The sequence below is a fragment of the Ranitomeya variabilis genome, chromosome 1, assembly GCF_051348905.1.
Source record: "Ranitomeya variabilis isolate aRanVar5 chromosome 1, aRanVar5.hap1, whole genome shotgun sequence".
NCBI classification, from domain to species: Eukaryota; Metazoa; Chordata; class Amphibia; order Anura; family Dendrobatidae; genus Ranitomeya; species Ranitomeya variabilis.
Genome location: NC_135232.1, coordinates 310,853,599 through 310,925,687, shown reverse-complemented (window position 1 = coordinate 310,925,687; position 72,089 = coordinate 310,853,599). Strand labels below are relative to the sequence as shown.

The window sequence follows — 72,089 nt, the reverse complement described above, 5'->3', positions numbered from 1 at the left end:
GTACTGAATCTTCTTAAAAAGAGCATGTGTAAGATGCCTGAGCAAGGTAGTTGTCGGCGAGCTTCGGTCCCCACTAGCTCTGGCATTCTACAGAAAAGGGGTGTCTCAGTCCTGGTGTGCTGCAGTCATGGGCAGACATATCGCATGTGCAGCCTGTGCAGCTGCACTGGGGCCCGGAGGTGGAGAGGGGCCCCTGCAGGATGGCTAATAATAAGGGAAATCTGGCCCCTGGCCAGATTGCCCTCGTGTACGGCGGGCAGGGAGAGATCCCTGCAGCTCCGCTGCCTACAAGAGCAAATAGCAGCAGAGCTGCAGCGATCTATCCTGCTTCCTGCCTGCGCTTCCTCTCACAAAAACAGCAGCGCCGCAGCCGACTATGCCAGAGAGAGGAAGGTGTCGGTGATGCTGCGGCAGAGCGTGTGGAGAGGTGAGAGGTGCTATGCGTGTGTGTGTACGTGTGTTGTGTGCATGCATGCATAGCGCTGCATGGGAATGTGCAGATAGGTGAATGGTGCTGTGTGTGTCTGTGTGTGTGTAGGGGAGGAGAAGGCAATGATGGGGAGAGGGCAATGATGGGGATGGTGGGGGAGGAGGAAATGATGGAAGTGGTGGAATGGGCAAGGATGGGGATGGTGAGGAGGAGGAAATGATGGATGTGGTGTAAAGGGCAATGATGGGGGTGGTGTGGGAGGTGGAAATGATGGAGGTGGTGGAATGGGCAATTATGGTGGTGGAGGGAGAAGGCAATGATGGAGGTGGTGGAAAGGGGAATAATGGGGGCTGGAGGGGGAGGAAATGAAGGAGGTGGTGGAATGGGCAAGGATGGTCATGGTGGAAAGGACAGTGATGGTGGTGGTGGAAAGGGCAATGATGGAGGTGGGGCAGAAGGCAATGATGGTGGCAGTGGAAAAGACAATGATGGGAGAGGTGGGGAAGGAGGCTAAGATGGGGGTGGTGGAGAAGGCTGTGATGGAGGTGGTGGAAAGGGCAATGGTGGGGTGGTGGGGAAAAAGCAATGATGGAGGTGGTGAAACTAACAATTATGGGGGTGGTGTGGGAGAATGCAATGATAGTGGTGGTGGAAAGGGCAATAATGGTGGTGGAAAGGGCAATAATGGGGGTGGTGGGGGAGGAGGAAATGATGGAGGTGGTGGAATGGGCAATGATGGGAGTGGTGGGGGAAAAGACAATGATGGGGTGGTGGGGGAGGAGGAAATGATGGAGGTGTTGGAATTGGCAATGATGGGGATGGTGGGGAGGAGGAAATGATGAAAGTGGCGGAATGGGCAAGGATGGGGATGGTGGGGGGAAATGATGGATGTGGTGGAAAGAGCAATAATGGGGGTGGTGGGGGAGGAGGAAATGATGGAGGTGGTGGAATGGGCAATGATGGGGGTGTTGGGGAGGAGAAAATGATGGAGGTGGTGGAATGGACAATGATGGTGGTGGAGGAAGAAGGCAATGATGAAGGTGGTGGAAAGGGGAATAATGGGGGGTGGAGGGGGAGGAAATGATGGATGTGGTGGAATGGGCAAGGATGGTGGTGGTGGAAAAGACAGGGATGGTGGTGGTGGAAAAGGCAAAGATGGAGGTGGGGCAGAAGGCAATGATGGTGGTAGTGGAAAAGGCAATGATGGGAGAGGTAGGGAAGGAGGCAATGATGGGGGTGGTGGAGGAGAAGGCTGTGATGGAGGTGGTGGAAAGGGCAATGATGGGGGTGATGGAGAAGGCAATGATGGGGTGGTAGGGGAGAAAGCAATGATGGAGGTGGTGGAAAGGGCAATGATGGGGTGGTAGGGAAAAAGCAATGATGGAGGTGGTGGAAAGAACAATGATGGGGGTGGTGGGGGAGAATGCAATGATGGTGGTGGTGGAAAGGGCAATAATAGTGGTGGAAAGTGCAATAATGGGGGTGGTGGAGAGGAGGAAATTATGGAGGTGGTGGAAAGGGCAATGATGGGGTGGTGGGGAAAAAGCAATGATGAGCTGGAGGAAAAAACAATGATGGGGTGGTGGGGAGAATGCAGTGATGGGGTGGTAGGAAGAATGCAATGATGGTGGGGGGGGGAAAGAACAATGATGGTGGTGGTGGAAAGGGCAATAATGGGGGTGGTGGGGGAGGAGGAAATGATGGAGGTGGTGGAATGGGCAATGATGGGAGTGGTGGGGGAAAAGACAATGATGGGGTGGTGGGGAGGAGGAAATGATGGAGGTGGCGGGATGGGCAATGATATGGGGTGGTGGGGGAGAAAGCAATGATAGTGTTGGTGGAGAAGGCAGTCATGGAGATGGTGAAGAGGGCAATGACGGGGTGGGAGAGAGGGCAGTAATGGGATGTTGGGGAGTAGGACAATGAGGGGTGTAGGGTATTGGGATAGGAGAAAGATGGACTTATATTGGACTTAGGAACAGGGGGAGGTGGAGGAAGACATTATTATCGCTTAAAATGTCTAACACAGTCACTTAGTATATAGTGTACTCACTAATTCTGTATAACACCATCCTTAGTTACATAATTTCCTCTTTTATTATGTATAACATCATCCCTTATTACATACCATGCTCTCTAGTTATATATGGTGCCATCCCTTAATATATAGCTTCCTCTGCTGTTATGTACAATACTGTCGCTTACATAGTGTATTCTTGTTCAATTTGTTATTCACAGCGCCCTCTTTTATTACATAGCCCCCTCTCTTTTTAGATATAAAATGACTGCTGATGGAGGAGCCGGTGACCAGACGACCAGTCCATCAGCTCCTCCATTAGAAAAGAAGCTTTTCCATGCTCCATCAGCCATCATTACATTATACAGTTAACAAGACAGTATGTAATAAAAAACAGGGCTCTATATAATCCAATATGCAAGGGATGGTACTGTACATAACAAGAGAGGGCACTGTATAATAAGGGATGGCAATATACATAATAAAAGAGACTATTATTATTATTATTATTATTCATCTTTTATAGTGCATTTATTCCATGGCACTTTACACGTGGAAGGGGCAATTATAGACAAGTACAATAAACGTAAGCAAAACAAGGCACACACAAGTACAGAGGGAGAGAGGACCCTGCCTGCGAGGGCTCACAGTCTACAGGGGATGGGTGAGGATACACTAGGAGAGGGTAGAGCTAGTTGTGCGGCGGTTCAGCAGACTAAGGATTACTGCAGGTTGTAGGCTTGTCGGAAGAGGTGGGTCTTCAGGTTCTTTTTGAAGGTTTTCATGATAGGCAAGAGTCTGATGTGTTGGGGTAGAGAGTTCCAGAGTATTTGGGAAGCACAGGAGGAGTTTTGTATGCGGCTGTGGGAGGAAGGGATAAGAGGGGAATAGAGAAGGAGATCTTGAGAGGATCAAAGGTTGCAAGTGGGTAAGTACCGGGAGACCATGTCACAGATGTATGGAGGAGACAGGTTGTGGATGGCTTTGTGTGTCATAGTTAGGGGTTTTGAACAGGAGCCTCTGGACAATAGGAAGCCAGTGAAGGTCTTGGCAGAGAGGGGAGGCTGGGGAATAACGGGGAGACAGGTGGATTAATCAGGGTGTAGGATGGATTGGAGAGGTTCCAGAGTGCTAGAAGGGAGGCCAGAGAGTGGGAGGTTGCAGTAGTTGAGGCGGGAGATGATAAGGGCGTGTACTAGTGTTTTTGTGGTTTCATAGTCAAAAAACGCACGGTTCCGGGAAATATTTTTGTGTTTGAGTTGGCAGGAGGACGCAAGGGCTTGGATATGTGGCTTGAAAGAGAGGGCAGAGTCGAGGATCACCCCAATGCACCCAGGGCCGGTTTTAGGCAAAGTGGGGCCCTAGGCAAAGTTTAAAATGGGGCCCCAAATGCTAACATATTGCACATCACACGGAAGCATTTCGGTTGTATTTACCTGCGCTGATCTCAGGCCGCTAAACGAGTGTGATCGACAATACTGAAGTCGTTGGACGCTTGTTTCCCGGCCTCTTTCCACCATCTGAGAAAGAATGATGGGACAGAACCATCACTAATAGATCACTAACAGATCACCATACAGGATCATGTTATCAGCAGCACATCTACAGTTTACATCGGCGATGTGCTGCTGAGAACAATGATTTTTATTCCGGCATAAACAATCCAATCACCCAATGAATATGCAGCATTTTGCTTGTTTAGTATAATACACCCCATAGTCCTCCATATATTATAATGTGCACCACAGTCCTCCATATTGTAAAATGCACACGCCATAGTCCTCCATATAGTATACAGCAGAGCCCACAGTAGTATACAGCAGAGCCCCCAGTAGAATACAGCACAGCCCCCAGTGGTGTACAGCAGTGCCCCCAGGGGTATATAGCAGAGCCCCCAGTAGTATACAGCACAGCCCCCAGTGGTGTACAGCAGAGCCCCCAGGGATATACAGCAGAGCCCCCAGTGGTGTACAGCAGTGCCCCCAGGGGTATACAGCACAGCCCCCAGTGGTGTACAGCAGTGCCCCCAGGGATATACAGCAGAGCCCCCAGTAGTATACAGCACAGCCCCCAGTGGTGTACAGCAGTGCCCCCAGGGGTATACAGCAGAGCCCCCAGTAGTATACAGCACAGCCCCCAGTGGTGTACAGCAGTGCCCCCAGGGGTATACAGCAGAGCCCCCAGTAGAATACAGCACAGCCCCCAGTGGTGTACAGCAGTGCCCCCAGGGGTATACAGCAGAGCCCCCAGTAGAATACAGCACAGCCCCCAGTGGTGTACAGCAGTGCCCCCAGGGGTATACAGCACAGCCCCCAGTGGTGTACACCACAGCTCACATCCCCCCCTCTCCTCTCCTCCCCTCCCCTCTCCTCTCCCCGTCCAGTAAAAAGAAAAGAAAAAAAAAAAAACACAAACTCCTCACCTCTCCACACGTGCCCGCGCTGCTCCTGTGTCGGCGGCTGCAGCTGCTCTGCCTGGGACACAGTGAGTGCGCGCGCACCCGCTGTGTCAGAGGCAGAGCGGGGAATGATGGGAGAGGGGGCGTCAGGTGACGCTCTCTCCTCCATCATTGCTTTGAACTGTACCGGCAGACGCCGGTACAGTTCAATGCGGCGGGGGAGTCAGCGCTGGCGGCAGGCGGGCCCCCTGCCTCACAGGGGCCCCATAGCGGCTGCGTGATTTGCCGCTAGCTGGGGGCCCCTGAGGGAGTGGGGGGCCCCTGGGGGAGTGGGGGCCCCAGGCAGCTGCCTGGTCTGCCTGCCCCTAACGCCGGCCCTGAATGCACCGAGCGTGTGGGACTGGGGAAAGTGAGCAGCCATTTACATTGATGGATATGTAATATATATACATGTATGTGTGAGTGGCTATACATATACAGTTATATGAAAAAGTTTGGGCACCCCTATTAATCTTAAGCTTAATGTTTTATAAAAATTGTTTTTTTTGCAACAGCTATTTCAGTTTCATATATCTAATAACTGTTGGACACAGTAATGTTTCTGCCTTGAAATGAGGTTTATTGTACTAACAGAAAATGTGCAATCTGCACCATGAAATCTGAGTCCATCCTTTCATCTAGCTTCTTAAGCTGAGTGTGCCACTGGCCCCCGACATCCATCTCGAGGTTGCTCTTGGTCATTAGACAGAATCACACGGAAGGTATTTACAGCAGTTTGATGTCCCAAATATTGAGCTCAATATGGCTGCGGTGTGTGTGGTGTTTCCCACTTATTTCTGGCCTGTAGGCCTATTCTGAGTCCAGGAATCCCTCTTGTGAAACCAGGGCAGCAAACAATACAGGAGACACATGGTTAATAAAAAACAAACTTTTTCTTAGAGAATGGCAGTCTGTACAGTACTTACAAGCAGGTTTAAAGGATAAGGCCCAAATGGTTGTCATCTTTCCCACAGGTACCGGATACAACCTTAGCCCTTGTTCTCGGGAAAGGTGGCATATTCTCCTCTCTGGCTTTCCTAGCCGTTGGGGATCTTCCTCACCTCTAGCAACATTTCTGGATTGCGATACCTTCCGCCCCATGTAGTCTGAGTCTATTCTTTCTTCTAGCTTCGCAAGCTGAGAGTGCCCCTGGCCCCCGACATCCATCTCGAGGTTGCTCTTGGCCATTAGGCTAGGTTCACACTGCGTTAGCAGCATCCCGTTCAGCACATGCGCTAACGGGCTGCTGTTAACGCAAGTGCCGACGTTACATCGCGCTATTGCAGATAGAGCATCTGCTAGCTCTATCTGTGCTAGCAGTGACGGACCCGGAAACGCTGCAGCCCGTGTCTCAGGGTCCGTCACTCAATGACGGCACATGGCTAGTGCACGCCCATTGTGAGCGTGCACTAGCGATGCATCAGACATTGCATTCAATGGCGGCGTTAACGGACTACGTTACACTGCGTTATGCAGCGGTGTAACGTAGTCCGTCTAACGGACGCCAGGAACGCAATGTGAACCCAGCCTTAGACGGAATCACACGGAAGGTATTTACGGCAATCTGCTGTCCCGAATATTGAGCTTATGTTGTTCCTAGCAGCCCACTATTCCTGATGCATATGCACTCCTGCCCTCCATTAACTGAACTGTCTCTTGCTGCCTCTGTCTCTAACACTCAAACCCCCAGCCATCAGGGTTGGCCACTACAGTTAACCCTGTCCCAGCTATCTGCAGTCCCTTGGGGTAATCTACCTGTACCACATACAAGCACATAAACTGCATTTAACCCTTGGGGGAATGGAAGCATTCCATGAGCTTCCACCACCATTAAACATGAGGCAGAGTACCCCCACAGAAGCAGCTTACAAATTTCTCCCACACAGCATAGGGCAGAGTAACCCCACAAAATCTGTTAAAAAGTTTCACCCAAAGAGCATGTTTTCACATTTCCCCCACAGCTCCAAAATTTCAGCTCCAGTTGTGTACATTACAAATCAAGCTGGCGGCTTGCTGCGAGGCTTGCTACCTGCAGTCCAGTTAAAAATTTCACCCAAAGATCAAGGGGCAGAGTACCCCTACAGAAGCAGCTTACAAATTTCACCCACAGACCCAAACTTTTCTCTTCAGTATTGTACAGTAGAGCAACCACTGATAAAAAGCTCGTAGTTTGATTCTGGAAACGACTGGCGGTCCGCCATGAGGCTTGCTACCGCCAGTCCCAGCCCCTTAGCCTTGTGACACCTCCCCAATGCTGCTGACTTAGGGTCTTGGGGGCACAAAGTGTTCTCCTTTAAAAAAAATAGTGTTCAAAGCAGCCTGAATGCTTCAGCTAGGGTTAATGGAATTGCACTCCTTTTCTATTTTCTTATTTATTGGGGATGTGATTAAGAGGTGACCCGCTGGAACACAAAGTGAAGGAACTGGAAGCACTCTCAGACATCCAATCTCAAACTGCCCACAGGAGGGGTTGCAGAGTACGTATGGGTAATGGAGAATCAGGGTTCTGTTTCGGAGAGGCAACCTGATAAATGTGGATGTGGTATCCAAGCAAGGCTGCAGTTGAGCAAATTAACCACTTCTCAACTGAGTCAGCAGTTGATCTAGAGAGACACAATCATCATTCATGACAATGTAGAGGCTCTGTAATCGGAATGAGTAATTAAATCTTTTGATGAGAATTAGGCCCGACCACAAAGATAGAATAAAATAATTTTTTAGGCACATGACTCATACAGACACGACAGCAGAGTACATAGAACTGATAAAAAATTTCACCCATAAAGCATGTTTCCACATTTTCCCCACAGAAGCTGATAGCAAATTTACCCCACAGAAGCTGATAACAAATTTCACCCACAGAGCATGTTTCCATATTTCGCCCACAGACGGTGATAACAAATTTCACCCACACAGCATGTATCCACATTTCTTCAACGGAAGCTGATAACAAATTTCACCCACAGAGCATGTTTTCGCATTTTCCCCAGAGAAGCTGATTAACCCCTTAAGCCCCGAGGGTGGTTTGCACGTTTATGACCGGGCCAATTTTTACAATTCTGACCACTGTCCCTTTATGAGGTTATAACTCTGGAACGCTTCAACGGATCTTGGCGATTCTGACATTGTTTTCTCGTGAGATATTGTACTACATGTTAGGCCGGCGTCACACTGGCGAGTTTTACGGACGTATGAGCGCATAAACTACGTCCGTAAAATTCGCATTACACACGGCCCAATGAATCTCTATGGCCCAGCTCATATCAGCCGTATATTACGCATCCGTAATATACGGTCTTGTACGGCCGTAGAAAATCGCAGCATGCTGCGTTTATCACCGTATTGCGCAAAAAAATCGCCAATGAAAGTCTATGGGGGCGAGAAAAATACGGATTCCACACGGACCAGCAGTGTGACTTGCGAGAAATACGCAGCGGTGTTAGTGAAAAGCCGGTAATTCAATTGCCGGCTTTTCATTTCTCCTTCACAAACCCGACAGGATATGAGACATGGTTTACATGCAGTAAACCATCTCATATCCCCTTTTTTTTTTGCATATTCCACACTACTAATGTTAGTAGTGTGTATGTGCAAAATTTGGGCGCTGTAGCTGCTAAAATAAAGGGTTAAATGGCGGAAAAAATTGGTGTGGGCTCCTGCGCAATTTTCTCCGCCAGCGTGGTAAAGCCAGTGACTGAGGGCAGATATTAATAGCCAGGAGAGGGTCCATGGTTATTGGCCCCCCCCCGGCTACAAACATCTGCCCCCAGCCACCCCAGAAAAGGCACATCTGGAAGATGCGCCTATTCTGGCACTTGGCCACTCTCTTCCCACTCCCGTGTAGCGGTGGGATATGGGGTAATGAAGGGTTAATGTCACCTTGCTATTGTAAGGTGACATTAAGCCAGATTAATAATGGAGAGGCGTCAATTATGTCACCTATCCATTATTAATCCAATTGTATGAAAGGATTAAAAAACACACACACACATTATTAAAAAGTATTTTAATGAAATAAACACACAGGTTGTTTTAATATTTTATTGCTCTCTCAATCCACCTGAAGACCCTCACTTGGCAAAATAATAAACCAACAATATACATACCTTCTGATGAACTGTCACGTCCCACGAAGTAAATCCATCTGAAGGGGTTAAATCATTTTACAGGCAGGAGCTGTGCTAAAGCACTCGCTCGTGCCTGTAAACCCCGGGTGCTGAAAGGAAAGCAGAGTGATCTGTACTTACATTGAGTCGCCCTCTGCTGGATGTCCTCATGAACTGGAGCCTTGGAAAAGTTCCCACGCTCGAGTTCATATGAGTTCATCCAGCAGAGGGCGCATCACCGCGACTCAATGTAAGTACAGATCACCCAGCTTTCCTTTATGTGTACTTTTGTTGTTTTTATGGTTTTTTTAGATAAAGAAATGTATTTATGGGAATAGTATATATATATATATATATCTTTTTTTTCTTTATTTAGGATTTTTTTTTTATTTTTTTTTTTACACATGTGGAAATTTTTTTTTTTACTTTTTAACTTTCTCGGGACCCGTCCGGTCTAATCTTTGGTGCGTCCCATTGGAAGATCACCCCCTCGGAGCTCACGTCTAGTGGTTCTCCCATGGTTGTTGGTAACTGAGGCACTATCTTCTCCAGGGCATCAGGAGGTACCACGACGAGCTCAGCGGCGGGGGATCGGTTACTGTCGGGCCGGGGAGCAGTCACGGGAGCAGGATCGGTCGGTAGAGCAGGGGCACTTTCCATACCTGCATCTGATGTGATTCCACCGATGCCGATCTCTTCCATTGAGGAGGACACTGGAATCGGCTGCGGCTTGGACCGCGGTTCTCCCCCTGCGGTCTTCTGGCATAGTTCCGACTTCCATTTCCTCACTGCTGTCGGCTTTGTGTCTGGGATTGGCCGGCTCGGCTCCTCCAGCGGCGGATCCAAGGGGTCCGGACTCTCCAGCTGTGGCAGGTTCGGGTCCACCCGGTCGGCTGAGGCAGTCCTGGGTCACTTCGTCGTCATTCAGGTACCCGCTGGTCACCCTCACCACCTCGAGGTCGGCGACCGCACATACATGCTGCTCCTCCATTTTCTGAGGGCGGAGCTTCTTCTTGTCCTGGTTCCCGCCGTTGCAAATCAGGGGCGATTCTCCTCTGCTTCGGGGCACGTCGTCATCTTGCAGCAGTAGTCGGAGGAGGCGGTCATTACTTTTGGCGCCGCTTTGATAGTCTCCTCCCATGGCACGCCCTCCTTCTTCTCCTGCGCTCCTCGTGGCGCTGTAATGGCGGTGGTTTTGGCGGGATTTTTGGGCGGCAAATGGCAGTACACAGTCTTTCAACAAATCACAGTTCCAATACAGTTCTGACTCAGTTCTTAGGCACACATGACCCGATTCTCGGGCTTAAGTAGATCCTGTTCGTGACGCCAAAGTTGGATCGTCCCCAAGCGCAGGGCAGTGGGGTACTCGGTACCGGGTCCCTCTGTCACGGTTCTGGGGATGTCACGGTGGCCCGACCCGGTCTGTGGCCCTGCTAAGGGGCGCCCAATTAAAGGTGTAGTTTGTCAAGAGTTCGTGACGCCACCTGTGGTGTTCGGTCAGGGTGACCGACGCTGCTAGGGGTCCGCTGGGGTGATGGAATGGCAGCTAGATGTTATGCCTTCCCACAGGTGAAGTATGTCTCCAGGGCTTCCCTTGAAGAGTAGGTGGTAATGGTGGATGTTATAAGGCGCGATGAATAACGAGGACACAAAGGTTGCAGTCTCTTTACCTTTTACTGAAGACTTCAGCGTCCACAGTTCAGAGCACTGTTCACAGGGCTGGCTGAGTCCGGCCGGTCTGAAGGCACATCCAGAGTTCCCTTTGCAGGTGGAAATCAGTAGCCTTCCTACTAGCGCCTGTGTGTTGTAGTACCTCCCTGCTGAGCACCACGGGATAGTCCTCACAACTCTCGTGTATATTTCTGATGTTCTTTCTCTCCGTCCCCCAGATGGTATGGATAGGATGACCCGTATGACGGGGTAGGCCTGGAGCTATTTTATAGGGACCCTAGAGACGCCCCTCTACCACAATTTGCCTCCGTTGTCTTCATTAGGTTAAAGGTTGGGCAGCCAACTTGGAATTAACTGTCCTGCCATTGTTTGAAGTAATGCGTAGAGCCTATTACTCCCTCGGTGTTCCGGCCACCGGCTACGCGCCTCAGAAGGATGTTGCCAGTCTTAAGGCAAGACTCCTCCCGGTATTATCTCCTTGTGCTGTGATCTCGTTTCTCACTTCTCCACAATATACTTTGCTTCTTGTACTTTCTTAGGATGCTGCTGCAATGAGGTGCAGGCGCAGCTCCGTAATGTTCTATCTCTTGCTATGTCTCTGTCAGGATCCCACCCCTGACAGGGACCTCTGTCTGCAGCTCAGATGTTCCTCCTTTTCCCTCTGTCTGCCTGACAGGTCTTCTCTGGGTAGAATCCAGGTATCTTTCTCACTAACTTCCTATCCAACCCCCAGTTTTACCCAAGTGTGAGGAGTGGCCTAATAGATAGAACCTTTTGCTCGCCCTGGTGGCCGGAGTGTGAAGTGTAGTGTGTGACTGTGATACCTGGTCAGGTGAACTCTTTTAGTACCATCAGACGTACCATCACTCCCCCTGGTGGGAGAGCGACATTACTGCAATGACCAGGACTCTGGGGCGCTGTATATATATATATATATACACTCACTGGCCACTTTATTAGGTACACCTGTCCAACTTCTTGTTAACACTTAATTTCTAATCAGCCAATCACATGGCGGCAACTCAGTGCATTTAGGCATGTAGACATGGTCAAGACAATCTCCTGCAGTTCAAACCGAGCATCAGTATGGGGAAGAAAGGTGATTTGAGTGCCTTTGAACGTGGCATGGTTGTTGGTGCCAGAAGGGCTGGTCTGAGTATTTCAGAAACTGCTGATCTACTGGGATTTTCACGCACAACCATCTCTAGGGTTTACAGAGAATGGTCCGAAAAAGAAAAAAAATCCAGTGAGCGGCAGTTCTGTGGGCGGAAATGCCTTGTTGATGCCAGAGGTCAGAGGAGAATGGGCAGACTGGTTCGAGCTGATAGAAAGGCAACAGTGACTCAAATCGCCACCCGTTACAACCAAGGTAGGCCTAAGAGCATCTCTGAATGCACAGTGCGTCGAACTTTGAGGCAGATGGGCTACAGCAGCAGAAGACCACACCGGGTACCACTCCTTTCAGCTAAGAACAGGAAACTGAGGCTACAATTTGTACAAGCTCATCGAAATTGGACAGTAGAAGATTGGAAAAACGTTGCTTGGTCTGATGAGTCTCGATTTCTGCTGCGACATTCGGATGGTAGGGTCAGAATTTGGCGTAAACAACATGAAAGCATGGATCCATCCTGCCTTGTATGGAGCATCTTTGGGATGTGCAGCCGACAAATCTGCGGCAACTGTGTGATGCCATCATGTCAATATGGACCAAAATCTCTGAGGAATGCTTCCAGCACCTTGTTGAATCTATGCCACGAAGAATTGAGGCAGTTCTGAAGGCAAAAGGGGTCCAACCCGTTACTAGCATGGTGTACCTAATAAAGTGGCCGGTGAGTGTATATATATATATATATATATATATATATATATACACACACACACACACACACACACACACACACACACACACACACACACACACACACACACACCTTTACTATGTGCAGACAATTATCTTATCTATTCTATTCTAACCTGTCAGTGTGACTTTACTGTACACCGCACTGAATTGCTGGGTTTTCTATAGGACACTGGTGCATATTTCTCGACAGTCACACTGATGGTCCGTGTGGTGTGCGAGTTTTTCTCACACCCCTAGACTTTCATTGGCGATTCTCGGCCGATATACGGTGCAAATCGCAGCATGCTGCGATTTCTCTCGCACGTATAATACGGGCGAGAAAACAACGGATGATGGGAGCTGCCCCATAGATTAACATTGGCCTGAGTGATATGCGCTTTTTTATCGCACAGCACTCATCCGTATTATGGTCTAGTGTGACTCCAGCCTTAAGGGTATAAGCATTCAAAGTTCAAAAATTGCTACATTTTTGTCAAATTTCAGATTTTCTCATTTAAAAAATCAACACAACTTATCGACCTAAATTTAAAGCTAACACAAACTAAAATATTTCACAAAAAACAATGTAGAAACATTCCAAAGTTATTACCACATAAATTGACAAATCTCAGATTTGAAAAATTTGGCCTAGTCATTAGGGCAAAAATTGGCTTGGTCATTAATGGATTAAACAGTTCAGAATCGTGCATTATTTCCCAGTTTCTGACCAGGTACTTATTTTGAATGAAAGGGAGTGTTACGAGTGTGAGACATGTAATGAATGACAGTCTGCTCTTCTGATCCACTTGTCTCACCCTTTTATCTATAATAATCCCTGGAGGCAGATTCTCAGGCAGATCAGTGCTCTCCTCATAGCCTGAAACAGCTCATTTACATATAAAAAAACACGGATATTTCTGGAAATAGACATCGGATCACAGATATCAAGGTGTCATTTTATTCAGCTTCCTATGACCTACATGTCCATATAGACGACCTAGGAGGGTTGATTCTACTGACAGATTCTCTTTAAGTTGCAGACAGCACAGAGCTGATTACTCTTCTGCCCATTACGCTTTCAACCCTGCTCTGAAGCACTAACATGTAGGTAGTTGGCAGCTCGTATCCAGCCCAAAGCTATGAACTATTAGACTTGTCATCTGGGGCCCATCCCTTTATCGTCATAACAATAATTATGATCTTTGCCTCTGCTTGTTTTTTGCACACATTAAACAACTTAGATAAGATAAATTCTGTTTGTTTTTGTTTTTTTTTGGCTAGAAAATGTACACTCAGCAGAAAGACCACCTTTATCCGACACAAATTCTATAATTGTAGTACTGTAGCCCCTTTACAAGTATTGGTAAAAGAAAAATTGACTGTGTTAATTGTTCTGTATACAAATGAGTTGGAACCTATCAGAGAAAAGCTGAGCTATCTTTCCTCAGGATTTGATATGGTATTGGTTCGATATACCATAGAGCATTTATATGGATACTAGCTTGTTCTAGCTTTACATACTACGTAGTAGCTTTCATTTTTGCAGGGTAGGGTAAGGCCGGCATCACACTAGCGAGTTTTACGGACGTAAGAGCGCAGAAAATACGTCCGTAAAACTCGCCAAACAAACGGCACAATTATTCTCAATGGGTCTGGTCCTATCAGCCGTATATTACGGATCCGTATTATACGGCTTTCTACGGCCGTACAAAATCGCAGCATGCTGCGTTTGTCAGCGTATTGCGCAAAAAATACGCCAATGAAAGTCTATGGGGGCGAGAAAAATACGGATTCCACACGGACCAGCAGTGTGACTTGCGAGAAATACGCAGCGGTGTTAGTGAAAAGCCGGTAATTCAATTGCCGGCTTTTTATTTCTCCTTCCCAAACCCGGCATGATATGAGACATGGTTTACATACAGTAAACCATCTCATATCCCTTTTTTTTTTGCATATTCCACACTACTAATGTTAGTAGTGTGTATGTGCAAAATTTGGTTGCTGTAGCTGCTAAAATAAAGGGTTAAATGGCGGAAAAAATTGGCGTGGGCTCCCGCGCAATTTTCTCCGCCAGAATGGTAAAGCCAGTGACTGAGGGCAGATATTAATAGCCTAGAGAGGGTCCATGGTTATTGGCCCCCCCTGGCTACAAACATCTGCCCCCAGCCACCCCAGAAAAGGCACATCTGGAAGATGCGCCTATTCTGGCACTTGGCCACTCTCTTCCCACTCCCGTGTAGCGGTGGGATATGGGGTAATGAAGGGTTAATGCCACCTTGCTATTGTAAGGTGACATTAAGCCAGGTTAATAATGGAGAGGCGTCAATTATGACACCTATCCATTATTAATCCAATTGTCTGAAAGGGTTAAAAAACACACACACACATTATTAAAAATTATTTTAATGAAATAAACACACCGGTTGTTTTAATATTTTATTGCTCTCTCAATCCACCTGAAGACCCTCGCTTGGCAAAATAATAAACCCACAATATACATACCATCCGAGGATCTGTCAGGTCCCACGATGTAAATCCTTCTGAAGGGGTTAAATCAATTTACAGGCAGGAGCTGCGCTAAAGCACTCGCTCGTGCCTGTAATCCCCGGGTGCTGAAAGGAAAGCAGAGTGATCTGTACTTACATAGAGTCGCGGTGAGGCGCCCTCTGCTGGATGTCCTCATGAACTGGAGCCTTGGAAAAGTTCCCACGCTCGAGTTCATATGAGTTCATCCACCAGAGGGCGCCTCACCGCAACTCAAGGTAAATACAGATCACCCAGCTTTCCTTTCAGCACCCGGGGATTACAGGCACGAGCGAGTGCTTTAGCGCAGCTCCTGCCTGTAAATTGATTTAACCCCTTCAGAAGGATTTACATCGTGGGACCTGACAGATCCTCGGATGGTATGTATATTGTGGGTTTATTATTTTGCCAAGCGAGGGTCTTCAGGTGGATTGAGAGAGCAATAAAATATTAAAACAACCGGTGTGTTTATTTCATTAAAATAATTTTTAATAATGTGTGTGTGTGTTTTTTAACCCTTTCAGACAATTGGATTAATAATGGATAGGTGTCATAATTGACGCCTCTCCATTATTAACCTGGCTTAATGTCACCTTACAATAGCAAGGTGGCATTAACCCTTCATTACCCCATATCCCACCGCTACACGGGAGTGGGAAGAGAGTGGCCAAGTGCCAGAATAGGCGCATCTTCCAGATGTGCCTTTTCTGGGATGGCTGGGGGCAGATGTTTGTAGCCGGGGGGGGGGGGCAATAACCATGGACCCTCTCTAGGCTATTAATATCTGCCCTCAGTCACTGGCTTTACCATTCTGGCGGAGAAAATTGCGCGGGAGCCCACGCCAATTTTTTCCGCCATTTAACCCTTTATTTTAGCAGCTACAGCAACCAAATTTTGCACATACACACTACTAACATTAGTAGTGTGGAATATGCAAAAAAAAAAAGGGATATGAGATGGTTTACTGTATGTAAACCATGTCTCATATCATGTCGGGTTTGGGAAGGAGAAATGAGAAGCCGGCAATTGAATTACCGGCTTTTCACATATATCGCGCTGAATTAAATATAAATACAGAATATATATATATATGTGTCTCAATGACATATATATATATATATATATATATATATATATATATATATATACTGTATATATGTTTTAACGGACATTTGAGCACATAAATCCATTAGATGTCGGTTTTGCAAGCCTGCGAGAAAATATCGCAGTACGGACGCCATACGGATTACATACGGAGGATGCCATGCGCAAAATACGCTGACACACCCTGCCTACGGATGACATACGGACCACTATTTTGGGAACATTTCTCCGTATTACGGCCGTAAAAAACGGACCGTATTGTCTTACGCTGAGTGTGACGCCGGCCTAAAAAAAACAACCTCATTTGTTTTACCATTGATCACTTGGTCCACTCTTTGTCAGCAGAAGATAAGGCATATTTGAAGTGCCAAAGACTGTGCAAGTTATTGGTGTTGCGGCGTTTGTTATAAATTAGAACCACAACATTGTATTTTATTTTATCAAACCTTCTTTATTTGTGGCAGATATTGATCCCCATTACTTAACCTTTAGTCCACGTTCACATGAACAGTATTTGGTCAGTATTTTACATCAGTACTTGTAAGTCAAAACCAGAAGTGTGTGATAAATACAGAAGTGGTGCATATGTTTCTATTGTTCTTTTGCTCTGATTGTTCCACTCCTGGTTTTGGCTTAGAAATACTGATGTAAAATACTGACCAAATACAGAATGTGTGAACGTGCCCTTAAAGGGACTTTCCACTCTAGGACTAAACAGTGACTATACATTTGTGAATAGGCATGCTGATGCAACATGGCAAAAAAATGAAGAGACAGTGGTATTTAAACCAACAACTATTTATTTGATAAACACAATTAAAGGTGTGCCTTTAGCACAATATCAGGGGATAGCGCAAATAGTGAAAATTAAACAAGTTATGTTACAAGAAGAATACAGTAGTTCAGATTAACAGGATATTGACACAATGCTATTTACACACTATCGTTCTATTATTACCATTCAATAACTTTTATCGTCAGTGATGTCTTAGTCCTAATACCCCAACCCTCAGGGCGTCACTTTCACTATTGGCCTGTCATTGTTATCACTCTCTAGGCAACACAAAACACCACACAGGCCCTAGGGGTGGTCGCTGATACTACCCACTAGGCCTCAAGTCTCAGGTTGGAGTTTCTCGGCCCACTAGTCACACTGGCCATCATCGTTCCCTGAAGCACAGCCCCAGTCCCCATTTTGTATCACACGTCTATACTGAAAGCAAGGGCTCACGCGAATGTATGGCCGCTACGGCCTAGTCGTCTATCCGACTCCGGATCTGGTCTCTCTTGGGTTTTCACTCGGGTCTGGTCTTTCTCGGGTCTTCACTCGGGTCTGGTCTCTCAAATTTCTTTTTGGTCTCTCGTAATGGTGGCTATAAGTCAGCTCGCTGTACCACATGTCCATCCTGCTACAGGTTCAGGCACCAACTCCTCCCTTCAATGCCCTCCTGGGCCTTTTTTAATCACTAACTGTTCCACAGCTATCACCTGACCTGGTGTCTTCTCCAATCTCTTCCCAGAGGGAACATGCACTTCACTCTTGAGTTGCTACTAATGCAATTCTTTCTGCTTTCACTTTTTCTGTCATCTTTGGTCAGCAGATGGCGGTGTTCGCTTGCAGACACTCTGTTAGGCATTTACTGTATGTATCTTCTCACTTGTCTATCTCCCTACATTCCGCTTCTATTTAAACTCGCCAGTCCTCGGGTGACAAAGACCACTTCATCTCTAAATGCTCCTAGGGGAAGTCCAAGCATTACTAGTGTCCGAGCACATTCTTGTGCCTCCTGCATTATGTACTGCCAAATGAAGTTGTGGCGCCCCAGGGTCCTGGTCGTCACAGTGGTATTGCTTTCCTCCAGGGGAGAGTGATGCTATGTTTGGAGGCAAGGAAGGATAACTGCATCCAGGTATCACAAACATGCAACACATTCACACTCCAGGCCACCAGGGGGAGCTTTTGATCCTATTTACCAGGTGACTCCCCATATACATATATAACTGGTAGTTTGGAGGGAGAGTTTTGTCAGTCCTTCAGGGAAGCTGTTCCTGGCAGGAGCAAATTCCTGTCAGAGGACAGAGGAGAGGGTCCACGGAGCTGTGCATGCCCTAAGAGCTGCAGCTGCCAGAAAGAGACATTTTGAAAGCAGAATTTTATTGCAGCAAGCGTGAAGGAAAGCAAAGCACAGGAGAGGATACCAGAAGGGGACCAGCCCCAGACAGGCTGCCTCCTTCTGAGGTGCAGAACACCGGTAGCCGGAACACCGAGGTAGTAAGGACCTCTATGCCTTACTTCAGAGACCGGCAGGACAGCAAATTGCATGTTACCTGTCCGCACTTACACCCAGGAGGCACGGTGGCACCCCTCAGAGGCCGGGGCATGCTAGAGTCCCTATAAAAAGCCTCAAGCCACCAGTCATATGGGTTTTGTCCTATCCGACTATGAGGGACAGAGAGAGAGACACCACATCTGTGAGGCCCTTATTTGAAGCTAATGCAGTAAGGGACTCCACCACTACAGCGCAAGGGAAGGCTATTGATTTCCACCTGGACGAGGGCACTCTGGACTTGCCTCCGAACCGGCTGGACTCTGCCTGCCCTGTGGTCTGGTGCCCTGGACTGTGGATGCTGAAGTCTTCAGTAAAGGTAAAGAGACTGCAACCTTGTGTCCCCGTTCTTCTCTGCGCCTCTCACCATACCACCATCTTCACACTGGGAAGCCCTGGGGATATACTTCACCTGTGGGAAGGTATACCATCTAGCTGCCATAACATCACCCCAGCGGACCCCTTAAAGCAGCGTCGGTCACCCTGACCGAATGCCACAGGTGGCATCATGAACATAAACTTTATCCCTTTAAAGACCTTTCCCTTTTATACGGACGTCCCAGGGCCACGGACCGGGTTGCCGCCATGACATCCTCCTGTGAACCGCAGGACCCGGTACCGAGTACCCCACGGCCCTGGCCGGGCGCTCCAACTTGGCATCACGAACAGGATGGACTGACCAAGCAAATCGGGTCATGTGCGCCTATAAGACTGTGCCAGAACTGTGCCTGAACCGTACTTTATTGTGAGAATGTGTATCACAAAAGATCGCCAAAATTGCCGCCAAAACCGCCACCATTACAGCGCCACGAGGAGCGCCTTAGAAGAAGGGTGTGCCATCATGTGAGGAGACTACCAAAACGGCACGAACTGTGATGAACGCCCCCTACGAGTGCTATTACACGATGAGGACCTGCCCATCTGCCAAAAATGTCCGCCTCCTGATCTGCAATGGCGGGAACAAGGTGAAGAAGCCCCGCCCCCAAGAGATGGAGGAGCAGCGTGCATGTGTGGCCACAGATCCAGAAGAGGAGATGGCAACTAACGGGTACCCAAAGGATGACAAAGGGACCCAGGACTATCCCAGGCAACCGGAGGGGGACCCAGACCTGCCGCTGCTGGAAGATCCGGACTTCTTGGAATCGCAGTTGGAGGAGCTGAGCCACCAGCTCCTGGACACAGAGCTGACCGCGGTGAAGAAACGGAAGTCGGTCCTGTGCAGAAAGATCGCACTGGAAGAGTCGCAGTCCGTGCAGCAGCCGACTCCAGCATCCTCATCAGCGGAGCAGACTGGCATAGGTGGAACCACATCAGACGCAGGTATAGAAAGCGGCCCTGCCCCTGTGACCGATCCCGCTCTAGCGACCGCTCTTCCCCCAGTCACTAACCTCGCTCCAGCGACAGCGCCTGCCCCAGATGAAGGCCCTGCCCCAGCGTCTATTACCACCGATGATGAGACGCTGACAGGCCCGCTCCCAACATCTATAGGCACACCGCTGGAGGTGAGCCTCCAGGTGGTGGTCTTCCAATTGGACAATCCGAGAGCAGAACCAATCGGGTCTCCTGGGGAGGCCCACCCAGAAGGGTCCCATATTGAAGCCCTCACCTGGGAGGAATATAACCGACATCTGGTACTAAAATGGAAGGAGGACAAAGGGAGTGAGGCCCAACGCAAAGCGCAGACCCATAACACCCAGCAAAGTGACAAGAACCCAGCAAGATAGGGTGTAGTAGTGGCCTTCTACCATAAAAGGGGTTGGGGTTTCATTCAGGAATCCGGGCTACCGACGAAGGTCTATGACACCCGCAGTGACATGGAATCTCATCTCCAGGAGGGACATCCTGAACAGGATCTATGCCGAGGGGATCATGTGACCTACACCCGTCACCGTGATGAAAAGGGCTGGTGCGCTCGAAACGTTAGGAAACGTGTACCCACCACAGTGCCACCTAGTGTCAAAGTTGATCCCACCACAATCCCTCTGGTTACAGAGCCTGCAACTCCTCAAACCAACACTACTACCACTGTGTGCATAATCACAACCACTGAGACAACTGCTGTAGCAACTGCAATAGCTGATATACTGTACGTACTCAAGCCACACAAACTTTGATAGCAGCTAATACATGAGAGGCAAACCCATGACGTTGATATAGCATCAGATGAGGATCTGTGTACAAATGTTTCCGGGCCAAGACGTGTTCGATACCGACTGGTGCCTTGGAAGCTGCTATAATAAAATATGCCAAATGTGAAAATAACTGTAAATAGTTACATGTTCATCTTTTGCTGCAAGTTTTAAATGAATGTTACCGTTTCAAGTTCATTGAACCAGACCAGGGTTTCCACTTAAAGGGGTCCCATGTTAAAAGGGATCCTATGTTTTGCACAAGTTGCTCGTTGCCTTTCATTCAAAGACACTGGAGTCATGGACAGTGAATGGCTCACAAACTTTCCGCTGTAAATAGTTTGCACCTTTTTAAAGGTGCTTTCTACTGGTTTTACAAAAGGAGCTTTTTGAAGAGACTGCTTCTGACATTTTCGTGAAAGTTGCTATTGCTGCTCTTTTAGAGTTAATGATTGACTTGAATACTAATTGCACTACCTCAGTATTAAAAGAAAAAGACTCGAGTATTGTTTGAACCCTTAACCCCTTCATGACCCAGCCTATTTTGGCCTTAATGACCTTGCCATTTTTTGCAATTCTGACCAGTGTCCCTTTATGAGGTAATAACTCAGGAACGCTTCAACGGATCCTTGCGGTTCTGAGATAGTTTTTTCGTGACATATTGGGCTTCATGTTAGTGGTAAATTTAGGTCGATAATTTCTGAGTTTATTTGTGAAAAAAACGGAAATTTGGCGAAAAATTTGAAAATTTTGCAATTTTCACATTTTGAATTTTTATTCTGTTAAACCAGAGAGTTATGTGACACAAAATAGTTAATAAATAACATTTCCCACATGTCTACTTTACATCAGCACAATTTTGGAAACAAATTTTTTTTTTGCTAGGAAGTTATAAGGGTTAAAATTTGACCAGTGATTTCTCATTTTTACAACAAAATTTACAAAACCATTTTTTTTAGGGACCACCTCACATTTGAAGTCAGTTTGAGGGTTCTATATGGCTGAAAATGCCCAAAAGTGACACCATTCTAAAAACTGCACCCTTCAAGGTGCTCAAAACCACATTCAAGAAGTGTATTAACCCTTCAGGTGTTTCACAGCAGCAGAAGCAACATGGAGGGAAAAAATTAACATTTAACTTTTTAGTCACAAAAATGATCTTTTCGCAACAATTTTTTTATTTTCCCAAGGGTAAAAGGAGAAACTGGACCACGAATGTTGTTGTCCAATTTGTCCTGAGTACGCCGATACCTCATATGTGGGGGTAAACCACTGTTTGGGCGCACGGCAGGGCTCGGAAGGGAAGGAGCGCCATTTGACTTTTTGAATGAAAAATTGGCTCCAATCTTTAGCGGACACCATGTCGCGTTTGGAGAGCCCCCATGTGCCTAAACATTGGAGCTCCCCCACAAGTGACCCCATTTTGGAAACTAGACCCCCCAAGGAACTTATCTAGAAGCATAGTGAGCACTTTAAACCCCCAGGTGCTTCACAAATTAATCCGTAAAAATGAAAAAGTACATTTTTTTTCACACAAAATTTCTTTTAGCCTCAATTTTTTCATTTTCACATGGGCAACAGGATAAAATGGATCCTAAAATTTGTTGGGCAATTTCTTCTGAGTACGCCGTTACCTCATATGTGGGGGTAAACCACTGTTTGGGTGCACGGCAAGGCTCGGAAGGGAAGGCGCGCCATTTGACTTTTTGAATGGAAAATTAGCTCCAATCGTTAGTGGACACCATGTCGCGTTTGGAGAGCCCCTGTGTGCCTAAACATTGGAGCTCCCCCACAGGTGACCCCATTTTGGAAACTAGACCCCCCAAGGAACTAATCTAGATGCATAGTGAGCACTTAAAACCCCCAGGTGCTTCACAGAAGTTTATAACGCAGAGCCATGAAAATAAAAAATTATTTTTCTTTCCTCAAAAATGATTTTTAGCCCGGAGTTTTTTATTTTCCCAAGGATAATAGGAGAAATTGGACCCCAAATGTTGTTGTCCAGTTTGTCCTGAGTACGATGATACCCCATATGTGGGGGTAAACCACTGTTTGGGCGCACGGCAGGGCTCGGAAGGGAAGGCACGCCATTTGGCTTTTTAAATGGAAAATTAGCTTCAATCATTAGCGGACACCATGTTGCGTTTGGAGAGCCCCTGTGTGCCTAAACATTGGAGCTCCCGCACAAGTGACCCCATTTTGGAAACTAGACCTCCCAAGGAACTAATCTAGATGTGTGATGAGCACTTTGAACCCCCAAGTGCTTCACAGAAGTTCATAACGCAGAGCCATGAAAATAAAAAATTATTTTTCTTTCCTCAAAAATGATTTTTTAACCCACAATTTTTTATTTTCCCAAGGGTAACAGGAGAAATTGGACCCCAAAAGTTGTTTTGTAGTTTCTCCTGAGTACGCTGATACCCCATATGTGGGGGTAAACCACTGTTTTGGCACACGTTGGGGATTGGAAGGGAAGTAGTGACGTTTTGAAATGCAGACTTTAATGGAATGCTCTGCGGGCGTCACGTTGCGTTTGCAGAGCCCCTGATGTGCCTAAACAGTAGGAACTCCCCACAAGTGACCCCACTTTGGAAACTAGACCCCCAAGGGAACTTATCTAGATGTGTGGTGAGCACTTTGAACCCCCAAGTGCTTCACAGAAGTTTATAACGCAGAGCCGTGAAAATAATAAATGTGTTTTCTTTCCTCAAAAATATTTTTTTAGCCCAGAATTTTTTAATTTTCCCAAGGGTAACAGGAAAAATTTGACCCCAAAAGTTGTTGTGCAGTTTCTCCTGAGTACGCTGATACCCCATATGTGGGGGTAAACCACTGTTTGGGCACATGCCGGGGCTCGGAAGGGAAGTAGTGACGATTTGGAATGCAGACTTTGATGGAATGGTCTGCGGGAATCATGTTACGTTTGCAGAGCCCCTGATGTGCCTAAACAGTAGAAACCCCCCACAAGTGACCCCATTTTGGAAACTAGACCCCCCAAGGAACTTATCTAGATGTGTGGTGAGCACATTTAACCCCCAAGTGCTTCACAGAAGTTTACAACGCAGAGCCGTGAAAATAAAAAATCATTTTTCTTTCCTCAAAAAAGATGTTTTAGCAAGCAATTGTTTATTTTCACAAGGGTAACAGGAGAAATTGGACCCCAATATTTGTTGCCCAGTTTGTTGTGAGTATGCTGGTACCCCATATGTGGGGGTAAACCACTGTTTGGGCGCACGTCAGGGCTTGGAAGGGAAGTAGTGACATTTGAAATGCAGACTTTGATGGAATGGTCTGCGGGCGTCACGTTGCATTTGCAGAGCCCCTGATGTGCCTAAACAGTAGAAACCCCCCACAAGTGACCCCATTTTGGAAACTAGACCCCAAAAGGATCTTATCTAGATGTGTGATGAGCACTTTCAACCCCCAAGTGCTTCACATACGTTTATAACGTAGAGCCGTGAAAATAAAAAATAATTGTTCTTTCCTCAAAAATTATGTTTTAGCAAGTAATTTTTTATTTTTGAAAGGGTAACAGGAGAAATTGGACCCCAATAGTTGTTGCCCAGTTTGTCCTGAGTACGCTGGTATCCCATATGTGGGGGTAAACCACTGTTTGGGCGCACGTCGGGGCTTGGAAGGGAGGGCGCACCATTTGACTTTTTGAACGCAAGATTGGCTGGAATCAATGGTGGCGCCATATTGCGTTTGGAGACCCCTGATGTGCCTAAACAGTGGAAACCCCTCAATTCTAACTTCAACACTAACCCCAACACACCCCTAACCCTAATCCCAACTGTAACCATAACCCTAATCACAACCCTAACCCCCAACACACCCCTAACCACAACCCTAACCCCAACACACCCGTAACCCTAAATCCAACCCTAATCCTAACCCTAATCCCAACCCTACCCACAACTGTAACCCCAACACAACCCTAACCCTATCCTTAACCCTAACCACAAGCCTAATCTTAACCCTATTTCCAACCCTAGCCCTAATTCCAACCCTAAGGGTACCGTCTCACATAACGATTTACCAACGATCACGACCAGCGATACGACCTGGCCGTGATCGTTGGAAAGTCGTTGTGTGGTCGCTGGGGAGCTGTCACACAGACCGCTCTCCAGCGACCAACGATGCCAAGGTCCCGGGTAACCAGGGTAAACATCGGGTTACTAAGCGCAGGGCCGCGCTTAGTAACCCGATGTTTACCGTGGTTACCAGCGTAAAAGTAAAAAAAAAAAAACTGTACATACTCACATTTCGGTGTCCTTCAGGTCCTTTGCCGTCTGCTTCCCGCTCTGACTGAGTGCCGCCGTACAGTGAGAGCAGAGCGCAGCGGTGACGTCACTGCTGTGCTGTGCTCTCACTTTCCGGCCGGCAGACAGTCAGAGCGGGAAGCAGACGGCAAGGGACCTGAAGGACACCGAAATGTGAGTATGTACGGTTTTTTTTTTTAACTTTTACGCTGGTAACCACGGTAAACATCGGGTTACTAAGCGCGGCCCTGCGCTTAGTAACCCGATGTTTACCCTGGTTACAAGCGAACGCATCGCTGGATCGCTGTCACAACGATCCAGCGATGACAGCGGGAGATCCAGCGATGAAAGAAAGTTCCAAACGATCTGCTACGACGTACGATTCTCAGCAGGGTCCCTGATCGCTGCTGCGTGTCAGACACAGCGATATCGTATGGATATCGCTGGAACGTCACGGATCGTACCGTCGTAGCGATCAAAGTGCCACTGTGAGACGGTACCCTAACTCTAATTCCAACCCTAACCCTAAGGCTATGTGCCCACTTTGCGGATTCGTGTGAGATTTTTCCGCACCATTTTTGAAAAATCCGCAGGTAAAAGGCACTGCGCTTTACCTACGGATTTACAGCGGATTTCCAGTGTTTTTTTGTGCGGATTTCACCTGCGGATTCCTATTGAGGAACAGGTGTAAAACGCTGCGGAATCCGCACAAAATTGACATGCTGCGGAAAATACAACACCGCGTTTCCGCACGGTATTTTCCGCACCATGGGCACAGCGGATTTGGTTTTCCATAGGTGTACATGGTACTGTAAACCTGATGGAAAACTGCTACGAATTCGCAGCGGCCAATCCGCTGCGGATCCGCGGCCAATCCGCTGCGGATCCGCGGCCAATCCGCTGCGGATCCGCGGCCAATCTGCTGCGGATCCGCGGCAATCCGCTGCGGATTCGCAGCCAAATCCGCACTGTGTGCCCATGCCCTAACCCTACCCCTAACCCTAACCCTACCCCTACCCCTAATTCTAACCCTAGTTCTAACCCTAACCCTAGTAGAAAAAAAATATATATATATATATTTTATTTATTTTTATTATTGTCCCTATGGGGGTGATAAAGGGGGGTCATTTACTATTTTTTTTATTTTGATCACTGTGATAGGCTATATCGCAGTGATCAAAATACATCTGAAACGAATCTGCCAGCCGGCAGATTCGGCGGGCGCAGTGCGCATGCGCCCGCCATTTTGGAAGATGGCGGCGCCCATGGAGAAGCCGGACGGACACCGGGAGGCCCGGTAAGTATGAAAGGGGGGTGATCGGATCACGGGGGGGGGGGACCGGAGCACAGGGAGGGGGGACCGGAGCACGGGGGGAGCGGACAGGACGACGGGGGGAGCGGACAGGACGACTTAGGGGGGTGGACCACATAACGGAGGACGGGGGAGGAGATCGGTGGGTGTGGGGGGGGACAGATTAGGTTTTCCAGCCATGGCCGATGATATTGCAACATCGGCCATGGCTGGATTGTAATATTTCACCGTTTTTTTAGGTGAAATATTACAAATCGCTCTGATTGGCAGTTTCACTTTCAACAGCCAATCAGAGCGATCGTAGCCACGAGGGGGTGAAGCCACCCCCCCTGGGCTGAAGCACCACTCCCCCTGTTCCTGGAGATCGAGTGAAATTGGAGTTAACCCTTTCACCCGATCTGCAGGAGCGCGATCCCTCCATGACGCATACGCTGCGTCACAGGTCGGATTGGCACCGACTTTCATGACGCAGCGTATGCGTCAAAGGTCGGGAAGGGGTTAAAGGGAATGTTGAATCGTTGCACTTTGCCAGATAGACTTGTATGTTGCAAGATAGAAAGTTAATATATTAAAGGGTTAATATAGTAAATAATAATAAAATTGACATTTAGATTTAGACAGATAGTAGGAAAATGCTTAATGATGCACTTTTGAATAAAGATTAAAGTGCACTTGAATAAAGATTAAATGATTATTTTGCACTTTGAAGTCCTAAGCTAGTATACCCATAGTGGGTAATCGTATTTCATAGTTAGCTCATAGTTATATTGTTTTATTAAAATTTCCCTATTTGTGAAAGTATGCATGTAAATAGTTATTGTAACGTTCAAGTGTCCTCACCTCCCATAAAGGGAAGCTCTAGGTATAGTATTAATTAGTTTTATAAGTTTATAGCATTTTAAAAATTGTATGTCTTTTTGCATTAACATGTATTGTTGTTCTTCTTTTCCCAGTCCGGGAGTACTGGATTTAACGGGGCAGGGGCGAGTGTGGCGCCCCAGGGTCCTGGTCGTCAAAGTGGTATTGCTTTCCTCCAGGGGAGAGTGATGCTACGTTTGGAGGCAAGAAAGGATAACTGCATCCAGGTATCACAAACATGCAACACATTCACACTCCAGGCCACCAGGGGGAGCTTTTGATCCTATTTACCAGGTGACTCCCCATATACATATATAACTGGTAGTTTGGAGGGAGAGTTGGTCAGTCCTTCAGGGATGCTGTTCCTGGCAGGAGCAAATTCCTGTCAGAGGACAGAGGAGAGGATCCACGGAGCTGTGCATGTCCTAAGAGCTGCAGGTGCCAGAAAGAGACATTTTGAAAGCAGAATTGTTTTGCAGCGATCGTGAAGGAAAGCAAAGCACAGGAGAGGATACCAGAAGGGGACCAGCCCCAGACAGGCTGCCTCCTTCTGAGGTGCAGAACACCGGTAGCCGGAACACCGAGGTAGTAAGGACCTCTATGCCTTACTTCAGAGACCGGCAGGACAGCTAATTGCATGTTACCTGTCCGCACCTACACCCAGGAGGCACGGTGGCACCCCTCAGAGGCCGGGGCATGCTAGAGTCCCTATAAACAGCCTCATCCTGATGCTGAAGTCTTCAGTAAAGGTAAAGAGACTGCAACCTTGTGTCCTTGTTCTTCTCTGCGCCCCTCACCATACCACCATCTTCACACTGGGAAGCCCTGGGGATATAATTCACATGTGGGAAGGTATACCATCTAGCTGCCATAACATCACCCCAGCGGACCTCTTAAAGCAGCGTCGGTCACCCTGACCGAATACCACAGGTGGCGTCACGAACATAAACTTTATCCCTTTAAAGACCTTTCCCTTTTATACGGATGTCCCAGGGCCACGGACCGGGTCACAGCAACCGTGACATCCCCCTGTGAACCGCAGTACCCGGTACCGAGTACCCCTTGCCCTGACGGGGCGCTCCAAAGTAATCCTCTACAAACCTTGTGGGTGGGACACCAGCAATGGCACACTTTGTTCTCCAAGGCACCTCTTGGTTACTTTCTTCAGGAACATTCGGACCTTCTGGTACTTCTCTTGCATGTTCAGTCTCTGACCTATTCTCTGGATCAGCCTGGAGTGGTAGTGTTGCTTCCCTTGGCACTGCAGGTACCACCAACCATTCATCCTCATCCTCCGCAAGCCTCCTTGATGTAGAGTTCCTGGGGATTCGTTTCACATCTGTAATCTAACTTTCCCCTACGGCGCTTTGCTCGTATCAGCACTCAATCTCCAGGTTATAGTGGTGTCTCCTGCAAGGGGGTCATGTCTGGATGGCTCATTACCTGGATTTTCTGTTCAATGAGCCACATCAGCATCTGCAGCCGATGCTGATGTTCACACACCCAGGTAAACAAGCTCATCCTGGTGCAATCTTCCTCAGGGTCAAGCTCTAGCTCAGTTATTTCACAGTTGTTATGGCCAAACAGTGAAAAGTACGGTGTGTACCTGCTTGCGGCATGAGTTCAGTTGTTGTACACCCCCACTAATTCCAGAACAAATTCAGGCCACCTCATTTTCTGATCCTCTTCCAGCACCCTTAGCATCTGTAACAATGTTCTGTTGAAGCGTTCACAGGACTTCTCAATATCATAGAGTTAGTGTGGTTCTTCCATGACTCTCCCCTGAAAGCATTCCCCTTGATCAGAATGGATCTTCTTCGGGCACCCATATACAGGGATAAAGTCTAAGCAGATGGCTTGGGCCACTGAATCAACCATCTGATCCCGGGTCAGAACTACAACTGAACTTTGTGAAGTGGTTCATCATCACTAGGCAATATTAACAAACGTTATGAGAGCGGCCCATCATGAGGTAATCCATCATTAACACTTCTAGTGGCTCAGATCATGGTCATTATCACTTGTGTGGATGCTCTCTGTTCTGGAGGTTTAGCCAATTCACACTGCCACTTCCAACAAACTTCTTCCACCACCTGACATAGTTGTGGCCAATACACAAGCCGTTGCAGCCACTGGAAGGTCATCTCTGTTCTGAAACGCACACCCCTCTCTTGGGCTTCCTTCACCACACTTAATAAATTTGCAAAAATTTCTACATTTCAGTTTTTTTTCAGTCAAGATGGGGTGCAGAATGTACATTAATGGTAAAAAAAACTTAACTTTTTTGAATTTACCAAATGGCTGCAATGAAACAAAGAGAAAAATTTAAAGGGGTCAGAATACTTTCCATACCCATTGTATATTCTGTAGAGATCTACTAGCGTAGGCAATCACTCGTTCTTGCCCTTCCTGGACTTGGGCGAGCACTGTTCCCAGACCGTGGAGACTCCCGTACCTGTATAACACAAATGGTTGACAGAAGTCTGCGTAGGCAAGTTTTAGTGCCTGGAAGGCTTTTTCCTGCTTCGCCTCCCACTGAAGCGGCAAACTCTTGGGACCTCCTGCTTGCCACCCTTAGGAGTTTGTGTTTTTGGGATGCCGTCTTTGCTAATTCATTGATGAATCTTCTATAATACCCCGATAGGCCCAGGAATGCTTTTAATTCTCTCAACATCGTGGGTGTAGGCCATGGCAGCATTTTTCTCCTTGTACATTTCTTCACTGGAGACTGTATGTCCTTGGAATTCTATTTCCTTCTGGAACAGATGACACCTTCAAGGCTTTAACTTCAGATCATGCTTCTGAAGCCGATCTAGCATCTGCCCGAGTCTAGCAAGATGCTCCTCAAACGTGGTGGTGTATATATAAATATGCTTCTCCCTCACCCAGCGTGACAATAGTCCACACGGAACCTCAAAGTCCCATCTTTCTTCTGGACAAACATGTGGATATGGCTTTCTCATATCACACTGTTTTGTAGCATGTGGGCCTACAGATCTTTCACTTCTCAATACATCTGTGAAGGAACCTGTCAATATCTCTCTTATGGGGGCTGTATTTCCCATAGGTATTTCATGCTGGATAGCCTCTGTACACCGGCAAACCGTGGGATATGGTTACCGGCGTGCTCCCTGCTTCCATGTGTTGTGCGTACCGCACTTCCCAGTGGTGTGCCTAGTTTGGGTCGCTTACCTGCTCTTAAAGGGGCAGAGCACACATAGTAAAATGCCCCCCCCAGCCAATGTTAAGAGGGAGGTGCCAAAGGAACATTGAATCATTAGGTATTGTGGTGGTCTACTAGTGAGTTGTGAGGTCCCCTGGTCCAGGTGTGGCCAGTGTCCTGAACTCATAGTCTCTGGTCCTTGTGTGGCCAGTCCGGAACCCGAAGTCCCTGGTCCTTGTGCTGCCAGTCATAAACCCGTAGTTCCTGGTCTTTGTGCAGCCGGTCATGAACAAAGAAGTCGCTCCGGCAGTACTTGAATCCGAGTATTCTGTGTATCCGGACTGCTAAATTCAGTCTCCGAATTGGCCCTGTCTGAAACTCAGTAACCATTCTACCTGTGGATCCTGAAACTTCAGAGGAAAATGCAATCACGCAGAAAGTCTATGAAGCACAATTATTCTTGAGGATACTTGACACGAATAAATCCGTGTCTTAGTCAAAACACAGATAGATAAGCTTATAAGGCAGTTCAAATAATATCTTAGCCCAACCAGGGAGGCCTGGTTAATAGTCTCAGGTTTTTGCAGAGCAGCAAACAGCTTACATGTCCAGCAAATGCAGATGGAAGTAAATACAAGCAGCAGATGAAGGAGGATTACTGGAACTGGTGTATGCAGCAGGAACTCAGAGCAGAGTAGCAGGATCACCACACAGGTTCACAGGAGCAGGTATATAGCCAGGGAGTAATCAGAGGTCAGGAGCTGGATGCAAGGCAGAATACTCTAGCACAGACTGAAGGCTGGGGTGGAGTTTTATAGCAGGAAGACACAGTGCACATGAGACCAAAGACGCCATCTTGGAAAAGAGCAGTAATGCACAAAAGGTAAAAAATGTTCAGAGTCCTGACAGGTAGCTGCTTGACTATGCCCCTTCTAGGCAAGCCTGGCTCCATGGCACAGTGGGTCCACGAACGACGTGCGCCACCTGGGTGCATAACACCTTCACTAGCACAATTCCCCTCTTTCCTAGGTTCCATCCACAGACTCGTATCTCCATCCATACCACCCCTGCTACTCAGCTGGGTAACTGATTGACAGCCATCAGCCAAATGGTCGGGACCCTGTCATGATTCCCCAATGGCATGGGAACATCAGAAACACAAAAATAACAGACTAGCTCTCGGGTGATGGAAACTCAAGCTGACCGTGACCTAAATCTACCACACAACTAACAGTAGCCAGGAAGCATTCCTACGGCTGCCTAGATGCCATGCGCCAGCCGGAGAACTAACTACGCCTGGAAGAGGAAGGAACAGACCTGGCTTACCTCTAGAGAAATTCCCCAAAGATGATAGCAGCCCCCACGTATATTAACGGTGAGTTCAGAGGAAAAGACATACACAGTATGAAGGTAGATTTAGCAAAGCGAGGTCCACTTACTAGATAGAGGAAGGATACAAAAGAGGACTTCACGGTCAGCTGAAAAACCCTTTCAAAAACCCATCCTGAAATTACTTTAAGACTCCTGTGTCAATTCATGACACAGGAGTGGCAATTTCAGTCCACAAGAGCTTCCAGTAACAGGAAATGACAAAACTGTAAACTGGACAAGAAAAACAAAACAATAAGGACAAGAGTCCACTTAGCTGATCAGCAGACTAGTAGCAGGAACATGCAACTGAATGACTCAGGTTACAATGATGACCGGCAAGGAAGTGACTGGAGAGCAAGGCTAAATAGGGAACTCCCAAAACTGATGGAAGCAGGTGAGCTGAGGCAGAAAAGCACACACAAGTCTCCAGTACCACCAGCCACCACCAGGGGAGCCAAAAAGCGGATCACAACAGTACCCCCCCCTTAAGGAGGGGGCACCGAACCCTCACAAGAACCGCCAGGGCGACCCGGATGAGCCCTATGAAAGGCACGAACCAAATCCGAGGCATGAACATCAGAGGCAGTTACCCAAGAATTATCTTCCTGACCATAGCCCTTCCATTTAACCAGGTACTGGAGTCTCCGCCTGGAAATACGGGAGTCCAAGATCTTCTCTATAACGTACTCCAATTCACCCTCAACCAGCACAGGAGCAGGAGGCCCAGCAGAAGGAACCACCGGCACCTCGTATCTCCGCAACAACGACCGATGGAACACATTATGGATAGCGAAAGATGCCGGAAGGTCCAAACGAAAGGAAACATGGTTAATAATCTCAAAAATCCTATAGGGACCGATGAACCGAGGCTTAAATTTAGGAGAAGAAACCCTCATTGGGACAAAACGGGAAGACAACCACACCAAGTCCCCAACACGAAGGCGAGGACCAACCCGACGCTGGCGGTTAGCAAACCGCTGAGTCCTCTCCTGGGACAAATTCAAATTGTCCACCACTTGTTCCCAAATCCGATACAACCGATCCACCACAGCATCTACTCCAGGACAATCCGAAGACTCCACCTGACCAGAAGAAAAACGGGGATGAAACCCCGAATTGCAAAAGAAAGGGGAAACCAAAGTGGCAGAACTGGCCCGATTATTAAGAGCAAACTCCGCCAACGGCAAAAAGGCAACCCAATCATCCTGATCCGCAGACACAAAACACCTCAAATACGTCTCCAAAGTTTGATTAGTTCGCTCCGTCTGGCCATTAGTCTGAGGATGGAAGGCAGACGAAAAAGACAAATCAATGCCCAACCTGGCACAGAATGCCCGCCAAAATCTAGAAACGAACTGGGTACCCCTATCAGAAACGATATTTTCAGGAATACCATGCAAGCGAACCACATTTTGAAAAAACAAAGGAACCAACTCAGACGAGGAAGGCAACTTCGGCAATGGCACCAAATGAACCATCTTAGAAAAACGGTCACACACCACCCAGATAACAGACATCCTCTGAGAGACAGGAAGATCAGAAATAAAGTCCATCGAGATGTGCGTCCAAGGCCTCTTGGGAATAGGCAAGGGCAACAACAACCCGCTAGCCCTAGAACAACAAGGCTTGGCCCGAGCACACACATCACAAGACTGCACAAAAACACGCACATCACGAGACAGAGATGGCCACCAGAAGGATCTAGCCACCAAATCCCTGGTACCAAAAATTCCAGGATGACCCGCCAGCGTAGAAGAATGAACCTCCGAGATGACTCTACTGGTCCAATCATCCGGAACAAACAGTCTACCAGGTGGACAGCGATCAGGTCTATCCGCCTGAAACTCTTGCAAAGCACGTCGCAGATCTGGGGAAATAGCGGATAATATCACCCCATCCTTAAGGATACCTGTAGGTTCCGAATCACCAGGGGAATCAGGCTCAAAACTCCTAGAAAGGGCATCCGCCTTCACATTCTTAGAACCTGGTAGATATGAGACCACAAAATTAAACCGAGAGAAAAACAACGACCAGCGCGCCTGTCTAGGATTCAGGCGCCTGGCAGACTCAAGATAAATCAGATTCTTGTGATCAGTCAAAACCACCACCTGATGTCTAGCACCCTCAAGCCAATGACGCCACTCCTCAAATGCCCACTTCATGGCCAAAAGCTCCCGATTACCGACATCATAATTTCTTTCGGCGGCAGAAAATTTTCGAGAAAAGAACGCACAAGGTCTCATCACTGAGCAATCGGAACTTTTCTGCGACAAAACCGCCCCCGCTCCGATCTCGGAAGCATCGACCTCAACCTGAAAGGGGAGAGAGACATATGGCTGGCGCAACACAGGGGCAGACGAAAAGCGGCGCTTAAGTTCCCGAAAGGCCTCCACAGCGGCAGAGGACCAATTGGCAACATCAGCACCCTTCTTAGTCAAATCCGTAAGAGGCTTAGCAACACCAGAAAAAACAGTTATAAATCGACGATAAAAATTAGCAAAGCCCAAGAACTTCTGAAGACCCTTTAGAAATTTACTGCCTGGAATCAGATCTATGGCGCAATCACACTCTCTGTGGGGAGGGAGAGAACCAATTTTAGGCTCTTCAAAAATATCCCCAAAATCCGACAAAAATGCAGGAATCTCAGAGGGAATAGATGACGAGATAGGAACCAAAGGTATGTCCCCATGAGCCCCCCGACATCCCCAGCTTAACACAGACATAGTTTTCCAGTCCAGTACTGGGTTATGAGATTGTAACCATGGTAATCCAAGCACTAAAACATCATGTAAATTATACAACACGAGGAAGCGAATCATCTCCTGATGGTCTGGAGTCATACGCATAGTCACTTGCATCCAGAACTGTGGTCTATTACAAGCCAGAGGTGTAGAATCAATACCCTTCAGAGGTATAGGAACTTCCAGAGGCTCCAAATCAAACCCACAGCGCCTGGCGAAGGACCAATCCATGAGACTCAGAGCGGCGCCAGAGTCCACATAGGCATCCACGGTAATAACTGATAATGAACAAATCAGAGTTACAGACAGAAGAAATTTAGACTGTAAAGTGCCAATAGAAACAGACTTGTCAACCTTCCTAGTACGTTTAGAGCATGCTGATATAACATGCGCGGAATCACCACAGTAGAAGCACAAGCCATTTTTGCGCCTATAATTCTGCCGCTCGCTTCTTGACAGAATTCTGTCACATTGCATTTTCTCTGGCGTCCCTTCAGAAGATACCGCCAAATGGTGCACGGGTTTGCGCTCCCGCAAACGCCGATCAATCTGAATCGCCATTGTCATGGACTCATTCAGACCTGTGGGCGTAGGAAACCCCACCATGACATCCTTAACGGCATCAGAAAGGCCCTCTCTGAAATTTGCCGCTAGGGCACACTCATTCCACTGAGTAAGCACAGACCATTTACGAAATTTTTGGCAGTATATCTCAGCTTCATCTTGCCCTTGAGACAGGGCTATTAAAGCTTTTTCAGCTTGAATCTCCAAATTAGGTTCCTCATACAGCAACCCTAAAGCCAGAAAAAACGCATCCACATTGAGCAACGCAGGATCCCCTGGTGTCAATGAAAATGCCCAATTTTGAGGGTCACCTCGCAGCAAAGAAATCACAATCTTAACCTGCTGAACAGGATCTCCTGAGGAGTGAGGTCTGAGAGAAAGGAATAATTTACAATTACATTTGAAATTCAGAAACCGAGATCTATCTCCGGAAAATATCTCTGGTGTAGGAATCTTAGGTTCAGAAATAGGAGTATGTATAACATAATCTTGTAAATTCTGAACCTTCGTAGCAAGATTATTTAAACCTGCAGCCAAACTCTGAGGGTCCATCCTTAAACCGGAGAGATCAGAGCCATTCAAGGATTAGAAGGAGAGAAAGGCAAGGCTGTAAATAGAGCAGAAATACAACTGAGCCAACTAAGTAGCAAACATGAGAGGAAAAAAAAAAAATCTACAGACTTCTTTTACTCTCCTTTCTTCTGCCAATTACTTTAACAATGGCCGGTCATACTGTCATGATTCCCCAATGGCATGGGAACATCAGAAACACAAAAATAACAGACTAGCTCTCGGGTGATGGAAACTCAAGCTGACCATGACCTAAATCTACCACACAACTAACAGTAGCCAGGAAGCATTCCTACGGCTGCCTAGATGCCATGCGCCAGCCGGAGAACTAACTACGCCTGGAAGAGGAAGGAACAGACCTGGCTTACCTCTAGAGAAATTCCCCAAAGATGATAGCAGCCCCCACGTATATTAACGGTGAGTTCAGAGGAAAAGACATACACAGTATGAAGGTAGATTTAGCAAAGCGAGGTCCACTTACTAGATAGAGGAAGGATACAAAAGAGGACTTCACGGTCAGCTGAAAAACCCTTTCAAAAACCCATCCTGAAATTACTTTAAGACTCCTGTGTCAACTCATGACACAGGAGTGGCAATTTCAGTCCACAAGAGCTTCCAGTAACAGGAAATGACAAAACTGTAAACTGGACAAGAAAAACAAAACAATAAGGACAAGAGTCCACTTAGCTGATCAGCAGACTAGTAGCAGGAACATGCAACTGAATGACTCAGGTTACAATGATGACCGGCAAGGAAGTGACTGGAGAGCAAGGCTAAATAGGGAACTCCCAAAACTGATGGAAGCAGGTGAGCTGAGGCAGAAAAGCACACACAAGTCTCCAGTACCACCAGCCACCACCAGGGGAGCCAAAAAGCGGATCACAACAGGACCCCTTTTGATCGGGCAACGTTTGGGAAGCAGTGCCGGCATTGTGGCCACTTGAGACCGTGTATCTATTAGGCACCGAATCCTTTGCCCGTTCAGCTCAACCCACTTAGTGGGACTCTTGGAAATAACTGTAAGGTTCTCCAGTCTCTTTGCTATATCTGCTGTGATTTTCTGTTATTGTAACCTGGTTTTTCCGTCAGCCATTTTGCTTTGTCCTGCTGCAGCTACCTTGCCCTGAGTCAGTATGGAGTTTCTAGCTTCTATGTTTCCGCCCTATTCTCTGCCTCTTGCCTTTTTAAGCAGCCTCAGCTGTTCAATCAGTGCTTCTGAATCATGTCTGCAGTCAGCCTGTGACCTGCTCATGGAAGTCTTGGACTTAGTAATCCAGCCATCTCCTACTGTGGATCTCTGGGACACTTGTGGACACTAGAACTCTGCTGCATGCTAAACAAAATTTACCAGTGAAGTAACAGAGAGACTCTGAACCTGCTTTGTGCTTAATGCTGAACTTAAGGTTTACTCTGGTCTGCTGTGTCGCCCGCCGTGTCTCCTGCCTCTGTACCTGCAATTATGTAATACCTGTTTCTCTGTGGCATACTTGTATGAAGTAATACAAGCAAGTCCTAACTAAACCTATGTCTCTTGTGTCTTCCTCCAAGCACAAGACTCTAAATAGACTGTGTACTAAACATTACAAAAACATCTTCAGAGCCTTCAATCCTCCTTGCAGAGGAACCTAGCCCTGCTGTATGCTCCTTGACTGTGGGGAGCTTTCGCTTAACGGTCTCCTCCATTGTTTGCTGTCTTGCATGGGGCAACCACTCCTCAAGTCCAACACTCAATTCTGTGCTCGTCTGGTAGGCACCTAGGTCTGTATTGCTGCTTTCTTGATGTAACTCACGGCCCAGCCTGGTTTGACATTTTGAGCTCCAAAGCGGTTATTTCATGGATTTGAACCAGACCTGCCACAATTGGGGACTCTTGTTCTTGGGCTTCTTCTAGCTTCTGCTCCAACCTCGGGGAAGCTCATATTGGGATTGTATTGTAGATGTTCTTTCAGGGCCTGCCACAGGTAGGTGTCTCTTAGGCTTACAAACAGCTGGTCCCTTAATTTTTCATCCAGGGAGCCTAGTACCCTATATTCAACTTCGGTTTTCTTAGTGATGTGAGCCGTTACTTCTTGCAGATCGTTCACGTATTGGGCAACAGTCTCTCCCACTGTCTGAACCCAATGGAAGAGGGGAATATGCAATACTAAATCAGTTGTATTGTAAGAAGGAGACCCGGACCGGGATACCTCTCTTGCGCCGGGTCCGAAACTCTAGGGGCCGTCTCCTCTGTTGTCCGGAGGAAAGCTTAGGAGACTGGACCAACCTTTGCACTTGACTGTAGTGGGTGTGGCTAAGAGGAAAAAGGGAGAGCGTGCACGGAAGTGTTTAGACTTGGCGCCAGCATTCAGCGCGCAACAGGGAGAAGAGAGTGCTCCGTCCCTTGAGCACTGCCGCAGTATAGGCCTGTGCCGCAGCATTCCCGCTGGTACTCACAGAGACTGTGATCAGAGATATGCTGAGTGCCCATTGGTTCCCACAACATAAGGTGCCAAACGCCCCGGGGTCGTGAGTACCATGCGCACACCGCTTAAGAGAGACTGTCCATGTCTGCCGAGCTACGTTAGGCTCTGACAACTCTGTTAACTGTGCTATTCTTCCTTTGCTGGATCCCAGATCTAAGAACCCATGAAAGACACCGTAGACTAACCGTCGACGCCAGGGTCCTGCTCATCTACGTCACCGGGACTACACCGGACATACTACATGCTAACAGTTGTTAGCACCATTCTCCATCCTGTGGACATTGCATACTGGACATAGTCAGGACCGGATAAGTTATACCGTGAACCCTTTTGTTATTGTCGTACCTTGCATTTCCCCAAACTGCTACCCTTTATTCTTTTATATCCTTGTCTCCCCATCCTCCACCCTGCGTGGAGTATACACCTGTTAGAAGTAAAACCGTTAACCCTTGCTCTGCTTCAGGTCCGTTACTGCATCCTGCTACCTGCTCACAGTATTGCTGTGCATGTCCCCTAGAATCTTGATCACCTTATCTACAGTATCACTGTCTCTTGAAAGTCTGAAAATGACCATATGTTGGGACTCATGGTCTGAGGTCAACCAAGCTATATCTGCCTATAACGCAGGATGCATTCGTAGTATGCTCTTTAGACGTTCAACCCAGTCCCACATCAGTAAGTTGTCACCTGTATTTTTCTTGGCATAGATCTGAGTGGGTGGCTGTCCCCTGTGGACTCAGTTACCGATTGAGCAGCCATTTCTGTACTTGAATGTTGCATCCTACCGACTATGCCAAGTGTTAATAGGTATGCAGATGCAACAGCGTAAAAAATGAGGAGACATTGGTACCGAAACCAACAACTATTTATTCGATTAACACAAAGGAGTGCGTTTGGCACAACATCAGGGGATACTGCAAACAGGGAAAATGAAATAAGTTATGTTTCAAAAAGAATACAGTAGTTCAGATGAACAGGATATTGACACAATGCCATTTATTATTATTTATTTTTTGGTGCCATTAATTCAATGGTGCTGTACATGAGAAAAGAGGTTACAGATAACGTTTACAGTAAACAAATTTACAATGACAGACTGGTGCAGAGGGGAGAGGACCCTGTCCTTGCGGACTTACGTTCTACTATTACCATTAAATAACTGTTATTATCAGTGATGTCTTAGTCCTAAACACCCCAACCCACAGGACGTCACTGTCACTACTGGGTCCATCATGGTTGTCACTCTCTAAGCAACACAAAACATCACACAGGCCCTAACAGGGGTGGCCGATACTACCCGCTAGGCCCCAAGTCCCAGGTTGATGAGTTTCTCAGGCTATTCATCACACTGGCTGCCTTGTTCTCTGAAGCACAGCCCCGGTCACCACTGTGTGCTGTACATCCACGCTGAAAGCGACAGCTCACATGAACGTCCCTCCTCTGTGGCTTAGTCGTCTCTTTCTCGGCTCCGACTCTGCTCACTTGGCTCAGCTCTGCCGGCTCTGGTTTCTTTCGGGTCTTCACTTGGATCTAGTCTCTCTCGAGTCTTCACTCGGGTCTGGTCTTTCGATTCCTTTACTTGGGTCTGGCCTCTCAGTTCCTTTTCTCGTGTCTGGTTTTATGTAATGGGGGCTTGCTGTACTGCACATTCATCCTGCTACAGATTCGGGCACCAATTCCTAACGTTTACTGCCCTCCTGGTCCTTTTATAATTATTAACTATTTTATAATTAATTATTAATCAGCTATCACCTGACCTGGTGTCTTCTCCAATCTCAGCCCTGAGGGAACATGCACTTCAGCCTTGAGTTCCTACTAATGCCATTCTTTCTGCTTTCACTTTCTGTATCATCTTTGACCAGCAGATAGTGGGGTTCGCGTGCAGACACCCTATTAGGCATTAACTGTGTGAGACTTCTCACTTGTCTATCTCCTTACACATTTTACATATTACACATATAATCATCTTACCTGGTGTCCGTTGTTTGCCTCTAGCTTCATACTCTGCTCAGATCTACTACTCGTTCCTCCTGCTTCCAAGATGGCCTCCAATTTGGAATGGGAGTGCAGTTGTAAGCATAATCCACATCTCCCCAGCCTTTCCTATGATGTGGGATAGGAGAGGCAGGGGAGATGTTGTTTAGACTTACAACTGTATTCCCCTTGCCAATGTGGAGGCCATTTTGGAAGTGAATGGAATAGAACACTTTATGAGGGGAGAAGGCAGTGGTAGGCAAAAGAAGGACACCAAGTAGGGTGACTATAAAGGAGATATGTGTAGTCACTTTTCAGTCTCGGATTAGAAAGTCCCTTCAAATATTAAATATTGAGGATTAATACAGTGGGGGAAATAAGTATTTGATCCCTTGCTGATTTTGTAAGTTTGCCCACTGACAAAGACATGAACAGTCTATAATTTTAAGGGTAGGTTACTTTTAACTTTAAAATCCAGAAAATCACATTGTACAAATTATATACATTTATTTGAATTTTGCAGTGAGAAATAAGTATTTGATTCCCTCAGGCAAACAAGACCTAATACTTGGTGGCAACACCCTTGCTGGCAAGCACAGTAGTCAGACTTTTTTGTAGTTGATGAAGAGGTTTGCGCACATGTCAGGAGGAATTTTGGTCCACTCCTCTTTTCAGATCATCTCTAAATCATTACGATTTTGAGGCTGTCACTTGTCAACTCGGAGCGTCAACACCCTCTATAAGTTTTCAATGGGATTAAGGTCTGGAGACTGGCTAGGCCACTCCATGACCTTAATGTGCTTCTTTTTGAGCCACTCATTTGTTGCCTTGGCTGCATGTTTTGGGTCATTGTCTTGCTGGAAGACCCAGCCACGACCCATTTTTAATGTCCTGGCGGAGGGAAGGAGGTTGACACTCAGGATTTTAATGTACATGGCTCCATCCTTTCTCCCATTGATGCGGTGATGTAGTCCTGTGACTTTAGCAGAGAAATACCCCAAAAACATAATGTTTACACCTCCATGCTTGACAGTGGGGATGGTGTTCTTTCATAGGCAGCATTTCTCTGCCTCCAAACACAACAAGTTGAGTTAAAGCCAAAGACCTCAATTTTTGTCTCATCTGACCACAGCGCCTTCTCCCAATCACTCACAGAATCATCCAGGTGTTCATTGGCAAATTTCAGATGGGCCTGCACATGTGCCTTCTTGAGCAGGGGGACCTTGCGAGCACTGCAGGTTTTTAAACCTTTACGGCGTAATGTGTTACCAATGGTTTTCTTGGTGACTGTGGTCCCGGCTGCTTTGAGATAATTAACAAGTTCCCCCTGTGTAGTTTTAGGCTGATCTCTCACCTTCCTCATGATCAAGGATACCCCACGAGGTGAGATTTTGCATGGTGCCCTAGATTAATGTCGACTGACAGTCATTTTATATTTCATCCATTTTCTTTCTATTGCACCAACAGTTGTCTCCTTCTCACCCAGCGTCTTACGTGTGGTTTTATAGCCCATTCCATCTTTGTGCAGGTCTGTGATGTTGTCCCTGACATCCTTATAAAGCTCTTTGGTCTTGCCCATGTTGTAGAGGTTAGAGTCTGACTGATTAATTGAGTCTGTGGACAGGAGTCTTTTATAAAGGTGACTATGTAAGACAGCTGTATTTAATGCAGGTAATGAGTTGATTAGGAGTGTCTGAGGGTATGTGCACACGTATCTGTGAGGGCTGCGGATTTTTACGCAGCGGATTTGATAAATCCGCAGGGCAAAACCGCGGCGGTTTTTCCTGCGGATTTATCGCGGTTTCTATTGCGGATTCTGCTGCGGGTTTACACCTGCAGTTTTCTATTGGAGCAGGTGTAAAACTGCTGTGGATTCCGCACAAAGAATTGACATGCTGCGGAAAATAAACCGCTGCTTTTCTGCGTGTTTTTTTCCGCAGCATGTGCACTGCAGATTGCATTTCCCATAGGTTTACATGGTACTGTAAATGCATGGGAAACCGCTGCGGACCCGCAGCTGCGGAAACGCTGCAGATCCGCAGCAAAATCCGCAGCGTGTGCACATACCCTAACTGGTCTGTAGGAGCCAGAACTCTTAATGGTTGGTAGGGGATCAAATACTTATTTCTCTCTGCAAAATGCAAATTTATATAATTTATACAATGCGATTTTCTGGATTGTATATTTTATATTCTATCTCTCAATGTTAACATTAACCTACCCTTAAAACTATAGACTATTCATGTCTTTGTCAGTGGGCAAACTTACACAATCAGCAAGGGATCAAATACTTATTTCCCCACGGTATCTGCCACTAATAGAGAACGCTTGATAAAATAAAACACAATATTGTGGCTCTCATTTATAACAAAGGCCCAAACACCAATAACATGAGCAGTCCTTCAGCACTTCAAATATGCCTTAGTCAATTTTCAGTCCCAGGTTGAAAAGTTGCTTTAAGTCCAATTTCAGGCAGCCATAAATCATCAGCATATTAGCATCTACAGTCGTGGCCAAAAGATTTAGTATTGACATAAATTTGCTTCCTTGTTTTAGATCTTTAAGTCAGATGTTTCTATAGCTACTGAGGTACAGTAATGAACATTTCATAAGTTTAGACACTTTTATTGACAAATTCATCAAGTTTTTGCAAAGACTCAATTACAGTGTTGACCCTTATTTTTTAAGACTTCTGTCCTTGCTCTGGCATGCTAGATTTCTTCTTCTAGACCAAATCCTGACTGATGACAACCCCCTTTTGTCTAATCAGTGCTTGGCGCATATCACAATTCCTGTATTTTTCATGGCCCACCTTTTGAGAATTGACTGCAGGTTCTTAATGGCATTGAGCTCTAGTGTGTTTCCTGGCCATGGACCCAGAATGTCAATGTTTTGTTCAACCAACCATTCATTCAGTTATCACTTTTGCCTTGTGACATGGTGCATAGTTCATCACCAAATTGCTGAATGGAATGAAAATGAAAAGTAGAAGATATAGATTAGATATTCAAAAAAACTTTTTGACAGTGAGGGTGATCCATGAATGGAACAGGCTGCCACGAGAGGTGGAGAATTCTCCTTCAATGGAAGTCTTCAAGAAGAGGCTGGAGATGGTTTAGTGAATCCTGCATTGAGCAGGGGGTTAGAAACGATGACTCTTGATGTCCCTTCCAACTCTAACATTCTATGATTCTATGATTTCTGGATCCTTGGAAAAAGTTGCTTTTGGAGGATGTTTAGATGCCATTTTATACTCATGGCAGGGTCCTTAGGTAAAACTGTGACTGAGCCCACTACTTTGGATAAAAAGCAATCCCACAAATGTTCTTAGGAGGCTTTCCAGTTGGAATGATACAGGAGTCATACTAGTGCTCACCTTCTCTTCTCCTGACAATAATTCTTCCAGATGTCCCAAACAGTCTAAAGCGGATGAGGGGTTGTAAAAATGTAAAATAACATTAAAAACATTTTTATTATCCATCTCTGCTAGACATAACCAGCAGGAATAATATTCTCTATTTTTCTATCTTACTAATGGACTCAGTGTGTGTCTGAGATGCATTTTGAGACAGTACTTAGTATTCATTAATTTAACCCTTTATGTGTAAGACAGCTGATGAAAAGGAAGGCAAAAGCCTTGCAGTGTCCATCATTAAGAGATCTACGCTATTACTGGTTGAGCAGGAGATATGGAGTTATTTGGGCATAGCACAGATATAAAACCACTTGTTGTGATTTTGCTAATCTTATTCAATCACGTATTATTGCTTATTTTTCTTCCCCGAAAAAGCGGAGGGGCTTACCACAGGGCTATCTTTATACCTTGGGCTATTATTACGACAAAGGCACTTATTATAGCCCCATAGGATGGCATGCTGAGTATTTGCTTTTAGAATATACATGGGTAGTGTGTGAAAATTGTCTTGAAACCCCAGGCAGTAAAGGGGGTAGGTATTTAGAGCGCTGAATGTCATTTGGGTAAGATAAGCAGTTGTCCAAATGATAATACAATGAATGGCTCTCTTATTAAGCAGAGCCAACCGAAATATGCGCAGTTTATGGGCATGGGCATTCATATTCTTGGTGTTTGGAGCCAAATCAGTCGTAATTACAGCTGTGCAAATAACGGAGGTTACGAAGGTGTGAGATACTGAAGAAAAGCCAGCTAGAGATATGATGATGTGTTGGGGACCACACGCTTCTGCTCAGAATAAAGCGGTGACAGCTTTTAGCATTTTTTTTTTTTTCGGAAGTTGATGGAGCCAGTTTTTGTAGTCCAGCACTAATGGTCTCAGGTATATTGCAACCCCTCTTCTGATATGAGACAAGATGCCGCAGTTTAGTAAAAGGGGGAGGGGGCCTATTTGTATTCTGCAGCACATCCCAGGAATCATGCTGCTCTCAGCAGTAATGAAGCATTGGGGGAGGGAAGAGGTACAGTACATAGGACACAGGGGCTGGATGCACCGCCGCCGCTGTCCATGGTGCTGAAGGTTAATGCTTGTGTCTGAGGGTCTGCTGCAAGTGGACGCAAAGGGTAAGTTTAAATGTCCAGCATGTACACAAGAAGGGGGTGTAAAGACTCTGAGAGCATAGTCTATGGCTGATCTCATGCCATAGTGAACCAGCAGCATCTCCTTATTCACCTGAAGGTGACCTTGAATGGTGACACTAATCTGCTTACCTGCCTAGTGCTGGCCCTCATCAGCTATGGAGCATTACCTCTGTAGCATAAGCTCAGAGCAGCTTTGTTATCACGCCAGGTCTGAGGGAAAGTCCATGCAGACTGGTGATCTATCTATGCGGTGGCCGGACATGGCCACTTACAGGGAACAATAGATTGTAACCCCACACCAAAGTATTACTAGACAAACCATTGGGTTAGTGGTCCTTTAGTAATGTATATTTTTCTTTTATGGAATCATTTCTCAATCCTATTTCTTTTTCACAATGATATTATTTGTGAGTTTAAGGTCATTTTGGACTTTGTCCTTACAGATCTCAGGATGAGAATGCCATTGATCTTCATGATGCTAAGGTAATAGCGGCTCATGGCGTTGATGGACATGTATAAGTGAGTGAGCGATCAGACATGCGTGTATGACCATGGTGCAGACCGTGCAGGTGGCAGTATTGGGGGCACCTGGAGTTGGAAAAACCTCTATCATCCGACAATTTGTAGCCCAGGAGTTTCAGGAGGAATACACTCCAACAGAGAGCAGGCAACTATACCGAGCCTCTGCTGTTCTAAGCGAGAGGATGTATGAGCTCCTAATCCTGGATTTACCCAACCTGCCCAGATACCCAGGCTCTGCAGGACAGGTGAGAAGAACCGCCATACAGTAACTGTCTGGGACAATTTCTTGATATATTTTTTTCTTTTTATTTAATTACAAACATCGTTATAGCTATGTAATCATTTCCTGTAATGTTCTTTTCATATGACTTGTATGGTTTTTATTACTGCTCTGTTGGTATGCAGCTCACATAATAGACATTTATAGACATTTACATTGGTAACATCTGTCTTCAGTGAATGACTAAGAAAAAAAAAACAACACGCAAGACTAGAACAGTGCATGTTCATTAAAACCTATATTTATCTTAATTAAAAAAAAAACTTATAAGAAAAGTAAAATACAATTAAATTTAGTCCAAAAAAGAGGGAAAAAAATACCCCAGACAAAGCGCTCTGTGTGAAACGCCTGATGGCGTCTTCTGTAGATACTTGGCTAGCCCTTTACATGTGCTGTACCATTACTGTTGTGCCTGGCCATGCGGTAGTTACTTCTTGATTGTTTTCTGACTGAGCGTGCTTATGCATCTAATGTTCAGCTTTACATTTAGCCTCATGTCAACTGGAGTATACCTATTGACATTGGTATTAGGTTTTTATGCAGACTTGTAATAGTAGTAGATTAGTCATAGTTGTTTTTTTTATTATTAATTAAAAATATCAGATCTTCCTCATTTCATGGTTATGGAATTTTTAATTGGAACGTCTTTAAAAGTATTGAAAATCGTAGAATGTGCTGAAAAATGCGTAATTTATTCAACTAGCATCATACCTTATGCATATGCCTTTATTACTGATTTATGTTGAGCGGTCCCACAACATGGTACCTCTGCACTGTACTATACCTCTGTATACCTCCAGTTTCATACTAATAAATACATTTTTTTATTATTATTATTATTATTATTATTATCACAAATTAGTACATGGGATATTATGCAGGTACCCTCTCTACAACCAATGCTTGTAGAGGGCAATGTGGTGATACAGAACTCCATATGGAGGCACACACCTTTCCAAATAGCTCTGTAACACAGAACAGCATCGACTCTTGTGTGCTGCCATGTAGGACAGTGGGCTTCAGTGTGCATGAGGCTGAAAGGGAACAAGAAACCAATGACACAACAAATCGCAAAATGGTTCACAATCAAGACACTTTTATACAAATAACCAGTAACATGTTGGACTACTTCTTCATATGAAGTTATTGTAGATTCACGTATATGCTAGTGCTTAATAAATAACCTGTCAGTGAGACAACAGGAGGGTCTCAGTGTAAATATTTGACTGTGAATGCATGTTAATGGCGCATGGAAATATAAGTAACAGGCTGTCACTACAGCTTACCATGGAAAAACAAAATACTTCACGCTCTAACATTTATTTTTCCTTGCTAATTTTTTCCAGGAGTGGTTGGATCCACAATTTCGGGGTCTGCGGAATACCAGAGTCTTCATTTTGGTCTTTGACATCTGTAGCCCTGAGAGTTTCCACCATGTGAAGCAGTTAAGGCAGCAAATCATTGACAGGTCAGAATCAGAATTTCACTATAAATCATAACACAGTTATGAACATAAAGGACAAATTCTGCTAATGACAAATGTGTGTGAATAGATCTATCTATCTATCTATCTATCTATCTATCTATCTATCTATCTATCTATCCATTATCTATCTCTCATATCTATCTATCTATCTATCTATCTATCTATCTACCGTAATTTCTATCATCTATCTATCTATCATCTATCTATCTATCTATCTATCTATCTATCTATCTATCTATCTATCTATCTATCTATCTATCTATCATCTATCCATTATCTATCTATCTATCTATCTAATATCTATCTATCTATCTATCTATCTATCTATCTATCTATCTATCATATCTATATCTATCTAATATCTATCTATCTATCTATCTATCTATCTATCTATCTATCATATCTATATCTATCTATCTATCTATCTATCTATCTGTTTATCTATCTAATATCTATCTATCTGTAGACAGATATTATTGTATATGGATGTGATGGAAATATCTCATCCACCAAAACAGGAGACCAGAAAGGGTTATAAAATTCCTCACTTTATCTACCCTACAAACTACTGCTGGTTTATAGGGTCCACTTTCTATCAGGTGCTATACGATTGCCCCAGTTTATAAACCATTCTATATTATTTGCCTTATTCGAGGACAGTCATCCTCAGCATAATGCCCAACCATTCCTCAACATACTGTGGCACCCGCCATCAGTGTATTTTGCTAAACACAGCCCTAATCATTCACCAAGCATTACAGCACAGGATAGAAGTGCTGCTAATGAATGGAATACAGCAGTGCAGTGGTGCTGGCACTGCTTTCCATAGTACATAGTACCTGCGGGTGTTTTAGCAGTGCAGTGCCTGGGGAAATATAACAGAGCACCGCCCAGCTCACATCACACCGCACAGCTCACATCACACCGCCCAGCTCACAGCTCACAGCTCACCGCACAGCTCACAGCTCACAGCTCACAGCTCACAGCTCACAGCTCACCGCACAGCTCACAGCACACCGCCCAGCTCACAGCTCACATCACACCGCACAGCTCACATCACACCGCACAGCTCACAGCTCACAGCACACCGCCCAGCTCACAGCTCACATCACACCGCACAGCTCACCGCACAGCTCACATCACACCACACAGTACACCGCACAGCTCACATCACACCGCACAGCTCACAGCTCACAGCACACCGCCCAGCTCACAGCTCACATCACACCGCACAGCTCACATCACACCGCACAGCTCACCGCACAGCTCACATCACACCACACAGCACACCGCACAGCTCACATCACACCGCACAGCTCACAGTACACCGCACAGCTCACAGAACACCGCACAGCACACCGCACAGCACACCGCACAGCTCACAGCTCACATCACACCGCACAGCTCACCGCACAGCTCACAGCACACCGCACAGCTCACATCACAGCTCACATCACACCGCACAGCTCACATCACACCGCACAGCTCACATCACACCGCACAGCTCACAGTACACCGCACAGCTCACAGTACACCGCACAGCTCACAGTACACCGCACAGCTCACATCACACCGCACAGCTCACAGCACACCGCACAGCTCACAGCACACCGCACAGCTCACAGTACACCGCACAGCTCACATCACACCGCACAGCTCACATCACACCGCACAGCTCACATCACACCGCACAGCTCACATCACACCGCACAGCTCACCGCACAGCTCACATCACACCACACAGCAAACCGCACAGCTCACCGCACAGCTCACAGCACACCGCACAGCTCACAGCACACCGCACAGCTCACAGCACACCGCACAGCTCACATCACACCGCACAGCTCACATCACACCGCACAGCTCACATCACACCGCACAGCTCACCGCACAGCTCACAGCTCACATCACACCGCAAAGCTCACATCACACCGCACAGCTCACATCACACCGCACAGCTCACAGTACACCGCACAGCTCACAGCACACCGCACAGCACACCGCACAGCTCACAGCTCACATCACACCGCACAGCTCACAGCACACCGCACAGCTCACATCACAGCTCACATCACACCGCACAGCTCACATCACACCGCACAGCTCACAGCACACCGCACAGCTCACAGCACACCGCACAGCTCACAGTACACCGCACAGCTCACATCACACCGCACAGCTCACATCACACCGCACAGCTCACAGCACAGCTCACATCACACCGCACAGCTCACATCACACCGCACAGCTCACATCACACTGCACAGCTCACATCACACCGCACAGCTCACCGCACAGCTCACAGCTCACATCACACCGCATAGCTCACCGCACAGCTCACATCACACCACACAGCACACCGCACAGCTCACAGTACACCGCACAGCTCACACCACACAGCACACCGCACAGCTCACAGCTCACATCACACCGCACAGCTCACCGCACAGCTCACAGCACACCGCACAGCTCACATCACAGCTCACATCACACCGCACAGCTCACATCACACCGCACAGCTCACAGTACACCGCACAGCTCACAGTGCACCGCACAGCTCACAGTACACCGCACAGCTCACATCACACCGCACAGCTCACAGCACACCGCACAGCTCACAGCACACCGCACAGCTCACAGTACACCGCACAGCTCACATCACACCGCACAGCTCACATCACACCGCACAGCTCACAGCACAGCTCACAGTACACCGCACAGCTCACAGTACACCGCACAGCTCACATCACACCGCACAGCTCACATCACACCACACAGTACACCGCACAGCTCACAGCACATCGCACAGCTCACAGCACACCGCACAGCTCACAGTACACCGCACAGCTCACATCACACCGCACAGCTCACATCACACCGCACAGCTCACAGCACAGCTCACAGTACACCGCACAGCTCACATCACACCGCACAGCTCACAGTACACCGCACAGCTCACATCACACCGCACAGCTCACAGCACAGCTCACAGTACACCGCACAGCTCACAGTACACCGCACAGCTCACAGTACACCGCACAGCTCACAGCACAGCTCACAGTACACCGCACAGCTCACAGCACAGCTCACCGCACAGCTCACAGCACAGCTCACAGTACACCGCACAGCTCACAGTACACCGCACAGCTCACAGTACACCGCACAGCTCACATCACACCGCACAGCTCACAGCACACCGCACAGCTCACAGTACACCGCACAGCTCACATCACACCGCACAGCTCACATCACACCGCACAGCTCACATCACACCGCACAGCTCACATCACACCGCACAGCTCACAGCACAGCTCACAGTACACCGCACAGCTCACATCACACCGCACAGCTCACAGCACAGCTCACAGTACACCGCACAGCTCACATCACACCGCACAGCTCACAGCACAGCTCACATCACACCGCACAGCTCACATCACACCGCACAGCTCACATCACACTGCACAGCTCACATCACACCGCACAGCTCACCGCACAGCTCACAGCTCACATCACACCGCACAGCTCACCGCACAGCTCACATCACACCACACAGCACACCGCACAGCTCACAGTACACCGCACAGCTCACACCACACAGCACACCGCACAGCTCACAGCTCACATCACACCGCACAGCTCACCGCACAGCTCACAGCACACCGCACAGCTCACATCACAGCTCACATCACACCGCACAGCTCACATCACACCGCACAGCTCACAGTACACCGCACAGCTCACAGTGCACCGCACAGCTCACAGTACACCGCACAGCTCACAGCACACCGCACAGCTCACAGCACACCGCACAGCTCACAGCACACCGCACAGCTCACAGCACACCGCACAGCTCACAGTACACCGCACAGCTCACATCACACCGCACAGCTCACATCACACCGCACAGCTCACAGCACAGCTCACAGTACACCGCACAGCTCACAGTACACCGCACAGCTCACATCACACCGCACAGCTCACATCACACCACACAGTACACCGCACAGCTCACAGCACATCGCACAGCTCACAGCACACCGCACAGCTCACAGTACACCGCACAGCTCACATCACACCGCACAGCTCACAGTACACCGCACAGCTCACATCACACCGCACAGCTCACATCACACCGCACAGCTCACAGCACAGCTCACAGTACACCGCACAGCTCACATCACACCGCACAGCTCACAGTACACCGCACAGCTCACATCACACCGCACAGCTCACAGCACAGCTCACAGTACACCGCACAGCTCACATCACACCGCACAGCTCACAGCACAGCTCACAGTACACCGCACAGCTCACAGTACACCGCACACCGCACAGCTCACAGTACACCGCACAGCTCACAGCACAGCTCACAGTACACCGCACAGCTCACAGCACAGCTCACCGCACAGCTCACAGCACAGCTCACAGTACACCGCACAGCTCACAGTACACCGCACAGCTCACAGTACACCGCACAGCTCACATCACACCGCACAGCTCACAGCACACCGCACAGCTCACAGCACACCGCACAGCTCACAGTACACCGCACAGCTCACATCACACCGCACAGCTCACATCACACCGCACAGCTCACATCACACCGCACAGCTCACATCACACCGCACAGCTCACAGCACAGCTCACAGTACACCGCACAGCTCACAGCACAGCTCACAGTACACCGCACAGCTCACAGCACAGCTCACAGTACACCGCACAGCTCACATCACACCGCACAGCTCACAGTACACCGCACAGCTCACATCACACCGCACAGCTCACAGCACAGCTCACAGTACACCGCACAGCTCACATCACACCGCACAGCTCACAGCACAGCTCACAGTACACCGCACAGCTCACAGTACACCGCACAGCTCACAGTACACCGCACAGCTCACAGCACAGCTCACAGTACACCGCACAGCTCACAGCACAGCTCACCGCACAGCTCACAGCACAGCTCACAGTACACCGCACAGCTCACAGTACACCGCACAGCTCACAGTACACCGCACAGCTCACATCACACCGCACAGCTCACAGCACACCGCACAGCTCACAGCACACCGCACAGCTCACAGTACACCGCACAGCTCACATCACACCGCACAGCTCACATCACACCGCACAGCTCACATCACACCGCACAGCTCACATCACACCGCACAGCTCACCGCACAGCTCACATCACACCACACAGCAAACCGCACAGCTCACCGCACAGCTCACAGCACACCGCACAGCTCACAGCACACCGCACAGCTCACATCACACCGCACAGCTCACATCACACCGCACAGCTCACATCACACCGCACAGCTCACATCACACCGCACAGCTCACATCACACCGCACAGCTCACCGCACAGCTCACAGCTCACATCACACCGCACAGCTCACAGCACACCGCACAGCTCACATCACACCGCACAGCTCACAGTACACCGCACAGCTCACAGCACACCGCACAGCACACCGCACAGCTCACAGCTCACATCACACCGCACAGCTCACAGCACACCGCACAGCTCACATCACAGCTCACATCACACCGCACAGCTCACAGCACACCGCACAGCTCACAGCACACCGCACAGCTCACAGTACACCGCACAGCTCACATCACACCGCACAGCTCACATCACACCGCACAGCTCACAGCACAGCTCACATCACACCGCACAGCTCACATCACACCGCACAGCTCACATCACACTGCACAGCTCACATCACACCGCACAGCTCACCGCACAGCTCACAGCTCACATCACACCGCACAGCTCACCGCACAGCTCACATCACACCACACAGCACACCGCACAGCTCACAGTACACCGCACAGCTCACACCACACAGCACACCGCACAGCTCACAGCTCACATCACACCGCACAGCTCACCGCACAGCTCACAGCACACCGCACAGCTCACATCACAGCTCACATCACACCGCACAGCTCACATCACACCGCACAGCTCACAGTACACCGCACAGCTCACAGTGCACCGCACAGCTCACAGTACACCGCACAGCTCACATCACACCGCACAGCTCACAGCACACCGCACAGCTCACAGCACACCGCACAGCTCACAGTACACCGCACAGCTCACATCACACCGCACAGCTCACATCACACCGCACAGCTCACAGCACAGCTCACAGTACACCGCACAGCTCACAGTACACCGCACAGCTCACATCACACCGCACAGCTCACATCACACCACACAGTACACCGCACAGCTCACAGCACATCGCACAGCTCACAGCACACCGCACAGCTCACAGTACACCGCACAGCTCACATCACACCGCACAGCTCACAGTACACCGCACAGCTCACATCACACCGCACAGCTCACATCACACCGCACAGCTCACAGCACAGCTCACAGTACACCGCACAGCTCACATCACACCGCACAGCTCACAGTACACCGCACAGCTCACATCACACCGCACAGCTCACAGCACAGCTCACAGTACACCGCACAGCTCACATCACACCGCACAGCTCACAGCACAGCTCACAGTACACCGCACAGCTCACAGTACACCGCACAGCTCATAGTACACCGCACAGCTCACAGCACAGCTCACAGTACACCGCACAGCTCACAGCACAGCTCACCGCACAGCTCACAGCACAGCTCACAGTACACCGCACAGCTCACAGTACACCGCACAGCTCACAGTACACCGCACAGCTCACATCACACCGCACAGCTCACAGCACACCGCACAGCTCACAGTACACCGCACAGCTCACAGTACACCGCACAGCTCACAGTACACCGCACAGCTCACATCACACCGCACAGCTCACAGCACAGCTCACAGTACACCGCACAGCTCACAGTACACCGCACAGCTCACAGTACACCGCACAGCTCACAGCACAGCTCACAGTACACCGCACAGCTCACATCACACCGCACAGCTCACAGCACAGCTCACAGTACACCGCACAGCTCACAGTACACCGCACAGCTCACAGTACACCGCACAGCTCACATCACACCGCACAGCTCACAGCACACCGCACAGCTCACAGTACACCGCACAGCTCACAGTACACCGCACAGCTCACATCACACCGCACAGCTCACAGCACACCGCACAGCTCACAGCTCACCGCACAGCTCACAGCACACCGCACAGCTCACCGCACAGCTCACAGTACACCGCACACCGCACAGCACATCGCACAGCTCACATCACACCGCACAGCTCACAGCACACCGCACAGCTCACAGCACACCGCACAGCTCACAGTACACCGCACAGCTCACAGCACACCGCACCGCTCACATCACACCGCACATCACACCGCACAGCTCACAGTACACCGCACAGCTCACTTCACACCGCACAGCTCACATCACACCGCACAGCTCACATCACACCGCACAGCTCACCGCACAGCTCACAGCACACCGCTAGCATTAATAATTGAGCAGGTTTGGCGAGTGATCTCTAGGTTGATCTGTGGCTGAGCTTATTGCATATGTGATGGGTAAATCCAATGTCTGAGCACCTTTAGGGGGACGTGTAGTGGAAATAGATAATACTACATTGCATAAACATCTATTGTTGGTCCCCTGTGAAGTTACAATAACATACTTGAGGACACCACACGCATTTTGCTATTGAGGATGACGGTCTGAGAATTGTACAAGTAACTGATAGAGAAGGCAGGCTGGTTTATAAACCAGCGCAATTTACAGGAACTTGTAGATAAAGTGGGGAATTTTAATAATCCCTTCATGTCTCCTGGTATGGTAGACATGATATTTGTATTACATCCATATACAATAATATGTTTGTCTATGGGGAGGCGAACGCGTTGAGATGAAGACGTGGATAATTCTAGGATATAAACTGTTCAGTGAATGGTGTAATTAATAAAAGACCAGTACTGAGTTTATTAAATGCAGATTGCACCTCCTCGGATTATACACTAGTCAGTTCCATGTGATTGGCGAAGGACAACCAAGAGAGCTTTTCTGAGGTTTTAGTTGTATTTTATTATTAGTAATTAGCCACATCCTATAATAAAAGATATGAATGACATATTTGTGTACTACATATAGTCTCTTTGTGTCTTCTGTTTTGTAATATAACAATAGAGGTTAAAGTGGTTGTCCATGACTATTTATATATTTTTTACTATGGGCCTAAAAACTGACAGGCAGATAGTCGCTAACAGAGGCGACTGCCAGCCTGTCCTACCTGGTGTTAGCTCAGAGTGGTGACTGTCCGCTCCGGCCAGCGATTCAGCTGCTCCACGTCATCAGGGCAGCTCTTCTTCCAGGCTGCTCTATGGAAGGGTTTGTGATGGCTGACATCATACTGATTGACTGCCTAGCTGCGGGGAGCAGGCTGTCCATCACCATGATGTTGACAGTCACGCCCCGTTAACAGATCAGAATGGTAGAGAAGCCGCTGCTCTGTCAACGTGACGTCAGCGTAAGCCACTGAATTACCTGTAGGAGCAGTCTGTGGACCACTCTGTGCTGGCAGAGATCGGACTTGGGCACGACAGGCAGGCAGGCAGCAAATACCTGCTTGTTAGTTCTTAGGCACATAGTAACAATATTAATTAAAAGTTTTATGGTTATTTAAACGATTATTCAAATAATTTTTGAACTCTGGGATTTATAAATGTTACAGTCGAGCATCAGTGACTTAAAGTAACATACATGGTCTTGTCAATGAGTGGACAGGGGCTTAGTCCCTTAATAAATAGTCATGAGCAGCCATTCTGATTATACTACACAGTTGAAAGTTATTAAATAATCATGTTTAAAGAAAATATATTATTTATTGTTTAATCATTAATTATAGTGTAAAAAGGACTATGGCACGCTGCCCATCTGTAGTTTATAAGGCAGGATTTCATCTCGTAGCAGCAAGTAATAATTTCTTCCAAGTGATGTTACAAAATTTAGCATAGTCTAGGTAATCCAATTTATACAGTATGATGTTTTGGTTATCCGACCTTCCACAAAAACACAATTGCATTTAAGGAGAGGAGGAGATGAAACGCTTATATCAGGTAACGATTATTATGGAGGTTCGGCAGATGCTGATATGATGGGTTCTCACCGCTCGGCAGAGGCTGACATGACGGGTGCTCACCCCTCGGCAGAGGCTGACATGACGGGTGCTCACCCCTCGGCAGAGGCTGACATGACGGGTGCTCACCCCTCGGCAGAGGCTGACATGACGGGTGCTCACCCCTCGGCAGAGGCTGACATGACGGGTGCTCACCCCTCGGCAGATGCTGACATGACGGGTGCTTACCCCTCATGATAAAAAAGGAAGGCAGCCGACAGGACATCAATAGTGGGATGCATGCTCCAGTACAACAACCCAATTGGAAATGAACAGTCTTCAAAGTAAAAGGAACAGCATCCAGTCCAGGTGATAAAAGAATCCAATATCTTTATTCTGCCATAATGCAACGTTTCAACCTAAAAAGGTGCTTAACCCTCATCTGCTGATCCTCCAAGAGCAATCTTAACCTTTAATAACCCTCATATCTCTCGCTGTTTCTGTGCTGTATGTAAAATTGATGACGCCAAATAGGTGGACTGTCATCAGTAGTGTCAGGCTTGGATGCAAAAAGAAAAAAAATAACACCTGGCTGAACAAAACTAATAAATCGGAACACACCCTATGCACACCACTATTGATTAGCCGTAAACTTAGGATATTGTGTTAGATTTCCAGTTAGACTATGGTCACATGAGTGTAGATTTTCTCTCTCTCTCTCTCTCTCTCTCTGTCTCTCGAGAACAAGATTTCTCCATCTTCTACATTGTGTGAGTCCGTGGAAATCAAACTGCACTCCGATGTCATCCAAGTGCAGAACAATGTTTTCCACGCACCTATAGACTTGTATGAATGAGAGTAATCCGATATGTGCTGCATTGGCATGAGAAAAAATTCTGATCAGCGCTGCCCGATAGAATAACATTGGTCCGAGTGCTATCCGATAAAACAACGACTAGCCCTCGTACGATGTATACGCTTGTGTGAGCAAGCCATAACAGAAATTTCTGTGCAGTACCAAAACTAATTTTCCTTTTGGACATTTGTGATTGCTAGTGATCACAGGCTTCAGCTGAAGTGTCTAGAAAAGATCATTTGACTAGAGTTCTCCTTCATGGGGTAAAGAATGTACTGTATTTGGTAGAAATGCTGCGTATTGTATCTCCTTACTGGTGTGTATGAGAATATAATTCACGCTCATGTTTCACTGATTCTGTAGCACCAGCAAACCTCCACTTATTGTAGTGGTTGGAAACAAGAGAGACCAGCAGAAGCATCGCTTTGTACCGCGCCATGTTCTATCAATTCTGGTAAAGAAGAGCTGGAAATGTGGGTACTTGGAATGTTCTGCCCAGAACAACTGGCACATCCTGTTACTCTTCAAGGAGCTTCTCATCAGCACCACAACAAGAAGCAGGAGCCACACACCAAGCATCTGCCTGCAGGGGGCGCTTCACCGAGAGCGGTGCAGTGTAATGTGAGGACACTGCATGGTATAGGAAGGCGTCACCAGTCACCACCTCTAATGCAAGGTCGCCAAAGTCGGTAACACACAGACGGCCTCACATACTGAAACGGTCTCAGAATCACCTTGTTGTCAAAGTAGTCACTTAGAAAAGGCAATCACTGCCTGATGGGTTACCCACTGCAGTCCTGGCACAGCACTGTCCATACCAGTGTAGTCGTAGCCGTACTCCAGCACAACCACACTTCTACAGAACCACACTGACATGGACATTGATATGCCTGATACTGCAGGAAAGGATCACACTCCCTTCATTCTGTTGATTAAAAGGAATCTGTCACCATCTGAGCATGATGTAGGGGCAAAGTTCCTGATTCCAGTGATGTGTCACTTACTGGGCTCCTTGCTGTAATTTCAATAAAAATTGACAGATTGACAGATTTCTGTGAACACTGTGTATAGGCAGAAAGCTGACAATCAGTGGTGGGGGCGGGGCTGTACAGAGTTAATGAATATGGTGGACTAATGGCAGCAGGTTTACTAGTCCTCTAGTGATAATCTCCTGCTGATAAAACAGTAATTTTACCAAAACTACACAAAGCAGCCCAGTAAATGACACATCACTGGAATCAAGGTCTCTGTGTCTACATTATGCTGCTCTCAGATTAGATGATAGATTTCCCTTAATGTTAAAGGCAGTTATCAATGCTATATTTCTGAAAACCTTTAAGCAATTCCTTTCACTGGCTGAGAAAATGAAAAAACTACAACACTTAATTTGGTCATAGACATTACATTAATGTTAGCTGAACTCACCGATTTCGGTGAATCAGTCAAAAAAAATAATGGGTCCAATTTAGAAAGTATCTTCTCTAGAATTCTGCTATGAAACACCTTGAAATGTCTCAAAATCGATGTGCAACTCAAAGTTGTGCAAAACATTGTGACTTTTGGCGCTTTTCCACCACGTCTGAGCCAGGTCTAACCTTTAGAAAAATACATGGAGCTGAGACAGGATGGGGTAGGACCAAGCACGTCTTACGAATTCGGGATATTTTACGGCACTAAGGTGCCTGACTGGGGTAACATTTCTGGCAGTGGTAGACACCAGTTTTGATGAATCGGGCCCTATGAATATAGTGGTGGCCCAACCATCTTCTGCCTATCTTGGTCTTTCAGCACTTTGTGCCCTTATCTCTAATAAAATAAAAAGGAGTGCTCAGCCAAGCCTGAAGATTTATTACAGGACTGAAGGAGATAGTTCTGATTAATTCCAGCTATCTATTGTGTATGGCCAGATGTAGGACCTCCATACAATTGAGGTTGAATTCAGATGTCCAAGAATCATGGTTGGAGTTTGGATCAGTCGTAGGTCTCCTGATCAGAACTCACCAGCTTCCTCGGATGTTGAGTTTGGGTCAAGAGACCAGCAGCCAGCTCAGGTATACATGAATTGTGATACTGAGACATCTGAGTTTAGGCTTAGGCCTATGATTACAGCGGCCACTGGTGGCCATTAAAGATGTAAGCTGATTAGTGATCGCTTAATAGCCCATCTAGATGGGTCCACAGAACTTTTATGCTCATGGAATGATCGTTAACATTATCATTCTGCGGGCATTGAATACCGTTGAGCATAAACTACAATCAAAACGGGCGGTTTTGGAACTCGTGTTTTTTTTGGTGGAGTTTGTGCTCCAAAAACTAAGCCAGATTAGAAGTCACCCTAAAAAGTGAAGTTATCCTACATAAAAGCTTCATGTGTATTTCAGATTGGGGGGAGATAACTGTCACTGTGGACACCTGTAATCCCTTTCTCAGGCATTTTATTCCACTTAGCCAATAAAGGTCTTGCTTAAAGGGGTTGGCCACTTTATGATAATTTTTACAACTTGTTTCTGACAGATTGGAGCAGATGATTTTCCTGGCCCTGCTAATGGAGGGACATGTAACTTGACATGTCCGTAAGCAGTCTCCATAGAAAAAGGGCAACTGATGGACAAGTAAGGACCCAGGCTCATCAATCGGCAGCCATGACGTTTGTCTAGAGGAACTTCCTAAATAAGGGGAAGCACTTTACAAGGAGCCCTAATAATATTAATAATCTCTTTATTTAGATCTCCCCTGCTCTCCGAATAATAGAAGTGACTTTTACTATTTATCATAAAGTGGTCGCCCTCCATAACCGCAGAGTTTAGATTAGAATAGTGGAAAAAATGTGACTGTCATTGCTTGGCACTGGCTAACACAGCGACATTTTTATTGAGGCAGCTTTGCTACATGTAAGCCAATGTTGACACATGGCAATAATCAGAAATCCTCCGCTCAGCCTTATGTTCTATGAGGAATCTATAGTATGTCAAACACAAATATTATTCTGTCAAACCTTATGATAATGGGAGACCTTTGTACACCGAAAGCAAAAAAAGTCTCCTTCTCCATCTGTCATGTCATCCAGCAATAAAGGGCTCTTCCATGATTTCAGTTTTATCACATCCATTTTATTACTGGCATATTTTAGGTGTTATCTTTAAACTCTTGTGGGAAAGGTCTGGATTGTAGGTATCATACCTCATTTTCTCTAAACATGACTATATTCTTTCCCCTCGGATATGGATGTGGACCAGGAGGGGTTAATATATGCAGAGCAATTCGGTATCATTCACCGTTTTTTTTTTTCTCCGCTACAATTCTTGTCACCAGCATTTGAAGTAATAAATATATATAATAAAAACAAGTCTTTGTTATATATTGTGTTTATTTTATGGAAAAAGATCTGTTTCTTTATTTTTTTAATTCAAGTTAATGGACCCATAAAGAAAGGTATATTGTTCCATTCAGCCTAAAGGATCCAGAGAGATCTAAACACATTGTACAAATTTCAGGCCATTCACACTTTGATTTCTATTCTAAAACAATAAATTAGTACTACAGCATTTTTTGTTTTCTCTCCAGCATAACATTACAATTTTTTAATACAAATTAAAAGTCAGAGCTGTGTGAACAGAGACTTGAATAAAGATAAAGTGACCAGCACCTTTTGATGAGTGTGTTTGAACATCATTTCGTGGCACTTACTAATATATAAGTATTACTGGTTCTCCTGCACTTATTATTGCAGCCTTCCTCACGGACTGCCCAGCTCTCCCCAAAAAGCATGGCAACGCTGACAATCACAGGAGGAGACCCTGTAATGCTAATATTAGTAAGTGCCACAAAGTCACGACCCCAACACATTTGGTAAAATCAGATGTTCAATCCCTTGAAGGATTTTAATTTTACTTCTTTCTTGCTTGGAACTTGCATGTGTAAAGGGAACCTGTCCAATTATTTTGCCTTAGCCACGGGCAGCATGAATCAGAGACAGGCTGTCTTGTAACAAATATGTACACTACTCACAAAAAGTTAGGGATATTTGGCTTTTAGGTGCAATTTATGGAAAATGTATAAAGTTCACGCTACAGTGATATTTTATCTTGAAAGTAGGGCATTTAAGTAGAAGCATGCAATGGTGATTTCCTCATCTTAAACAATTTATTGAAACAAAAGCCAACAACAATGGTGGGTATACCCCAACAAAAAATGTCGCTATCTCAATAACTTGTCATGTGGTCTTGAGCATCAATTACAGATTAAGAACAATGTCTCATGCTGATCACAAGTTCAGTGATTGACTGCTGTGGCATGGCATCCCACTCTTCTTGAAGGGAGGCCCTCAGGTCTTTGAGGTTCTGGGGTACAGAGTTACAAGCCTCTACACAGTGACTCAGGTCTATAGAAAGCACAGGCCACTCCCTTTGAGGTACCCCAGTCAGCAACATATCCCAACACCACGCCCCTAGGTTGACAGCCATTGTCTGATTCAAGCTACCCATAGTCCCGGCAGCCATAATCTCACACCATCAGCCCAGCTCCACCGCCTCTTGAAAATCTGGCTCAGCTGCCCTGCTGCTCCCCCCTGGCAAGGACTTTGCAGTCAGAATTGTAGCCATAATGATGACTCATGCAGGAAAAAGAAACTTCCTGTTTCTACATGGAGCTAAGGCTACTTTCACACTAGCGTCGTTTGCAATACGTCGCAATGCGTCGTTCAGGAGAAAAAAACGCATCCTGCAAAGTTGTCTGCAGGATGCGTTTTTCCCCATAGACTAACATTACAGACGCATTGCGACGTATTGCCACATGTCGCAACCGTCGTGTGACGGTTGCGTCGTGTTTTGGCGGACCGCCGGCACAAAAAAACGTTATATGTAACTTTTTTTGTGCGTCGAGTCCGCCATTTTCGACCGCGCATGCGCGGCCGAAACTCCGCCCCCTCCTCCCCGGACCTTGCAATGGGGCAGCGGAAGCGTTGTAAGACTGCATCCACTGCCCACGTCAGGCATTTATTTCACAGCATGCGTCGGTACATCGGCACGACGCACTGCGACGGGCCCGTACCGACGCTAGTGTGAAAGCAGCCTTAGAAGGATTCACCTAGTCAGTTTTTAATCACGTGATATCATTGACCTAATAAAAAAATTAGCTATTTGGAAGGGCAAAATGAGCAACTGTAAGTTAGTTAAGTAGCGAATGAACTGTGGCGGTGGAGCTTTCGTATTGCTTTTCTAATGTCTTTGGGCCCATTGACTTTTTTTGGCCAAGTACAGAATTTGGTCGTGTCAATTTGTCAAGAGAAAATGGGGTTTCTGTCTTCACTATTTCATATGTTTCAGACTGAAGATGTAAATGAAATTCAACAACAAAACAGATCTTAACAAGCATACCATTTTTATTCTAAGTAGTTTGCATGGGATTTTTGTAGACAGGCATGAACAAGTTCAAGTACAGCTCCCCTGCCTGAAGACATGTTCGTGTTATCAAGAAGGAAATATTCTAAGTAACATCATTGACTACATTAAAATGGTGAGGATATTCCCACCAGGAAGCATAAATACATTGTCCAAAGGAAACACTAACATTATTATACATACCATGTACTGATTTTATATAAAAGAAGAAAATGTAAGAAATAATAGCCATATACAATGGACATGTAAAAATAAAAAATACTAATTAAGAAAATTAGAATACAATATTCAGTGGCAGATTGGGTATCCAGAGCCCTGGGCAAGTCAGAGTGCAAGCCCTCCAGCAACACATGTATAATGTGACATGTTACAGTAGTGATCAAAATAATCGCAGTCTGTTCAAAAACATGAGTTAATCACAAAATCTTTATACTAGTTTTTATTTCCGTGCACTGGGAACATCACACACTGTTTTCTAATTCAAAACATGAAGAGAAATGTACATAATGTTTAACTACTTTAAAGAAAATAAAAAATGAACATTGGGCTGATCTAAAAAATAGCAGTGTCTGCATTTGGCTTTACAAACTCACAATAGGTACATTTTCCTGTGAATCACTAACCTAATATTTAGTTGTCACCCACAGTTTTTTAGAACTGCTTCACATCTATGTTGCATAAAGTCAACCAATTTCTGGCATCTGTCAACTGTTATTCCATCCCAGGACGATTGGACTACATCCCACAATTTTTGGCATTTGTTGGCTTTGCCTCAAAGAAATTTTTGATGTCCCCCCACAAGTGGTCTATCAGACTAAGGGTCACACTAGCGAGTTATACAGACGTATGAGCGCAGAAAATACGTCCAGAAAATACGCATTACACACGGCCCAATGATTCTCTATGGGGCAGCTCCTATCTGCCGTATATTACGTATCCTTAATATACGGTATGTTGCGGGCATAGAAAATCGCAGCATGCTGCGTTTGTCAGCGTATTGCGCAAAAAATCCACCAATGAAAGTCTATGGGGTGAGAAAATTACGGATTACACACGGACCATGTGTGTGACTTGCGAGAAATACGCAGCGGTGTTCTATAGAGAAGCCGGCAATTCAGTGCGGTGTACAGTAAAATCACACTGACAGAATAGAATAGAATAGGTAGAATAAATGTGTACACATAGAATACGTATATATATATATATATATATATATATATATATATATATACACACACATCAGTGAGACACATATACATATATATATTTAATTCAGCGCTAGATAGCAGAAAAGCCGGTAATTCAATTGCCGGCTTTTCCTATCTCCTTCATAAACCCGACAGGATATGAGACATGGTTTACATACAGTAAACCATCTCATATCCCTTCTTTTATTACATATTCCGCTTTATTAATGTAACAAGTGTCTGTGTAAAATTTGGGGGCTCTAGCTATTAAATTAAAGGGTTAAATCCTGGAAAAAATTGGCGTGGGCTCCCGCGCAATTTTCTCCGCCAAAGTGGGAAAGCCAGTGACTGAGGGCAGATATTAATAGCCTAGAGAGGGACCATGGTTATAGGACCCCCCTGGCTAAAAACATCTGCCCCCAGCCACCCCAGAAAAGGCACATCTGTAAGATGCGCCTATTCTGGCACTTAGCCTCTCTCTTCCCACTCCCGTGTAGCGGTGGGATATGGGGTAATGAAGTAACCTATTGTAAGGTGACATTAAGCCAGGTTAATAATGGAGAGGCGTCAATTATGACACCTATCCATTATTAATCCAATAGTACGAAATGGTTAATAAAACACACACATTATTAAAAAGTATTTTAATGAAATAAAGACACATGGTGTTTTAATATTTTATTATACTCTTAATCCACCTGAAGACCCTTGTCACCTGAAATAAAGTTAAAAAAAACAAGCTACAATATTCCATACCTTCCGTCGTTCAGTCTTGTCCCACGCTGTAAATCCATCTGGAGGAGTTAAATCATTTTACACCCAGGAGCTCTGCTAATGCAGCTGTGCTCCTGACTGTAAAACTTGGTGAATGAATGGAATGCAGGGGAATGTACTGTAGTTACCTCGAGTCGTGGTGATGCGCCCTCTGCTGGATGAACTCATATGAACTCGAGCCTGGGAACTTTTCAGAATATTTTCTCACGCTCGAGTTCCACACGGGAGTGGGAAGAGAGAGGCTAAGTGCCAGAATAGGCACATCTTACAGATGTGCCTTTTCTGGGGTGGCTGGGGGCAGATGTTTTTAGCCGGGGGGGGTCCTATAACCCCTGGCTAAATATGACATTAACCCTTCATTACCCCATATCCCACCGCTACGCGGGAGTGGGAAGAGAGAGGCTAAGTGCCAGAATAGGCACATCTTTTACAGATGTGCCTTTTCTGGGGTGGCTGGGGGCAGATGTTTTTAGCCAGGGGGGTCCTATAACCATGGTCCCTCTCTAGGCTATTAATATCTGCCCTCAGTCACTGGCTTTCCCACTCTGCCGGAGAAAATTGTGCGGGAGCCCACGCCAATTTTTTCTGGGATTTAACCCTTTAATTTAATAGCTAGAGCCCCAAAATTTTACAGACACTTGTTACATTAGTAAAGAGGAATATGTAATAAAAGAAGGGATATGAGATGGTTTACTGTATGTAAACCATGTCTCATATCCTGTCGGGTTTGTGAAGGAGATAGGAAAAGCCTGCAATTAAATTACCGGCTTTTCTGCTATCTAGCGCTGAATTAAATATAAATATATGTCTCACTGACATATATGTATATACATATATACATATATATAAAAAGACTGTATATATATTTTTAAGAATATTTGAGCCGATGGATCCATGATATGTCCATTTTGCAAGCCTGCGAGAGAAAAATCGCCGTACGGAAGCCATACGGATGACACACGGATAAATTTGTGCGTAAAAATTGTATCCTCGCATTGAATACGGAACAGTGTTTTGGGACAATTACTGTGTATTACGGCCGTAAAAAACGGACCGTATTTTAATACGCCTAGTGTGACGCCGGCCTAAGATCCAGGGATTGTGCTGGCCACTCCATAAGCTCAATTTTGTTTTACTGGAACCAAGATTTTGCTCGTTTACTGGTGTGTTTAGGGTCGTTGTCTTGTTGAAACATCCATTTCAAAGGCATATCCTCTTCAGAGTAAGGCAAAATGACCTCTTCAAGCATTTTAATATTATGCAAACTGGTCCATGATCCCTGGTATGCGGTAAATAGGTTCGGCACCATAGTAAAAGAAACGTGCCAAATGTGTCTTCAGAGGGTACTGTTGCTTGAATACAGACTTTGGGGTCGTCTGACAAACTGTCTGCGGCCCTTGGACCCAAAAAGAACAATTTTACTTTCATCAGTCCACAAAATGTTTCTCCATTTCTCTTTAGGCCAGTTGATGTGTATTTTTGGCAAATTGTATCTGCTTCAGTAGACTTTATTTAAAAAAACCAAACAAACAGTGGACTTCTTGCTAAGAGATTAGCTTCACATAGGCGTCTTCTGTCACAGTACTCTCATGTAACTTGAGACTGTCTTTGATCATCCTGGAGCCGGTCATTGGCTGAACCTTTGCCATTCTGGCTATTCTTCCTTCCATTTGAATGATAGTCTTCTGTTTTCTTCCACGTCTCTCTGGTTTGGCTTTCCATGTTAAAGGGAACCTGTCACCACGTTTTTGGAAGATGGGATAAAAATAGCGTTAAATAGGGGCAGAGGTGGGCGTTACATTAGTGTGTTTGTTATGCGTTTATTACCCACCTAAGTTGCCGAAATACCTTTGCAAAGTCTCCGTTTTCGCCTGTCAATCAGGCTGGTCTGGTCAAAAGGGCGTGTTGTCTTCCCCCAGATTTTGCGTAGTTTTCCGTTGGTGGCGTAGTGGTGTGCGCATGCTCAAGGTCCCGAATCCTCTGCCAGGGGATTTAAAAGAGCGCGCTGTTCGTTATTTCATTGGTGATCGGTGGGCGCGGCCATCTTCCTTTGGCCGCGCGTGCGCAGAAGCGGCGCTCTGCTGGCCGCGGCTTCAGGAAAATGGCCGCCGCGATATCCATCTGCGCACGCGCGGCATCCCGCGGCCATTTTCCTGAAGCCGCGGCCAGCAGAGCGCCGCTTCTGTGCACGCGCGGCCAAAGGAAGATGGCCGTGCCCACCGATCACCAATGAAATAACGAACAGCGCGCTCTTTTAAATCCCCTGGCAGAGGATTCGGGACCTTGGGCATGCGCACACCACTACGCCACCAACGGAAAACTACGCAAAATCTGGGGGAAGACAACACGCCCTTTTGACCAGACCAGCCTGATTGACAGGCGAAAACGGAGACTTTGCAAAGGTATTTCGGCAACTTAGGTGGGTAATAAACGCATAACAAACACACTAATGTAACTCCCACCTCTGCCCCTATTTAACGCTATTTTTATCCCATCTTCCAAAAACGTGGTGACAGGTTCCCTTTAAAGCACTGGAGATCATTTTAGCTGAACAGCTATCATTGTCTGCACGTCTTCTAAGTTTTACCCTTGCCAATCAACATGTGGTAATATAATTTATACCAAAAACGTCAATTAATCTAGTCATATTGGACTGCTATTATTTTGACACTACTGTACTTGATGTTTTTGAGAGGTTGTGATGAACACACAGGTGCCCTGGTGAACATATGCAGATTTAAAGGAGACAAATGCGCCACACCAAATTTATCTCTTTTGTACAACGCTAAACGTAATGATAATGGATACTACCTACAGTTGTGGCCAAAAGTATTGACAAAAAAGTTATTGCCAACACCTGTTAGGTGCCACAGGTAAGTTACAGGTGCTGTTAATTACACAAATTAGAGAAGCATCACATGATTTTTCGAACAGTGCCAATACTTTTGTCCACCCCCTTTTTTATGTTTGGTGTGGAATTATATCCAATTTAGCTTTAGGACAATTCTTTTTGTGTTTTTTCATTTAAGACAAATTAAATGAAGATAATAACAAATAATTTGTGTTTGCAATCATTTTCAGGAAGAAACTGAGTATTATCTGACAGAATTGCAGGGGTGTCAATACTTTTGGTCACAACTGTAATAAGGGACAGCGCTATACATAACAAGAAGGGACCCTATGAAATAAAGATCAGAGCTATAAGTAAACAAAAAGGCCACAGTGCTCAATGTAAATTAGTATACTCCCTTTGAAAAGTAAGATTTTAATCAATATCTCTCTGAAAATATTGACAGGACTGAGTTTCAAAGAATATGTTTTAACCCAGAACATGAAAATAAGGTTAATAACATAACTTTGATTGCAAAATCTTCAGTTTTACTCAAATTAGTTGATGAAAAAAACTGAATACACCCCATATTAAAAACAACTATATGTAGTATTTTTTATTACCTCCGTAATTTTTAAGGCCGCGAAAATTCTTCTTGGCCTGGAATGAGAAAGTCGGCGACATATTGCAATATCTATCTTTTTCCATTCTTCAAGGACAATCTGGGCTTCCATAACACCACAGCAGTGCCACTATGTAATGACTCTATATAATATAGGTGTTTAACTTTTTGTGTTGAAGAACTGAAATAAATTAACTGTTTGATGATATTCTAATTTTGTGAGAAGCACCTGTATCTCCAGGGCCAGTGCGATAATCGGAAAAGAAGAGTTTGTGTTCTAAATCACAAATATGATCAAACCCATAACTAGAAAAATATGGAGCACTATCTCCACAATGTTTAAAGGGAATCTGTCACCCCCTAAATCGTATATGAGCTAAGGCCACCGGCATCAGGGGCTTATCTACATATCTGGAATGCTGTAGATAAGCCCCCGATGTAACCTGAATGGTAAGGCTGCTTTCACACTAGCGTCGGCACGGGGCCGTCGCTATGCGTCGGCCCGACGCGCGTTGTGAAAATAATGCCCGACGTGGGCAGCGGAAGCAGTCTTTCAACGCTTCCACTGCCCCATTGTAAGGTTCGGGGAGGGGGCGGAGTTTTGGCCGCGCATGCGCGGTCGAAAATGGCGGACACGACGCGCAAAAAAACGTTACATGTAACTTTTTTTGTGCTGACGGTCTGCCAAAACACGACGCAACCGTCGCATGATGGTTGCGACGTGTGGCAATACGTCGCAATGCGTCGGTAATGTAAGTCTATGGAGAAAAAATGCATCCTGCAACTTTGCAGGATGCGTTTTTTTCTCCTAAACGACGCATTGCGACGTATTGCAAATGACGCTAATGTGAAAGTAGCCTAAGAAAAACAGGTTAGATTATACTCACCCAGGGGCGGTCCGATGCCTCCCATCTTCACACAATGTCATCCTCTTCTTGTCTTCCTGCCGCGGCTCCGGCGTACTTTGTCTGCCCTGTTGAGGCAGGCGCAGGGAAAGGTCAGAGAGGCCCGGCACCTGCGCACTGCAGTACTTTACGCTGCCCTCAACAGGGCAAATCAGTACGCCTGCGCCAGAGCCGCAGCGGGAAGACAAGAAGAGAAAGTCATCGTATGAAAATAGACCGCGACACCCATCGGACCCGGAACGCCCCTGGGTGAGTACAATATAAACTGTTTTTCTTCCCTTTCAGGATACATCGGGGGCCTATCTACAGCATTACAGAATGCTGTAGATAAGCCCCTGATGCCGGTGGCCTTAAGGTACCTTCACACTAAGCGACGCTGCAGCGATACAGACAATGATGCCGATCGCTGCAGCGTCGCTGTTTGGTCGCTGGAGAGCTGTCACACAGACAGCTCTCCAGCGACCAACGATGCCGAGGTCCCCGGGTAACCATCGGGTTGCTAAGCGCAGGGCCGCGCTTAGTAACCCGATGTTTACCCTGGTTACCAGTGTAAAATGTAAAAAAAACAAACAGTACATACTCACCTTCGCATCCCCCGGCGTCCGCTTCCTGCACTGACTGAGTGCCGGCCCTAACAGCAGAGCGGTGACGTCACCGCTGTGCTCTGCTTTCACTTTACGGCCAGCACTCAGTCAGTGCAGGAAGCGGACGGCGGGGGACGCGAAGGTGAGTATGTACTGTTTTTTTTTTTACATTTTACACTGGTAACCAGGGTAAACATCGGGTTACTAAGCGCGGCCCTGCGCTTAGTAACCCGATATTTACCCTGGTTACCATTGTAAAACATCGCTGGTATCGTTGCTTTTGCTGTCAAACACAACGATACACGGCGCTCTGACGACCAAATAAAGTTCTGAACTTTAACCAACGATCAGCGATATCACAGCAGGATCCTGATCGCTGCTGCGTGTCAAACACAACGATATCGCTATCCAGGACGCTGCAACGTCACGGATCGCTAGCGATATCGTTTAGTGTGAAGGTACCTTTAGCTCATATACGATTCTTGGGGTGACAGATTCCCTTTAACAGCCATGTCATCAGCAAAGATTAGTTTGTTCGGGAAAAAAAAAAAATTTCGCAAAAAAAAAAAAAAATTTACCTGTGGCCTAACATTTCTGTGGTCTGGGCCACAACAAACAATATGAAAGTTGTCATATTAAAAGGCAACTTCATATCACAAAAACATCGAAGAGTGTGGGAATATAAATTTATGACCGTCATTGATGCCCACCACACAGGACTTAATCAGTCACAAGGATTTATGACTTACTACAAAATCTGAGGAATCAGCTCGAGAGACATTTAGGGCACCAGGTCTCTGATCTTACATGGATATTGGGACAATAAAAAATAAAATGTCCATTCATTATGTCAAGTCTCTGCTTTTTTTGTGCATATATTTGTGTTTCTTCAGTTACACTGTGTTATATCATGCCTGATGAAAAGGCCTAAGAAGTCTTGAAAGCTTGCTTTGTAATAACACTTATGATACCTTTTAATGGCTGATAAAAATAAAATTACTAATTTTGTTTCTCCCACTGAGGAAAATCATTTATGTCTTAAGAATCGCCGTCATGTTTCATATTTTGACAGGTGGGTGCCGCCAGGCCCCATCCCCACCCATTTTAGCGAGTTACCTAAAACTTTTATGAAAACACTAAAGATTGCAAATATTTTGCAGAACTTAGTGACTTTTTAAAACCAGAGCAATAACTTCCCCACATGGCTCTTGTAAGCAGAATGTTCATTTCTAAAGTGGTGAAATTATGGTTAGTAATAGGGATCCTTTTTCATGATTCTAATTAATACATTGGTTGGTACTTTCCAGCCACACTTCATATTAAATACTTTGCTAAATGGTGGCGGTTTGGAGGCACTTACTACAAATATCACATAAGACAGAACACGAATTGATTGTAAACCATTCCACTTTGCAGAAATATAAAAATGACAATTCGATAGACCTGACTTTCACATCTAATAGTCAATGAATGGGTGCATTATATGATTGGACAGTACAGTGAAGCATACATGAGCTGTAAATTTGAAAGAATGGCACAGGAGTATGGCCAAAGGCATCATGACACTTGTTCGTAGGCTCTGCACAAAAATTGCAATAAAAATTGGTCATTATGAGTTTGTTCAGTCAACTTCTTTGTATTTAACCATTAAGATTAACAATATATATATATATATATATATATATATATATATATATATATATATATATATATATATATATACAGTGGGGCAAAAAAGTATTTAGTCAGTCAGCAATAGTGCAAGTTCCACCACTTAAAAAGATGAGAGGCGTCTGTAATTTACATCATAGGTAGACCTCAACTATGGGAGACAAACTGAGAAAAAAAAATCCAGAAAATCACATTGTTTGTTTTTTTATCATTTTATTTGCATATTCTGGTGGAAAATAAGTATTTGGTCAGAAACAAAATTTCATCTCAATACTTTGTAATATATCCTTTGTTGGCAATTACAGAGGTCAAACGTTTTCTGTAAGTCTTCACAAGGTTGCCACACACTGTTGTTGGTATGTTGGCCCATTCCTCCATGCAGATCTCCTCTAGAGCAGTGATGTTTTTGGCTTTTCGCTTGGCAACATGGACTTTCAACTCCCTCCAAAGGTTTTCTATAGGGTTGAGATCTGGAGACTGGCTAGGCCACTCCAGGACCTTGAAATGCTTCTTACGAAGCCACTCCTTCGTTGCCCTGGCGGTGTGCTTTGGATCATTGTCATGTTGAAAGACCCAGCCACGTTTCATCTTCAATGCCCTTGCTGATGGAAGGAGGTTTGCACTCAAAATCTCACGATACATGGCCCCATTCATTCTTTCATGTACCCGGATCAGTCGTCCTGGCCCCTTTGCAGAGAAACAGCCACAAAGCATGATGTTTCCACCACCATGCTTTACAGTAGGTATGGTGTTTGATGGATGCAACTCAGTATTCTTTTTCCTCCAAACACGACAAGTTGTGTTTCTACCAAACAGTTCCAGTTTGGTTTCATCAGACCATAGGACATTCTCCCAAAACTCCTCTGGATCATCCAAATGCTCTCTAGCAAACTTCAGACGGGCCCGGACATGTACCGGCTTAAGCAGTGGGACACGTCTGGCACTGCAGGATCTGAGTCCATGGTGGCGTAGTGTGTTACTTATGGTAGGCCTTGTTACATTGGTCCCAGCTCTCTGCAGTTCATTCACTAGGTCCCCCCGCGTGGTTCTGGGATTTTTGCTCACCATTCTTGTGATCATTCTGACCCCACGGGTGGGATTTTGCGTGGAGCCCCAGATCGAGGGAGATTATCAGTGGTCTTGAATGTCTTCCATTTTCTAATTATTGCTCCCACTGTTGATTTCTTCACTCCAAGATGGTTGGCTATTGCAGATTCAGTCTTCCCAGCCTGGTGCAGGGCTACAATTTTGTTTCTGGTGTCCTTTGACAGCTCTTTGGTCTTCACCATAGTGGAGTTTGGAGTCAGACTGTTTGAGGGTGTGCACAGGTGTCTTTTTATACTGATAACAAGTTTAAACAGGTGCCATTACTACAGGTAATGAGTGGAGGAAAGAGGAGACTCTTAAAGAAGAAGTTACAGGTCTGTGAGAGCCAGAAATCTTGATTGTTTGTTTCTGACCAAATACTTATTTTCCACCAGAATATGC

The 72,089-nt window shown here is 46.3% G+C and overlaps 1 protein-coding gene across 2 annotated transcripts; it reads left to right on the top strand.

Moving 5' to 3' along the window:
• Positions 1-27,121: 27,121 nt before the first annotated feature.
• On the top strand, positions 27,122-60,051 carry RASL10A (RAS like family 10 member A). 2 transcript variants are annotated; one of them, XM_077296800.1, is made up of 4 exons: positions 27,122-27,243; positions 44,860-45,183; positions 46,565-46,686; positions 56,993-60,050. In XM_077296800.1, exons 2-4 carry the CDS (start codon positions 44,962-44,964, stop codon positions 57,252-57,254), a joined length of 606 nt encoding a protein of 201 aa, XP_077152915.1. In that variant the 5' UTR covers positions 27,122-27,243; positions 44,860-44,961; the 3' UTR covers positions 57,255-60,050. The 2 variants fall into 2 exon arrangements, with proteins under 2 accessions (XP_077152915.1, XP_077152922.1); XM_077296807.1 differs by lacking the exon at positions 27,122-27,243 and adding an exon at positions 43,827-44,398 and having other exon boundaries at positions 56,993-60,051.
• Positions 60,052-72,089: the final 12,038 nt, after the last annotated feature.

Bases quoted from the DNA above. Each gene is read 5' to 3' on its own strand.
- RASL10A (XM_077296807.1), top strand. From the start codon at position 44,962: ATGACCATGGTGCAGACCGTGCAGGTGGCAGTATTGGGGGCACCTGGA. The intron at 45,184-46,564 runs GTGAGAAGAACC...AATTTTTTCCAG, and splicing joins ACCCAGGCTCTGCAGGACAG to GAGTGGTTGGATCCACAATT. The intron at 46,687-56,992 runs GTCAGAATCAGA...CTGATTCTGTAG, and splicing joins AGGCAGCAAATCATTGACAG to CACCAGCAAACCTCCACTTA.